The 72089-nt window shown below is 43.5% G+C and overlaps 1 protein-coding gene and 1 long non-coding RNA gene across 6 annotated transcripts; both read left to right on the forward strand.

The window, feature by feature from the left end:
* Positions 1 to 1063: 1063 nt before the first annotated feature.
* On the forward strand, positions 1064 to 20646 carry LOC132669037 (uncharacterized). 5 transcript variants are annotated; one of them, XR_009605955.3, is made up of 5 exons: positions 1067 to 1412; positions 2280 to 2466; positions 10488 to 10637; positions 14369 to 14481; positions 18608 to 20646. It is a non-coding gene; the product is annotated as an uncharacterized LOC132669037 (long non-coding RNA). The 5 variants fall into 5 exon arrangements; XR_009605957.2 differs by lacking the exon at positions 18608 to 20646 and having other exon boundaries at positions 1064 to 1344; positions 14369 to 14495; XR_009605953.3 differs by lacking the exon at positions 18608 to 20646 and having other exon boundaries at positions 1065 to 1412; positions 14369 to 14495.
* Positions 20647 to 20744: 98 nt separating this feature from the next.
* On the forward strand, positions 20745 to 24573 carry LOC132669640 (C2 calcium-dependent domain-containing protein 4A). The gene is made up of 2 exons (XM_078448674.2): positions 20745 to 23218; positions 23389 to 24573. Exon 2 carries the CDS (start codon positions 23429 to 23431, stop codon positions 24464 to 24466), a length of 1038 nt encoding a protein of 345 aa, XP_078304800.1. The 5' UTR covers positions 20745 to 23218; positions 23389 to 23428; the 3' UTR covers positions 24467 to 24573.
* The last annotated feature ends 47516 nt before the right edge of the window (positions 24574 to 72089 follow it).

Below are 72089 nucleotides of genomic sequence, written 5' to 3' on the forward strand. Positions count from 1 at the left end.
TTTCAGATTCTGTGTCTCCCTCCCTCCCTCTCTCTCTTTCTCTCTCTGCCCCTCCATTGCTTGTATTCTCTGTCAAAAATAAATAAAACTTAAAAAAAAGTTATTACAGTTTGAATTGCTCAAAAGTCCATTGAATTGCTCAAAAGTCTCAACTATCCTTTGTTACTGTATTTCAAATACAATTAAAGCTGTCATCAATGAGTAAACGCTCAAGAAACAGCGCTTTTAAAAAATGGTATGTATGAAACACACGAGTTTAATAAATCAGAAAACAACAATATAAGCGGTGAGTATTGCCATCCGTGAGCACAAGCCCTTTGAACCTTAAGGAAGAATGAGGTAACAGATATACGGTGAGACCTGGGAGAAGGCGATAAAAGGACAGCATAGAAAGTGCCAGAAAGACCCGAGGGGCCAGAAATACGGGAGTGAGAGGAGATCAGATGCCTCCAATGCTTCCAGACAAGAAGGACACAGCAAGGTTGCTGGGAGGATGGCCTCTTTATCCTCAGGGTAGGTCAGAGGTGTGGCTGGAAACCGGAGGCATGGTAGGAGAGCCTCTGAGCCGAAAGAAGAGGTAAAGGGCAGGATCACTCCATTTCCAGGGTGTAATGAGAGGTGGGAAACGGGTGCCTGCTCCGCCCTCATGATCCAGAAAAGTATTTGAGTGTCCAACCAATTCGGACGAAGGAAACGGGGCTAGAAGGGCCAGAGAAGGGGGGGAGAGGGCCATAGCAGGCGGCGCGTCCCTGGGTCCAGTTCGGAGCGAACCTCCGAGCATCCAGCGGGCCCGCGTGGGGCCGGCCCGTGTGGCCTCGGGGGAAACGGGGAGGAAGCCGCCGCTGACCGACACAGCAGGTGGGACAGAGCCCAGGACTGGCACCAGCGAGCTTCCACGGTGTACCCCCAACGTCTGCAGCCCAGCCAACGCGCAGGGAGGTGAGGTCTGTGCGCTGAAGGCTGGACTAGCGCACGGGGGCGGGGCTGCCGAGGGGCGTGGCCGCTCGCGCCAGCGGCACACCAGCTCTGCCATTGGCCAGGCTCCTGCGAGGAAGCCCCAGAAACCCTGTCCTCACTGGCTAGTCCCTGCCCCAGTCACCCTGGAGACCCCAGCGCCCTGAGGCCCCCTGGCTGCCGTTGGAAGGCGTTGGCCACTCTCCTCCTCGCTTCCTGCCGTTGAGTTGGGTTCGCTGCTCAAGGATCACGTGTTGCTCCTGCAGGCCCATGGGGAGGCTCAGCAGAGTTGCAGAGCCCCAAACCTGAACTGTTGCCAAGACCTTGAACCATATATTCTTGTGGTGACAGTGGCCTTAGGGGAAAAATTTCTCTCTCCGGGGTGACTAGGTCAGAGCGGCGCAAGCCTTCTTAAATAATGCAACTGACCTATGTGGTGGCCTTTGGAGGGACCACGGGTAACTTTCAAACCCTGTCATGGGAGGGGGGTGGATTACAGAATGGATGTTAAATTGGGTGACATTTGTAGTTACACCCATAAATACTGAGTTCGAGCTGCCAACTAGGCAGATAACTCCTCTTTAGGTCAGGCTGAGGATTTTTAGCCAGCTTCTCTGCAAGAGGGAAGCAGACATGTTTCCTGCTCTTGTGAGTGGTATCTGTGAGACCCTAGTAGTCGTTTTAGTAAAGCCTGCAGCCAAGTCACTGACTCAGCCTCTCCACCCAGCTCACAGATTCCTGTCACCACCAGAGAAGCCTAGGGGTTACTACCATCCAGGACATAACCTGTTTTCCTTCTGTTCCTTTCTTTTCCCTATCAAAACCCTCTCATTCATCTCTTATGGTAAAACCACGTACCCCTCACTGCCCACCGCTTCTCACTAGATAGGGGGAAAACTAATTAACAAAATTACTTTTAAATCATTTTGATGTCATTGGAGAAGTCACTTAATAGTTAGGTGTGCTGTTAGGTTCAAGGGATTAAACAAAGGATTATTGCCCTAAGTGAGTTCCCTCCCTAATGCAGACATTCTGACTGGTAAGGTTAAGTAGGGTGTGTGAGCTGCATAAGGCTCCAATATTTGTCTGTTAATGCGGCAAATATTTTTGGTGGTCCTGATCTGGAACCCTGAGATATTAGGTTGAATCTAGATGTGGGCTCCCCAGAGTTGCTGGGCATTGTGGGATGGGGGGGGGGGTTGTTTCTTGAAGCCAAAACCTCTGTAATGAAATAGATACCAACTGGGGTGGTAAGAAAGGTGGGGGAACTCTTAAACCCTACTTTAAAATAGGCTAAACCTATATGTGAATGTTCACATTCATAGTAGTGGTAACTAGAGAAGACTTACCGCAGTCCTCAGCGACCCAGAGGAAAAGAGGGCGTGACATCATTGGATAGTCACTTCTGATCTCAGGGACACATGTGGACTCAGAAGAAAATCACTTCTTCCTTTCTCCTCAATTAGCACCCTGTCTCTGTAAGGGGCCTGGAAAATAGAGATGATATTGAAGGTAACTAAAAAGCAGTCCAGATGTAATTTTAAGGGCTGTTAAGAATTGGGATCCAATCTTGAGACTGAATACCCTTCGGTATGCAAGGTCTGGCTGGAGAGGGGTATTAGAGTTGCTGGAGTCCTGGGTGGAGGGTGTTATGTGATATTCATTGTTAAGCAGGTAGTCACTGTAAATGGCATCTCCATGGTCTGCTTAGATGTTCTCCCTAATCGGAAGGATACTGGATGTATGATCAGTTGTACGTCCATGTTCTAAAATGGAAAAGTCTTGTTTGGTGATTTGCTTCTTTCGTCTCTTAGCTCTTCCCTCCGTGTTATCATCACTGAAGTGCCTGAAGTTAGCATGAGCTGTTTGTTCCACACTGAAAACCTGCCTTCTGTGGTGCTGGGCTGGGTGGTAAAGAGTGCTGGATTCTGGTGGGAACCTGCAGTTGAATTCCTAAGTATCCTAAGTTCTGTCCCTTCCTCCAACTGTGAGATCATCTGATGAGGCCAAAAGCCTCTGAAACCCAAATTAGAGCTGGCAAGAGGGAGCTTGCTGAGGTATCAGCCCTGCCGGAGACGGGAAAATGGGGCAGGAACTTGAAGAACTGGTGGTGGGGTGGAGCAAGCTTTCTTCCCCAGCTTCTGGGTGCTGGTTGGGGCCTTTGCTCTCTCTTGAAAAGAGGACCCGGTGCTGCCTCTTTGGAGCAGAGTGCTGAAAGACAAAAGGCTGGTTGTTCCCATGTCGCACGAGGATGCACACTGTTGAAAGTGTCAGTTCCTCTGTTGATGGTAACTGGAAGAACTTTTGGGGTGACTTTGAAGGAGCCAGAGAATAGGTTAGAAAACACACGAAGAGAAATTTCTCGTCCCTCGGGATAAGGCAAGAGGGAAAGGGAATTAATTACTTCTATTTACTGGACCTGTGGGCCTTGCCTTTTTGGATAGGCACAGGATCCTCTTCTTCTTAGCTTTCTACTTAGGCAGAAACTCTGTGAAAGATAAGTTAACATTGAGGAAAGGGCACAAACTTAGAAGAAAGAGAAGGCTGTGGCAGAAGCAAGAAAACCAGAAGCAAAACCTCCTTCCCTCTGTGTGTTTCCTTCTTTCTTCCCTCCTTTCCTTCCTAAAAACACGGAGTGTCTACTGCATGCCAAGTTCTAGCTAGGTACTGAGGATAGAAGATGAGAAAGACTCATTCCTGGCTCCAGAAGAGCTCATACGTAGTGGGGAGATAATGTCATGGCTGACTGTAGGGCGTGGGGGTGAGAAGTGGCCTTCTGAGGACTGCCTTTTCTGTGTATGTAAGGAGGGGGCTAAGAAAACAAGAGACCCCTAGAGTGGGTTCTGAAGTTACCTTTGTAATTGCTACAGGGCTGAGGGTGGAGGACCAGGCGACACACATATACAGAGGATTCATACTGTCCTTGTGGCTTCTCTTTGGATGGTAGCTGGGGTGGTGGTAAGAGGGGCCGAATGGGAGTCTGAAGTGAATCAGGGATACCATGCTTCCTGTGTCCCCCGTGCCACACTCAGAGGCACAGTGGCAGGGGTAATGTTATCAGCTCTCCCCTCGCTGAAGTACCTGTGTGCTGCTGTGAGTTGTCCGGCTGCAATTCACCTTGAGTCCTTCCTTGGTCATCACGCTATGTGCACAAGGGAGAGCAAGGAAGTTGAGAGATCTGAAAAATACAAAACGAGGAAGAAAGAAGAAACACCCTTATCCCAAAATAACAGTGGCAAAACTGAAGAAAAACATTTTGGTGTCCTGTTTTTAGGTCCCGGATGTCCAGGAAGCCCAAGGACCAGAGAGCAAATAATGCTCTGATTGGAGAATCTTTGACGTTTAAGGGCAGGTTAAGGGCCTCTGCTGAGGCTGGGGGAGAAACAGAACAAAAGCTCCTAGGTTTTCACCCTTTGATGAGAGAACCTCTGTGGGGGGAAGTGCTTTTGTGCAGGGATTTAAAAACTTTCATATTCTTAACAGGTGCAAGGTACAGAGAGTTCCCAGAATGTAGGTCTCCTGAGGGAGTCGTGTTTGTTGTAAATCTAGGTTTGCTTTGCAAATCAGGCATTGAAGAGTAGCTGTGAGTTTCCAGAGTTTGGGGATGTCACCAGATTGGTAGGTCCTACCTGGACCTGGGAGACCTTTCCTACATGGTTTATTTTGAAAGTATTCACTGCTGTTAAAGCTAATTGGAGGAGGGACTTAAGGTTGCCTGGCCACAGCCTGAAAGAACCTGGAATTAAGGCAGCATCTGGATAGATACTCCAACCCATAGACACAAAGCCAGGTGAAGGGCATTGACTCTTAGTGCTGTCATTTGGCCAGATGTTTTGAAGAGTGTTTGGGGTACTAAGGTCCCGTAATGACGGCCAGTGCTTTAAGTTGGGTAGATATCTTTACTAAACCACAGTGCCATATTTTTCTCAGTTTGACATGGGCCATTGAAAGCTTTCACAAGATTGCCACAGTCCTTGGACAGCATTTGATTGCCACTGATCTAGCTCAGCTCTACAGCCTTAGCAACAAGGGCAAGTCAATAGCTTCCCCATCTTTGCTTTGAGCAGATGGCCAAGAAAGGAGTTCTGCATCATCAGGAATATGGCCTGAAACTTTGCGGAGGTTCTGAAATTTCTAGCTTATGGATTGCTTAGGGGTTCTCACCCTGCTTCCCCCATAGGAGGTATTTCTCTATGGCTATTGAGCAAATTTCCCAGCGTCTTAATCTTTTATAAAGTTTGGAAGTTTGTTTTCTGGCTCTCATATTTCCCTTTTGGTATGTGTATTGCGTTTTCTCAGATGATTTTGGCTCTTCTTCCAACTGACTTTCAGCTGTTCTTTGCGAAAAAGGCCAATTGACTACATTGAAAAAACAAACAAAACTAAACAAAACCCCCAAAACCTGTGTGTTTTACCACTTCTGGCATCTGGGTTTGTTTTGTTTTCCTTTAAATGGTGGTTAGTTTCTGTACCCAAAGGCCTGTACTTCTAACGGCATACTTTATGGTATCCTTGCCTGGGAATAATGTGTGATGGGCTACAATCTGTAGTCTCTCATGGTCCCCTCATGCTTGTTTACTTTTTAAAAACCCTTGTTGAGGGGCACCTGGGTGGCTGAGTGGGTTAAGCATCCGACTTCAGGTCATGATCTCACTGTTCATGGATTCAAGCCCCACATCAGGCTCTGTGCCGACAGCTTGGAGCCTGGAGCCTGCTTCGGATTCTGTGTCTCCCTCTCTCTCTGCCCCTCCCCTGCTCACACACACTCTCTCTCTCTCAAAAATAAATAAAACATTTACAAAAATTAAAAAATAAAAACCTTGTTGAAAGGGCTTGCCATTGAATTCCCCTTGGGTAGCCAGGAAGGACCCCAATTTCAAAACTGAAAATATTAGATGTGAAGATGTTTTGAACAAGGAACAAAAAGCCTGTATTCTAGTGCTGGCACTGCCATTATTATCCATGTGAACTCTGGCAAATCTCCAGATTTCTTTGGGTTGCGGTTTCCTCATAGGTAAAATTGGGATATTAATACCTACCTTACAGGGTTGTTATGAGGATTAAATGTGCTCTGTAAGCTGTTGTGCTATACAAATATTTGCGAATTTTTGTTATGATTTAAGAGCCATTTGAACGTATTCCATGACCACATAGCAGACATGCTAATATTTGTGCTATCTGATCAAGGGTTTTCATGGTCATATACTGCATATTTAAATTGCTGGAACAAAATTTTATGTTTCTGTATAAATGTTTTTGTGTGGAGAGGGCCCATAGTTTTCACTGGTTTTCTAAAGGGGGTCCATTATCCCAAAAAGGTAAAAGTGCTTTAGAATTGAAAAAGTGAGATTCAGTAATGGAAATAAATGTATTGCTTCCATAACCCCCCCCCCCCCCCCCCCCCCCAGTTAACACATCTGCAATAGAAGTTGCAATGCTTTTTGGAGAGCGAAATTGCTAATGTGGCCTAGTACAGAACATTTGAAATTGGGACAGAAAATCTTGGCCATATGGTCATGGTAGCCATTAGGTTATCCAATTGCCTGCCGTGTGAAGGTGGAGGTAAAACGAACTATTAGCTATGTGGCCCTGAGAAAGTCACCTTACCTCGTGGAGTCTGTTACCTCATTTGTAAAGTGAAGGATTTGACTTAAAGATTTCCAAAGTTCCTAGTCTGAATTCTCTAGGAAAGTGAGATCAAAGCTGGACTTGGATGGAGCCCTTTGCGGCAGAAATGAATGGGGCTTTGTGTAAGAGGAGAAAGGAGGAGTGTCAGGGAGACGAGGAGGGGCAGAGCACGAAAGGAGCCCCATTCTTGATAAAGCTGGGAAGCAAGCCTGCTGAAGGGAAGAGCCAGAGTAAGGGGGGCAGAAAGAGAGCTGGTGGGCTACTCCTGAAGATTCAAGACTCTGGTGGACCAGAGACTCAACCTCCACATTTCACCCTGGGTCTGACTTGCCAGAACACAGGTGATCCTCAGTGAGCAAACCCTCTGCACTCACAGAACTTGCAGTTCTCTCAGGAGCAAATGCCTGGAGTCTTCCCTCTTCCCACATCAGGTGGTTTGGCTGCTTCAGGAAAATGCGGCCCTCCAAATGCCTCAAGACACAAGTAAGTCCTAGGGGTAGAAAGGCTGTTGGAGGATTAAGAGAACCGCATATCTGTACTGTAGGGTGTACTGGAATCCTCACCCCCACAAGAGGAATTTTAGGGGAAAGATCCTTATTTTTCTAAATCACTATGATACATTATTGTTAACTATAAGCGAGTCCATACCTTATATTAGGTTCACAATTTGTGAGTGTTGTGTGTGTGTGTGTGTGTGTGTGTGTGTGTGTAGCATGTTGGCATGTTTTAAAAAGTAGGTTGAGGCTATCTTGTGTGTAGATTGACTAGCTCATCATATGGTAGGTTTATACTGAAGTGTCAGAGAAACTACCAGATTGTTCTCCAAAGTGGTGGTACCATTTTACATTCCTACTACCAGTGTATGAGCGTTATCCTCACCTACACTTGAGATAGTCTTTTAAATTTTATCTATCATAGGTTTAGAGATATCTCATTGCGCATTAAATTTGCAATTCCCTAATGACTAGTGATGTTGAGCATCTTTTCTTGTGTTTATTTACCATTCACATATTTTCTTTGGTGAAGTGTCTACAAGTCTGTTTCTCTCTCCATCTTTTTTTTTTGTTATTTTTTTAAGTTTATTTATTTAGTTTAAGGTTTATTTATTTACTTTGAGACAGTATTCTCATACTCTCATGAAAATGGGGGAGGGGCAGAAAGAGAGGGAGAGAGAGAATCCCAAGCAGGCTCCCCACTGACTGCGTGGGGCTCAATCTTATGAACTGTGAGATCATGACCTAAGCTGAAATCGAGTTGGGTGCTTAATCTACTGGGCCACCCAGGCACCTCCATCTTCTATTATTTTTAAGAGTTCTTTTTGTATGTTAGATATAAGTCCTTTATTAAATACATCATATGCAAATGTGTTCTCCCAGTATGTGACTTGTCCTTTCATTTAATAGTGTCTTTTAAAAGAGCAAAATTTACTTTCTTTCTTGAAAATAAATAAACTTTAATAAAAATGGGGGAGCCTGGGTGGCTCAGTCAGTTAAGCATCTGACTCTTGATTTCAGCTCAGGTCACGATCTCATGGTTCATGAGTTCAAGCCTCACATCCAGCTCTGAGCTAACAGTGCAGATTTCTTTCTCTTTCCTTCTCTCTCTACCCCTCTTCCCCCTTTTTCTCTCTCTCTCTTAAAAATAAACTTTAAAAATTGGCAAAATTTATAATTTTGATAAAGTACAGTCTATCAGTTTGTTCTTTTATGGATTGTGTTTTGGTGTAGTGTCCAAAAAATTGTTGTCTAACTCAGGGTCACAGAGGCTTTCTTCTGTTTTCATCTAGAAGTTTTATAGTTTTAGATTTTATATACAGTCCTATGATCCACTTTGAGTTAGGTTATAATTTGTATATGGTACTTCAAAGTATGGCTCAAAGATTTTGTTTGTTTTGCATATTATATCCAATTGTTCCAACACCATTTATTGAGAAGACTATTGTTTCTACACTGCTTTTCAACTTTGTCAAAGATCATTTTCCCACATATGTGTAGTTTATTTCTGAACTTTCTATTGTCTTCCACTGATTAATTGTTGATTAAAAAAAATTAATGCTTATTTATTTTTGAGAGACAGCATGAGTGAGGGAGGGGCAGAAAGAGAAGGAGACATAGAATCCGAAGCAGGCTCCAGGCTCTGAGCTGTCAGCACAGAGCCCCACGCAGGGCTCGAATCCACAAACCCTGAGATCATGACCTGAGCCAAAGTTGGACGCTTAACCAACTGAGCCATCCAGGCGCCTCTAATTGTTGCCTTTTATGTCAATGCCACACTATTTTGATAACTGTAGCTTTATAGTAAGTCTTGAAATCACATAGTATTTATTAGTTTTCTGATTTCTTTTTTAAAGTTGTTTTGGCTATTATTCTAGGTCCTTTGCTTTTCCACGTGAATTTTAGAATATACTTGTCAAAAATGCTTGCTGGGATTTTTATTAGGATTATGTTGAATCTATACCTTAACTTTAGGAGAATCACCATTTTACTACTGAGTCTTCTGAATTATAAAACATGGAATAGCTCTCTATTTAGATTTTCTTTAATTTCTTTCAGCAACATTGTGTGGTTTCAGTTACAGGTTTTACACATCATTTGTCAGATTTATCCTAAGTAGTTCATATTTTTTAGTGTTGGTACTAATAGTACTTTTTAAAATTTCAATTTCTAATTGTTGCTCATATTTACAAATACAACTGAGCTTTGCATATTGATCTTGTATTTTGCAAATTTGCTAAACTCACTTATTCTAATAGTTTTTTGAAGATGGCATCAGATTTTCTATAGAGGCAACCTTATCCTCTGTGAATGGACAGTTTTATTCCTTTTCCAATATGGATGCTTTTCTTTTTCCTGCCTTATTTGACTAGTTAGAACCTCCAGTACATGCTTTGCAAATGTATGTATAATCCTTTTTTTTTTTTTTACCTTTATTTATTTTTGAGAGACAGAGAGAGACAGAGCACAAGTTGGGGAGAGACAGAGAGAGAATGAGACACAGAATCTGAAGGAGGCTCCAGGCTCCGAGCTGTCAGCACAGAGCCCAACACAGGGCTCGAACTCACTAACCGTGAGATCATGACCTGAGCTGAAGTCAGAAACTTAACCGATTGAGCCACTCAGGCACCCCCAATCTGTGTGTGGCAGGCACTAAAATAAAATGTACATTTTTGGCCTGACAAAGAGTTTACGTGTATAGTATATCTTACAGGGACAACACAAGTTCAATAATATGAGTTCTAATTGTAATAGTTACAGATGTCTCCACGATAATTATGTGACTAGATAGTTAACATTTCCTTTCCCATTTAAATCCAGTCTCGGTTGGAGTTCTCACTTGAGGAAGTCAACAAGAAGTGTTCTGTGTTTGTCATTTCCCATGACTGTTTCCCCACCATGTGGGTGTCCCAGGCCTGACGGGGAGACCGGTTGGTGGGGAGGTGGGTGGGTCCCTGCTGGCTCAGGCTTCTCCCAGGCAGGCCTTTCTTCCCCTGGCACCCCTCACCTCATGCTGGCCACAGACCCTTGGTGCCCCTCTCAGTACAAACATGGGTCCCCAGCCCCCTGGGTGGCCCCCTGTGTGCCCTTCTCATTATGAAGGAGGAAAAAATACTTTTACAACCTATTTCCTCTCTGGAAATTCAAGGTGTTTTTCAGAAGTTTCCTTGTTCACGACAAGGGGATTTCAATCCTTAAGGAGCGACTTGATGGCTGTCGGCCAGTCTGGAGCAGCCTCAGGAAAGTGACTGAGCCCTATTTGAGCTGGCTCACTTTCATATTTCCCAGGAGAGGAAACAATTGTACGTTTCTCTATTCAAGGACCAGAAGTGTAGAAGTGATCTCTGCATGCTGTGCTGGGGATAGGTGGCTCAATTCTTATGAGGGTTTTTACTTTTTTTCCTTTTTTAGGTTCTGAAATTGCCCCCACCCCCACCCCCTTCCCTCTATTCCATTGGGTTGGGAAGCCATTGCTGACACATGGATCGGACAAAGTACAATTTAGCCACTGTTACGGGTTCAGATGATATGTTGAAGATCTAACCTCGGGTATCTCAGAATGTGAGTATATTTGGAAATAAGATCTTTGTAGATGTAAGGAGTTAAGATGGGGTCACACCAGAATAGGGTGGGCCCTTTATCCAATAGAATTGGTGTCCTTATAAGAGGAGAGACACAGAGACGCAGACACAGGAGAGAACGCCATGTGATGACGAGGCAGACATTGGTACTCTGTAGCTGCAGGACAAGGACCTCCAAGGACCAGAAGTTAGGAAGTGGCAAGGAGGGAGTCTCCGTTGCAGGTTTCAGAGGGAGCATGGCTCTGCTGACATCTTCATGTTAGACTTCTAGCCTTCAAGGTCATAAGACTATAAAGTTCTGTTGTAAGCTCCCTGACTTGTGGTACTTTGCTACCCTAGGAAACTACAGTAGTCAATAGTAGGAAACAGCCCTAGGAAGCAAATGTAGCTATTGTCACAAAACCTTTAACTAGATTGCTCTGGTATTCGGTCTTGCAGTCATAATCTGCCCTGTAACTGCTTAGAGAGATCATCTATTCAGATCTTCTGGTGAAAAGTATTACTGTAGCTCTAGTAAATAGTCAACGTATGGACATGATTTAGGAGCTGAGAGGTCCATTTCGAGTTTAGTGAGGCTGAAGGAAAGCTAACAGAGTAGCCGGGGACCTGGGAAGTCACTGTCTGGATTTGGCTGGGGGCCAGGAGGGGCTTCCTTGTGGGACCCTATGTGGCTGCTCTGTAGAGTTCATGGATTCTGAGAAGGAAGCCCAAGAAAGGAATTTGAAGGTTACCTGGTATCGACTGTCCTGTGTCATGTGGAGAAAACAAGATCTGCCTTAAGCTCTTTACCCAAGGGCGGGCTGGTAAATAGTAGAGACAGGCCTGGAGTCCTAAGCATCCTCAGATGCGGGTCGGTGTTCGTGCCCCAGCTCTGGACTCCCTTGTAGGCCTGTCAAAACATGGTGCAAAGTCATAAAGAAACTCTGAGAAAGCTCCACACTGACTCCTCAGAACTAGTAAGGGCCGCAGACTGGGCTTTGGGGACAGGTCCACCAATTTGTTGGAGCCTCAAGTAACTTCTGAAGGCAATGGTAACATCACAGACTTGAGGCTCATGTATCAGATGATAGCGTTTAGATCCTACCTCTGTGGTTACAGACCAAGTAATGTTAGGAGGCATTACTGAAACTCTCTCAGCCAGAATTTACCTCTAAAAGCTAGGTAATTGTAAGCCTGCAGGATTGACGAAGGGTCAGATAAGGGACTTTTTGCAAGGGCGTGGGCCAGAATAGGTGCCCACCAAAAGGAGATGTCTTTCTTCCTCATTTTGTTCCTTTCAAGTTCTCGTCTGGGTCTGAAAATTTTAACCTGATATAATAAAAATGAGTATAGCAACAAAATACAGTTGCTACCTTTACTGCTACGACTACTACCATAAAATAGATAAGAGTTACTGAGTAGATGCCAGACAATGTCTCATAATGGCTTTACATGGATTATTAATCAGCATAACCCCAGGATATAGTTACAATTGTTAACCCCACTCTATAGATGACAAAACTGAGGCTTACATAAATTAAGAAACCTTCCCAGGCTCACAGAGCCAGATAGTGATGGAGGTGGGCCCAGACAGGCGTGGCTAATAGGAAAAATCAAAATGAGCATCATTTAGTCTCCTGTATCCATCAGGAAACTAGAGGAGAGTCATGTTGCAAGGCAGGAGGACCAGAGGCTGTTTACATCTGATTCTTTACAGTTACCAAAGTCTGTCCATTTATTGCATTTGCTGAGTCCTCGGCAGCTTTAAACGACTTGTGGCTTTCAAATGAGAGCCAGTAGGTGAAGTGTAGCCCAGATAAGATAACCCAGTAATTTGAGATAATATGTAAAATGTTAATGTTTTCAAGGAGTAGTGGCTGTTGTACTCAGATCCATGACCAGACAGACAATATGGTTTATACATCTACATGATGGTGGAATCCAACTTGTAAGATCTCTACCTCAGGATTGTCCCGGCTATTTGAACACACTCAATGATAAGGAGCCCTTAAGGAAGCCCTCCTTACCTTTAGGGAATGCTAACTAAAGATTCTGCCCATTGGTGGATTAAAAGCCTAAATATGAATAAGCAAAACTTTTAAAACATCAGAAGAAAATTAAGAAAAATATCTTTATGACCTAGGGGCAGGGAATTATTTCTTGAGCAAAATCACAAAGGAAAAAGTTGATATATCCAATTACATTCAATTTTTAAAACTCCCGGGGCACCTGGGTGGCTCAGTTCGTTAAGCCTCTGACTCCTAATTTTGGCTCAGGTCATGGTCTCACAGTTCACAAGTTCGAGCCCGTGTCCAGCTCTGCACTGACAGCGTGGAGCTTGCTTGGGGTTTCTTTCTCCCTCTCTCTGTCCCTACCTGTTCTCTCTCTCTCTCAAAAAAAATAAATAAATAACGATTAAAATTTTAAAACTACTATTTCCCAAAGAGATCATAAAAGTGTCCAACATGTATATATATGTATAAAAGAAGGAAACAACAAAATAAAAATATAAAAAATGAAAGACTTTTAAAAGAAGTTTAGGGAAGAAAGCTGAATGGCTAATTAACATATGGAAATTTGCTCAATCTCAATTGTAAACAAGAGAAATACAAATTAAAACTTTGATTTTTAACTTGTTGTATTAGTTTGTTAGGGTTGCCATAACGAAGTACCATAGGCTAGGTGGCTTAAACAACAGAGATTTATTTCTCTCTTTTTTTAAAAATGTTTATTCATTTTTGAGAGAGAGAGAGATACAGAGTATGAGCAAGGGAGTGGGAGAGAGAGGGAAACACGGAATCTGAAGCAGCTCCAGGCTCTGAGCTGTCAGCACAGAGCCTGATGGGGGAGGGGGGCAGGGCTTGAACCCACAAACCCAGAGATTGTGATCTGAGCCGAAATCAGATGCTTAACCAACTGAGCCACACAGGTGCCCTTTTCTCTCTTTTTTTAAACTACTGAATTCCGGTTAGTTAACATACAGTGTAATATTAGTTTCATGTGTACAATATGATGACAGAGCTTTATCTCTGCACAGTTCTGGAGGCTAGAAATCCAACCCCAGGTGGTGGCAGCATCGATTTTTTCCGAGGGTCTTTCTCCTGGGCTCGCAGATGGCCGTCTTCTCCCTGTGTCTTCACATGGTCCTCCTCTGTGCATGCTTGTGTCCTAATCTCTACTTAGAAAGACACCAGTCCTATCGGATTAGGGCCCATCTTAATGACCTAATTTAACCACAAATACCTCTTTTTCTTTTTATTTTTTTTAATGTTTATTTATTTTTGAGAGAGACAGAGACAGAATGCTAGTGGGGGAGGGGCAGAGAGAGAGGGAGACACAGAATCCGAAGCAGGCTCCAGGCTCCGAGCTGTCAAGACAGAGCTTGACATGGGGCTCGAACTCACGAACTGTGAGATCACGACCTGAGCCGAAGTCGGACGCTCAACCGACTGAGCCACCCAGGCACCCCAACCACAAATACCTCTTTAAAGACCCTACCTCCAGATCAGTCACATTCTGAGGCACTGAGATTTTGGACTTCACATATGAATTTTGGGGAGACACAGCTTAGCCCACAACACTCATCATATTAGCAATATTTTAAAAGCTGATAATACAAAGGTAGTGAAGGATGTGGAACAACAGAAAATATTGTCTACTGCTGAAGAGAAATGAGATTTTGCATTAAAACCGAAGACGCAAATACCCTCTTACCAGCTATTCTATTCCTAGAGATGTACTCTCAAAAACCTGGACCTGGGTGACTGAGAAGACACGCATACAATTATACCAGCACAAGAAACCCTGGAAATAATCCAAACGTTCATCATCGGCCAGAGAATAAAGTATGTTTACACAATGGGATTCTCTCTGGGTGGTGAAATGAATGAGCGAGAGCTATACATGTATATGTAAATGAGTCTTGCAAACAGAAGACGATAGACAATGTAGAATAAAGATAGGCAAACTGCAGAAGAATATTTCTAGTCTTCTCATTTTTATAAAGTTCAAAAACAGAAAATAAACAGAATGATTTTTAGGGATATATACATATGGCATAAAACTAATATTTAGAAAGAGAGAACAATGAGCCCCAAATTCGGGATAATACTTAGCTCTGAGGCAGGAAAGAGACAAGAAGGTGGTCGAGAAGGATTATAGGGGGCTTCAACTATTTTGAAAATAGCTTATTTATTAAGCTCGCTGGTGGATAAACAAGTGTTCACTATATTATGGTTGGGTTTGTTTTTTTTTTTTTTTACATGAAGTAAATGTCACACAATTAAAAAAAAAAACCTAGAAAACCTACAAAAATTGAAGCAAATGTGAATGGGGTCTAGATACTGTGGACAGTGAAACAAAAATAAGTCTTTAACGGGAACTTTGTTTTTGGTCAACCTTCTAGTAGTTAGTGATGGAAAGGAGAATGGAATACTTGAAACTTTGCTTACTGCTCATAGAGAAAAGGCAAGTAAGTCAGTGACCAACTAGAATGAAGCAGTTGGTTGGGGATCAAGACCAGAGGGGTGCTTGGGTGGCTCAGTCGGTTGAGCATCTGACTTTGGCTCAGGTCATGATCTCATGATCTGTGAGTTCAAGCCCCATGTCGGGCTCTGTGCTGACAGCTCAGAGCCTGGAGCCTGCTTCGGATTCTGTGTCTCATTCTCTCTCTGCCCCTCCCCCGCTCACACTCTGTCTCTCTGTCTGTCTCTCTCTCTCTCAAAAATAAACATTTAAAAAAAAAAAAAAGGCCAGAACAGTTTGGGGACACCTGGCTGGTCAGTTGGTGGACCATGCCACTCTTGATCTTGGGGTTGTATGATGGGGAGAATACTTTAAAATTTTTTTTAACATTTATTTTTGAGACAGGGAGAGACAGAGCATGAACAGGGGACAGTCAGAGAGAGAGGGAGACACAGAATCTGAAACAGGCTCCAGGCTCTGAGCTGTCAGCACAGAGCCCGACGTGGGGCTCGAACTCACGGACCGCGAAATCATGACCTGAGCTGAAGTCAGACACTTAACCAACTAAGCCACACAGGCGCCCCATGGGGAGAATACTTTTTTAAAAAGTCTAAAAAAGACTGGAACAATTTGTTTCTTAGACAGCCTGTGAGAAAGGTACAAGCTGCTCCATGTTAACTGCTGTGTTCATCAAGTTAATAAGTCATCTCAACTACTTGATTTGAGTTACCATAATAAATTGGTATCATAATGTAAATGCACCTACATGGCTGAAAGTTTGAAAGACTATTTGATCTAAGGAAATTGAAATGACGTTAATGACAATGAACATAACTGGAATTAAGCAATAACAGTTGTATTAAGACAAGCACCAAAGGAAAGAATACAATAACTCCCTTAGAGTGGAATTAAAAAGTTAATACTAGCTTCTCACCTGGTTCCTTTTTAGGCAAAAATAGGAACAATTAAGGTAAATTCTCAAAAGGAGAAAAGGGATAGATCTAAAAACATTATTCTTAACCTCAAATGAACTTAAAAATCTGTTAAAAAAGACAAGATACGTGAGCACATAGAAAAAACACCCAGTTAAATAGCAGTTCGACTGTGACTAATTTCAGCAAACATTCGACTACCAATGTGCCAGTCCTATGCATGGTTTCTGGGGTATGGAGGTGAGACGCAGAGTCTCCTTCAAACAGATCTGTGGGAGAGGCAGACAGGCAAGCAAACGTTTTGAATACCATATGAGAAGCGCTATCATAGCAGAGGGCATGGCGCAACCTGGAGAGGTCAGGGAAAGCTTTCAGGTGGAGCATCTGCTTGAACTGAGTCTTCTTCTTCTTTTTTTAAAGTGTTTATTCATTTATTTTAAGGAAGAGAGAGAGAGTGCATACAAGCACAAGTTGGGGAGGGGCAGGGAGAGAGGGAGAGAGAGACTCCCAAGCAGGCTCCACGCTTTCAGTGCAGAGCCTGATGCAGGGCTCCATCTCATGAACTGTGAGAGTGATCATGACCCGAGTCAAAATCAAGAGTCAGATGTTCAGCTGACTGAGCCACCCAGGCGCCCCTGAACTGAGTCTTAAATAATGAAGAGAACTTATGAAGGCAGATGGCAGCTGGGCTCATCGGGTAGAGAGAACAACATCAACAAAGACATGAGGTGAGTGAATATGTGCTTTCAGGGAGCAGAGAGTACAGGGACTGAAGTCACAGGCATGGGGGTAATAGCTGGAAATAAGGCTGAAGATAGAGGTAGGGAGAGGCCAGACCGTGAGGACTCTTGTACTCCAGGCAAAGGAGTTGGGCTTCATCTAAAGGCAATGAGGCACCACATTAGGCTTTAAGTCGGGGAGTGATGTGATCAGGTGTGTTTCTTAGCTCCTGGGAGAAGTGGGTAGGGCAGGCTGACTGGAGGTGTGGGGCACTGACCAGGGCAGCCCCGAGAAGCAGGCACAAAGAGATCAAATTGAATCCCTGGAGGTGAGTCAGAAGGGGAACTTCAGAAAAACTCTGGGAACAGCAGGCTTTCAAAGGTGGGCAAAAGCAGAAGAGAGTAGCCAGAAGGAGATACACGCAAATTTGCTTAAATCTCTTGAGTAACTTACTTCCTCATGATAATTCACGTCCAAGCTGCTTCAGCTAAGAAACAAGCTTTCCAGTATATTTTATAAACACCTTGGGCCACAGGCAACTGAAAACATTGTTTTGGGAAAAGATCATAAGCTATGGGGTCAAGAACAGGGTTTGAGTAATCACTCAGCCAAGTGCTAGCATCTCAAAGCGCTGAGTCTCAATGTGATTAGCTGTAAAATGAGCATTCGATTGATGTGATTTTTAGGATTAAATAAGTATGCTATTTGTAAATATGACTAGAAGTACTCCGCACATGGAATACATAACGTGTACATAAACGGGATGCATCTCTGACATGAAAGGAGAAAGCCCAATAAGCTGAAGACTCTTAAAAGGTAACCACAGGGGCACCTGGATGGCTCAGTCGGTTAAGAGTCCGGCTTCAGCCCAGGTCATGATCTCATGGTCCGTGAGATTCAAGCCTCGCACCAGGCTCTCTGCTGTCAGCACAGACCCCGCTTCAGGTCCTCTATCCCCTTCTCTCCCTCTGCCCCTTCCCTACTTACACGCTTTCTCTCTCTCTCTCTCTCAAAAATAATAAATTTTAAAAAAAATTTTTTTAAAGGTAACCACAGATTAGACAGTTATCTGGAGGGAGAAGCAAATAATAGGAAGAATCTAGGCACTCCTCTTCAGGGAAACAAAAAAGGAAACTGATAAGGAAATTGATAAAACTAACCTTGATTTTCATTTGTTAGCTTGATAAACATTTAACTGTGATAATATTAATATTCTGCAATTATCTCAATGTGGATAAGGAATTCATTTTTAAGTTGTTCCATGTGTTTTTCATTAGCCATCTTCCAAAGGTTTCAAATGTAAATATAGACTTAATATGTTTTAGCAAACTCAGCAATTTTGAGCATTTAACATGGGAAACTTAATCCAAGGAAATTATTTCAGTAATAATAACCAAAATTTACTGAGCTGTATTATGTCCTTTGTGCTTTCTATGTTCTCTCCCTAATCCTCACAAAATAGAGGTAAGATAAGATTAATAGATTAGAGTGGGCTCAGAGGATTTTACTCACGTGGCCAAGGTCACGCCAGTAGAAAGTGGCAGAGTAGGATTGTGAACCCAAGTTTGAGAGACTCCAAAAATTCGCTGCCATGCCTTCCCTTCACTCTGTGAAGGAAGATCACAGAAAAGGGGCCTTTGACCGAACCTGGGCAGTCATAGAGGGCTTTTGTGAGGATGTGATGTTTGAACAGAGTCCCAGGAATCTTGAAAGCAGGTGGGGGCAGGGTGCAGAATATGAAAGGAACGGGAAACAGGAAGCTTGCAGAGAATAGCTTTATGATTTACAAAGTACTTTCACATGCAAGTTCCCATTCTATCTTCAGGAAAGAATGTTCATTTTTCCCACTTAAAAGATAAAAACAAGTCATATCGGAGGTGCAGTGACTTGCTCAAGGACCCAGAAAAAGTAAATTGCAGGACTAGAGGTCAAAGTCAGCTCTTGTGATGCCAGATCCTGGACTTCTGCTCTAGTGCTGTCACAGATATAAAGAAAAAACCTTCACTACGTATTTTCCATTATAACTTCATTTCTGATTTTATCTGAAATGTTACCAGATTTTGTCAGTACTCCGCTTACTTCTTTCATTTTATCTGATCATGTAGGCTTGCTCAACTAACTTTCAATGAACCAGGGCATAAACTGAAAAAAAACTTCAATACCCACAAAAAAAGAAATTGTGTTGATGTTTTATATTCCCATCCAGTTCTGGGCTTTGGAACCGCATCTTTATCCAACTGTGATGTTAAGGGATATATAATTTTGCATATTGTTAATTTCTTTGAATGCTCCAACAGGAACATGCTTTTGTGTTGCTCCAGTCTTTTTGATGATGGTTTTCCACGACTGTATTTTTTTCTGTAAAGGAGACAAGGCCATTCCACACCATTGGACATTCAGACTGGTTCTTCACTGGTTTTCCAAGGCTAGTGGACCATGAGGGTCCTGTAGGATTTCTCACTACCCCAAGCCTTCCCACTAGAGCTTTCTTTCACTGCCTTCACATCTCGTCCATCCCATTCTAGGGGGATGGGTATTGGATATGTGTCAACTGGGACCTCATTCAGGGTTCTTTACTCAGATAATTGCATGTCTTTTCCACTTTTACCAAGTCAGGCTCTAGTCCCTAAATTCCCTAGGTCTTTGTTACGTAAATCACCTCAAAACCCATTTTGGAACAAAGTATGGTATAAATAAAGAGAGTGAATAGACTTCCTGGGAGGATAAGGATTCTGCTTCCAAATGATCCAACACTACTGTGCAAAACGAGTGATTTCCTGCTTATAACAATTGCATGTGTTAATCTGTTAGGTGCTGGTATAAACAATAAGGTGTATAGTTTAACCCAAGGCCTGGGAACAAAGGTCTCTTTCTCTTTTACTTTAGAAAAGGTGATGGATTCAGAAGAAATAGCTTTGAGGGAGGCACTGTAGGGAAGCGGTTTTAAGCACACAGGATAATGAGCCAGTTGGATCTGGATTCTTCTCCCAACCCTGCTTTTAATGGCTGTGAGCCCCTGGGCAAGTTGTTTATTCTCTATGAACCATAGTTTCTACATCCTTAACTTCCTTAGAGGATTGTTTAGGGATTAAATAAGACCCAGTATATAGTGAAGGTGGAGTAAACATTAATATTATCCTTGGGATGGTTTCTCTGGAATTACAATTTCAAAACTTTTAATACAAGATAATAACACACACAAAATAACGACACAACTGGAGTGATCAGAGTTTCCACTGAAGGGTTGTTTTTCACTTTTTCCCAGTGTGATTTTCAGAATCAGGAAGAAAATCAGGCCTCTAACTGTGGATACAGCCTGCAGCTATGGGCTTAAATGAATGAATGAATGACTGGAGTGTAGTCTTGGGTAAATAATTTAATTTCCCTGTATCTCACTTCCTCTTCTGTAGAATACTGATTCATGGAAAACTAATGGTTTTGGAAAATCCTCTAGATAGAGGCTGGGTTTGCAGCCGTGCTTATGTTGCCCTATGAATATGAAAGTGCTAGCAGCATAATTCCTCAAATCCCACATCCTGTTTGGTGGCCTTTACCCACCGATGGAATATTTGTGTGTTCGTGTCACAAAAGCCCTTGGAAGAGCCATTTTCATTGGGATCTAACTTGTAGTGAGCTGGCACATTGGCAGGACATAACGCAGGTGTGCTTCGCTTTAGAGAAGACCACATGCCCACTAATTTGCAGATTGGCCTGAAGAATCAGAGGGAATGATCCAGGCAGAGATTCCAGACACCTCTCTGCTTGCAAGTTGGGCTTTGGCAGGAATGGTTTCTACTTCCTGGTTGCATGATTCATGCTTGTCCCATCAAAAAAGGACATTCTAAAGGAGAACAGTGATCAATTAAGAAAGAAAATATTATGGGGCGCCTGAATGGCTCAGTTAAGTGTCTGACTTTTTTTTTTAACATTTATTTATTTATTTGATAGAGAGAGAGAGAGAGAGAGAGAGAGAAAGAAAGAACAGGCACGGGAGGAGCAGAGAGAGAGGGAGACACAGAATCCGAAGCAGACTCCAGGCTCTGAGCTGTCAGCACAGAGCCCGACGTGGGACTCAAACCCATGAACCATGAGATCGTGGCCTGAGCCGAAGTCGAACGCTCAACCAACTGAGCCACTCAGGCGCCCCATCCCACTCTTGATTTCTACACAGGTCATGATCTCATGGTTCATAAGTTCGAGCCCTGTGTGGGGATCTGCAGTGACATTGCATAACCTGCTTGGGATTCTCTCTTTCTCTCTGCCCCTCCCCCACTAGTGTTCATGATCTCTCTCCCTCCCTCTCTCTCTCTCTGTCAAAATAAATGAACTTAAAAAACGGGGGGGGGGGGGGCACCTGGGTGGCTCAGTCAGTTAAGCGTCCAACTTCAGCTTGGGTCACGATCTCGCAGTTCATGAGTTTGAGCCCCACGTGGGGCTCTGTGCTGACAGCTGGGGGCCTGGAGCCTGCTTCAGATTCTGCGTCTCCCTCTCTCCCTGCCCCTTGCCTGCTCACACACTCTCTCTCTCTCTCTCAAAAATAAACATTAAAAACAAAAACAAAACAAAAAGGGAAAGAAAATATTAATTACTAACAAAAGGAAACATTCACTCGTCTTATCTCTAAGGATTTGGAAATAATGGTACTTATTATTGAAAAGCAAGGATAATGGAAAATACTTAATAGTAGACTGACTTGCTTTAAGAATTAACATTCTGCGTGTAAAGTGCAATGCAATCCACACATGCACACAATGCCTGACACACAACAGACTTGGTGAATTATAATGAACTGAGCGAATGGAGATGAAGAAAGGAAAGAGAGAAGGAAGGAAGAAATTAGCCAAGAGCTGGGCCTTAGGAAACAAGGTACGATTCATCGTTTCAATGACCCTAGGCAAGTCTCTTAACCTGAGCCTCAGTTTCTCATCTGGTAAACAGAAGCAATGTCCACCTCACTGGTTTGTTGTGAGAAACCAAATAATGCAGTTAGAGAGAGATGTGGTTAAAAGCACCTGACAGTCATAAGACCTGGATTGTAGCTCAGGTTCAATTCCACACAATATAATTCACTCAAATATTTACTGAGCACTTATTATTTGCCTGGCATTGTATTCCAGGTGCTGGAATTGGATAAAAATTAATAAGACAGCTAGGTTTGTCCCTTGTATAGGGCAACTGGGATGGAAGCAGGCCCAGATTCCGAATCAGAGCACTTTTATTTTACCTACATTCAAAAGAGGTCCCCCCAAAGTCCCTGAGTCATGCCAGTCTTTGCCCTCAAGAAACTCATAGTCTCTTAAGAGACACAAACCTGTAAACCAAAAATTCCATAGCAGCATGCTAAACACAGCAATGGTGGTATATAAAATATGTACGGAGGGAATAAGGAAGGGCTGAGGAACTGTAGAGGGGGAGTCCGGTAAAGGGTCCTGAAGCGGATGCTGTCTCGCTGAATTATGGAAAACAAACAGGAGTTCCTACAGAGAGAAAAAGAAAGGACATTTTAGATAACAGGAAGCATTACATGCAAAGCCAAATAAATAGGAAGTTGCTAGTTCCAGGTTCTGCCATTAACTGACTTTATTTACCTTTATGGAATTTCCCCAAGTCCCTCCAGCTTCCAGTTTTCTCATATTAGAAAATGAAGTTTGGGGGAGGGGGCGGAAGAGGCAACATAGATTTTCTGTAAGGAGTACCTCCCCACTGAAGCAGAGAGAAAAGGGTAGCGTTGGAAACATCACGTGCTATTTTTAGGGTATGAGCTAGAGGCCCCATCTTTTGTGACAAAAGATGATCGTCTGCAGTCGTCCAGAAAGTTTTGCGTAATTCACCCACTTCGCCAGTATTTATGGCATTGACTGAGCCAGGCTGTATGCTAGTACGGAGGCCACCATCCAGCAGAGGGAGACGTGTAATAAGTACACGAATACCATGGAAACCATATTGGTCGGCTCATGGCGGGTGCGTGGAAGCAGTAAAATAGAAGAACCTAGGGCATGTCCCTGTGCAGGGTGACAGGATTTAGCTCCTACCAAAAAGGAACTTCCTGCTTCCTCATCCTGTTTCACCTTCTCCAACAGGCCGCTAGCATTTTCCACCACCACAAATTCTCCCTGGGCAGGGCGACCAGGTGTCCTCTCTTCACCTGCAACCTTTTCCAGGCCTGTGTAAGGGGCTCCAGGCACGCAGAGTGGATGCAGGTCCCAAGACTGACCGGAGGGTCACACCCAAGCACCCACTGCAGGGGCCCCAGCGGCGGCGGGCAGGGGTGACTTGGAAGGCGGGCTGTCCCCTGGCTCCAGGGGTTGGGCTCTAGGCCGGCTGGGCGGGACTCGGGCTGCCAGTATAAGACAGGAGCGCCACTGTCCTGGCCAGAGTGCTGAAGCTGGCGCCCCAGCCAGGACCGCGAGGCAGCCGGCCCTGAACTTGCAACTCTCGACCCACAGTGACTGAAGAAGAAGGAAAGGTCTGATTTCGATTACTTCGTTTATTTAGTACCAATGAATGGAAGGCGGGCAGGTTTGTGGGTGGAGGAGAGCTCGGCTTGGATTGGCCAGGGGCCAATCGCAGGCCCGCTGGTACCCCTCGGAGGGCCCCCGGTAGCGGTCTACACTCAGCAGCTTCTCTCGCGCGCAGGAGGGCCTCCTGCCACCACTCTCAGCCTCAGCCTCGGAGGATGCGGCTCCTCGGGAGACTCCGCGCCTCCACTCCGGAGCCCGCTTTCTCCAACGTGCTCACTCCGGACCGCATCCCCAAGTTCTGCATCCCGCCGCGGCTGCCCGCGTCCTATGCGCCCGAGTCTCCGCCTCCGGCCGCCGCTCTGCCCCGGCGCTGCGCAGCCGAGCCGGACCTGTGGCCCAGAGGAGCCGACGACAGCGCGGGGCACACGGACTGGGACCCGCGCTCGCAGGCAGCCCTATCGCTGCCGCACCTGCCCCGCGCGCTCACCGCCTACGGCTTCTGCGCGCTGCTCGAGAGCCCGCACACCCGCCGCAAGGAGTCGCTCTTCCTCGGGGGCCCTGCAGCCGCCCCGCTCGTGCCCCAGGACTCGGCTCCTGCCTCCGCCCCCGCGCTCCCCGCGGGCCTCCGCCCCACCCGGGACGCGCCCGCCCCGCCGGCCCGCGCCCGCCGCCTCCTGCGCGCCCCCGAACGGCTGCTGAGCCGCGCGCTGCGGGCCCGGACGAGCCGAGGCCTGGTCCGCGCCCCCTCCGTGTCCAGCGGGGACGGCGACGAGGACGAGGAGCGCGGCGCCGTCTCGGGCCCCCCTTCCCAGGCCCCCTCCGCGTCCCCGCCGCCGCCGCCCTGCCCCGGCCCGCGTCCCGAGCGCCTGGAGGCCGAGGGCACCGTGGCCCTGGGCCGCGCCGGGGGCGCCCTGCGCCTGGCCGCCGAGTACAGTCGGGCCAGCGGGCGGCTCCGCGTCCGGCTGCTGGGCACCGAGGGCCTGGCCGCGGGAGCCGCCGAGCCCCCCGCCGTCGGCTGCCGCGTCAGCTTCGTCCTGCGGCCGCCGGGCCAGCCGCGCTCGCAGCGCAGCGCCGTGGTCCGGCGGAGCCGCAAGGCCGCCTTCCACCAGGACGTGTGCTTGGACGGGCTCTCGGAGGAGCAGGTGCGCCGCCTGGCCGTGCGCGTCAAGGCCGAGCAGCGGGGTCGCGGCCTGGAGCGGGGCCGCCCGCTGGGCCAGGGCGAGCTGCTGCTGGGCTCCCTGCTGCTGCCCTGAGGGCGCCCGGGGCTCAGACCGCCACCTCGGGGCGCCCTCGGACCGCTGGCAACTCGGACACCGAAAGCAGCTTCGGACAAAATAAACGTTATTTATTCATTTTTCAATTTATGTTCTTGCTTTATTGACATTTTAGTTCCTAGGTATCTGTTTTTGTCACTGTTTATTGGTAGTGAAGGAAAAATTAAGGATTTTTCTCTATTGATAGCTTTTCTCTATTCATAGCTTACCGTCCTTTTTTCCTAGACCATTTTTGCATTCAAAGGCAAAAAGGTGAGCTTGTGGCTGGAAGGGAGAAAAAGGAACTATACCCAATCTGCCTCGATTATCCTCCTTGTTTTTTATGTCAATACTAAGGGTCTCTTACTGCTTTTTCAGTTATTCCTTCAGAATCATGCCCAGTGCTAAGATTCACATGGAGTTTGACATATTTGATGTGGCATAGGTTCTATTCGTGCACACACACATCAGAGTCAGACATTCTGTAGTAAGGATATCTTGGTGGGTAAAGAATTTCTTTCTTATTAGGAAAACAGGTTTCTTTTGAAAGTGAAGTCTTTAAAAAAATGCTAAGGAACCGAAAAGCAAAGGAAGTGAAGGTCTTTCAAAGGAAGGTATTCCTGGCATCCCCCTCTTCCTTCTCCAGTAGGAGCCCTGGGAAATCTTGCCGGTTCAGAAAAATCTTTTCTGCCTCTGTAAACGTATTGATATATGTGTGGTATTGTTTCCACCTAGCTCTGCATGTAAGTGATAGTAATTAATGCATCTACAATAGGATTTCCTAGATGAATTGGAACAAACTGTCAACTTTTTGAACACTGGATTTTAAGAGGTTTTTAAATTTCTTTTCTTTTTTTTTTTTTTTTTTTTTTTTTTCAACAAATAGACCTGAGTCCACTGGAAACTGATTTCTATCAGGAGGATTTGCCCTTGACTATAGGCATCTATGGTGTGATAGAAAGCACAATGAGGGGATGGGGGTGGGGGATACAGATTCCAGTCTTTTTTCTGCCACTAGCCTGAACTAGGGCAGATCAGTTCATGTTCCTGGACCTCATTTCCTACATCAGTGAAATGGGGATACTAACACCTGCTTGACAGGGTTTTGTAAAAATATGCTTTAATATCGAAATAATCCTTAAATACACGTGAAATGTGGCAGCATACCTAAAAAGGCTGGAACTGTACTGGTGAACAGGTGCCCAATAACATTCCAGGAAATGGACTCTTTCACTTCTGCTGCTTTCTTTCCAATTGTTCCTCCCCGGTCGTGGAGTGGAGCCTAGCAGAATGGCTGGCTGGCTGCCTGAGACTGAGGATTTAGGGGAGCCAGGAGTGGGAATATACAACCCTTCAGGATTCCTCTGGTAATAAGCAATAGTTTGGACTCATTCTGCATCAAAAAACCCTTCAGCACTGTTATTGCAATGAGGTTCTGGGTACAAATCATAATATACATAAAATCCTGGATTTTATATTATTTTATTTTTACTTTTTTTTTCTATTTCAGAGAAAGAGCACAAGTAGGGGAGAGGGGCAGAGGGAGAGAATGACTGAGAGAGAGACAGAGACAGAGAGAGAGAGAGAGAGAGACAGAGAGAGAGAGGGTCTTAAGTAGGCTCCACGGTCAGTGGGGATGCCTATACGGGGCTCCATCCCTTGACCCTGGGACAATGGCCTGAGCCAAAATCAAGAGTGGGACACAACCTACTGAGCCACCCATGTGCCCTCCAAATCCTGGATTTTGAACATAATTTCAAAGTGGACAGATTAGCCCTATGAAATCATCTGATCAAATAACTTCTGAAATTGAGAAAATACCACAAAGTCGACTTGCCTGAAGTCAAATAGCTCGTGACTGGCTCAGCTCAGATGAGAACCAAGGTGTCCTGACTCCTCCAGAGGATGGTGTACCCTTTGCCCTCTCATTCAGCAATGATAAGTTGAGCCCTTTCTCTGTGACAGACACAATACTAAGCCCAGGGGGTGCAGCTATGAAGAAGGCAGAGAAGATTCCTGTTCTCCCAGGACTCACAGTTTTAGTGGGGGTAGCCAACAATAGTCAAGTTTGGTCATTACAGATTGTGGTGACTATCATGAAGACAGTAAACTAGGGGAGGGCGAGAGAGAAGTGTCAGATGGGATGCTTTCAGAGATAGAGTAGTCAGGAAAGTTCTCCCGAAGATTAGAGGAAGGAATCCTACACAAGAGAAACCTAATCTGTACGAATAACCACTTAATGTGTCCATAGGACCCCTTAATACATCCAAGCCAGAATTCTTGATTTTCTTCTCCCAAATCTCCTCCTCCCCTCGTCTTCCTTATTTCAATAAATGGTACCACTATTACTTCTTTTATGCAAGCTGAGAACCTAGAATCATCCTTAACTTCTCTCTCACACATTCCATTTTTCTTGATGTAAATATCTCCTCCTTAGAGTATCCTTCGCTGGCCATCCTCAAAAAACATCACTGTTGAAATTACTGTTTTATTATTCTTCATAGCACCTATCACTACCTGACATTCTATTATGCCCTTATTTTGTTGTTGTTTGTTTACTTTTCCTCCACCAGAAAGTATGATTTTATTTAAAAAATGTGTTTATTCATTGCTTTATTCATATAAAAAATGTGTTTATTCATTGCTTTATTTCCGGTGCATGCAGCAGAGTCCGGCATATGGTGGACTCTCAATAAATATTGATTGAGTAAATATAGAAAGAGGTGGAATAGAGAAATTCAGTACAGGAGGAGCATCAGTATAGGAGAGAGAGAAGCAGCAGCCAAAGAGATAGGGGAAGACCAGAGAAGTGTGGAGTCATGGGAGCCAAGAAAGCATTCCAAGAAGGAGGAGATGTTCACCCCACTGAAAACCTGTAAGGAAATCCTGTAAGAACTTACATTTTCCTGTAAGAAAAATGAGAACTGAGAAATGCCCATGGCATTGGCAAGATGAAGGTCAGTAGTGAACTTGACAAGAGCAGTTCTATGACATTAGTCATAACAGGAGCTAGACTACAATGTGCATCCCGCTTGCCTTCCCCACTCCCAGAAGCTGCCACAAGGTCACGGCCCTGAGAGAGTGACATGGTGCTGAGACCATCTGGACCATGCATGTGACTGAGCCGCATTAAGGCCTCTGTAGGAACCTTAAGATTTGGGGGTGAGGTGGAGATCTCGTCGTGTGGCACCCAAGGTAAACCTCAGATGTAAGGATGTGAGTTCTTTGCTTATTACACTTGCTGCCTGTCCACTCCCCTTCCCACCAAAAAACAACAACAAACAAACAAACAAACAAAACAGGAGCTGGACTAGAATGGGTTAAAATGTGAATGGAAGGTGAGAAAGTACACACAGAAAGTTTTAGAAAAGGGGGAAGAGAGAAAAGGGCTAGAACTGGAAGAGAATACAGAGTTGAAGATTTATTTTGTTTTAATATGAAAGAATCCAACACATGTTTGGGATATCCAAAATAGAGAGAGAGATGTTGATAGTGATGAGAAAGAAAATCAAGAAGAACTTTAGGAACAGAGTCTTCAGAAAAGTGAGAGGAGACCCAGGACATATGTGGGTAGAAGCAGTGATCGAGAACTCACATTCCTGATCCATATCTTGTCCCATATCTCTATTCTGCCATCCACAGCATCATTCCATCCTGAGGCAGGTCACACTTGTAGTCTCAGGATGTTGGCCAGGAACAGCAGGGACTACCCCACGATTTCTCAGTAGAGTCCAGACTGGAGAAAAGGCATTGTTTCTACAGGTACTCCCGTAGGACTGAGGAAGAACTGGGGCCAGAAGGCCCCAGAAAACTTCTCTCTATATTTGATTGGCCCAAATTGGGTTGCAATTCCAATTTTGAACCACTCCCTGCAAGGGGGAGACTGGATAGACTTAGGGAAATAGGGCTTCTCTCTGTAGCTGAGTGTGAGGTCAGCGTCTGCTGAGGCGGGTGCTTCTTCCTGTTAGGAAGTAAGAAAGGGGAAATGCGTGCGGTGGGAGAAAAGAGCAGAACGTCTGAGGCCGGAAAGAGCTAGCTTCAAATCTAGGCTCTGCTACTGGGTAATTGTGTGATGTTGGGGCAAATGCTTAACATCTTTATGTCTCAGTTTTGTCCTTTTGAAACTACTGGGTGTGAAGATGGCAAGGGTTAAACGAGATAATTGCATTTAGTTATAGCAAGATTCATATTAACAGGGATAAGCACCATTTTGTTTTTTTAATGTTTTTTAATGTTTGTTTATTTTTGAGAGAGCGATAGATAGAGCCGGGAGGGGGAGGGGCAGATAGAGGGAGACACAGAATCTGAAGCAGGCTCCAGGCTCTGAGCTGTCAGCACAGAGACGGTTGTGGGGCTCGAACTCACAAACCTGACCCGAGCTGAAGTAGGACGCTCAGTTGACAGAGCCACCCAGGTACCCTGCACTCTTTTGTTTTTAAATACAATTTGAACATCCCTTCTTCTGTTCATTGTAAATGAGTATAATTTTGCTGAATGGGCTGGTGCACATCTGTGTTTCCAGTCTTAAGTCCGTACAAAGGGCAGTCTACTGGGAACATACCTGGGTGACTGCACTAAATGACATAAACACAAAGAATTACACATTTCCATTCCACTGGTTGTATATTTCAGACTCCATCTGCCATGTTCCGGAGAAAAGAACAACAGCTCAGCTAATGTGTGCTAAAATCTCACCATTACTATGAGGAGTTTTTCATCCTTTTTGAATAGCAAGGCCTTGATCAGATACTCTTAGATGACCAGACACTTGTATTTATCCTAAAGGGGAGAATCTGCATTTTATTTTATTTGGCAAAAAAGAATAGGATTTATTTTCCCGGTTGGTAACGGCTCCTGATTTAAAGAAGAACCGACGTCTCCTGACTGTCACCATGAGATGGTGCCTCGTTTGTCTAAACTGTCCACGCAGCCCTGCGAATCTTCATCTCTTTCTCCTCCTGGTCACATAGACCAGAGCCACCATATCTCCCTCCTTTTACTCAATCTGCTCTATACTGCTCTCTTCACCACTATCATTTTTTCTTAATTTTTAAATAATGTGGGGGTTACAGAACAGTCGCGAAAGCAGTAAAAAGAATTCCCATATTTCAACCAGATTCTCTAAATATATGTTTATTTCATTACTATCCTATTATCTATCTATCTGTCATCTCTTTTTCCTGAAATATTTGGGAATAAGTTGCAGACATGTGCTCTTTTATTCCTGAATATTTGTGTACTTCCTAAAAATAAAGTTATTCTCTTCCACAGTTCCCTTACAAAAATCAAGGAGTTGATATTGATTCAGTGCTCTCAGGTCAGCTGCAGAACCTATTCAGGTTTTTCTAATTGGCTGATAATATTTGGGGAAAATCCTGGATCACAATTTGCATTCAATCGGTGTATCTCTTGAATCTTCCTTAATCTCAGGCTTTCCTGATCTTGACATTTTCTATAAGGTCATAAATTTATTTGTCTGGAACTTTCCTGTGATTATATTCAGGTTATGCATTTCTTGAAGAAATAAAACAGAAGTGATACATCTTCTCAATGTACCATATTAGAGACACATATCAATTTGTCTCATTGCTTGTGATATTAACTTTGATTACTTGGTTAGAGTGATGCTGTTTACCAGATTTCTTTACTGTAGAGATTATTGTTTTCCTCGTTGCATTTAACAAATCTCTTGTGAGAGATACTTTGAGACTATGTAAATATCCTATCTCTCAACATCCTTGTACTTCATAGATTTTAGCATTCATGGATGATTCTTGCCTGAAACATTTATTACTACAGAGATTGCCAAATGGCAATTTTAGAATTTCATCTTTTTTTTTTTACCTTTGTTAGTTGACATTTTAACTTTGCCTTTTCCCTAATTTATTTACATATTCATTTCTTATTTATATCTGTATGGACCCATGGGTTTTTTTATTCAGTGGGTTATAACCCATTGCAATTATTTATTTTGGTTCCACGTTTGATCTCTGGGAGCCCCTTCAAGCTGGCTCTTATGTCCTTCATTGAACACTTACTTATTTTCTGAATCTAAAATTTGTTCCAGGTTCATCTTGTACTTCTGATACCCTAGTTCTGGAACCAACAATTTCTCGAGGCATCTTGATTTCTTATATTGATTGATGGTACTTAGAAACCAAAATCTGAGTGCTAAGTTTGCCCGTGGCTACTGGGATGGCATTGCTTCTAAACTCTAGAATACATACACACACTTTCTCTATTACATCTATATTTGCACATCTATGTTTTAAAAAATGAATTTAGGGGCACCTGGGTGGCTCAGGTGGTTAAGTATCCAACTCTTGGTTTCAGCTAAGGTCATGGTCTCGTGATTTCATGGATTCGGGCCCCACATCAGGCTCTGCACTGGCAGCACGGAGCCTCCTTGGGATTCTCTCTCTCCCTCTCTCTCTCTGCTTCACCTCCACTCACACTGCCTCTGTTTCTCTCAAAATAAACTTTAAAAAAAATAAAAAATGAATTTAAACTGAACCATCATCGGATTTAATTTCCTAATACTCTGCTTTCACCATATACAAAATCTTTCCATATCTATACCTTACCCAAAATTCTTAGTGTTTTAAGATTGTTTTTAAGTTTATTTATACATTCAGAGAGAGGGAGAGAGAGAAAGAGCACGTATGCATAGGGAGAGGGGCAGAGAGAGAGGAGAGAGAGAATCCCAAGCAGGCTCTGCCCTGTGTTGTTAATGTGGAGCCCAGTGCAGAGCTCGAACCCATGAACCGTGAGATGGTGACCTGAGCTGAAACCAAAAGTCAGACGCTTCACCGGCTGAGCCACCCAGGTATCCCTGCATTAAGATATAAGATGTACTGTAGTTTGTCCCAAACTCAAGTCCTCTAGCCCTCACCCCCAGAATGTCCCTTCCCTGGTATTTCTCTGCACAAGGAGAGTATCCACTCGCTGTACCATGAATATGTCTCTGTATGGTACCCTGAACAGATTTGTACTGTTTGAATTCTTCATCGTTGAGCATAAAATGAAACTGTCTAAAATATCAGTAACAAGACATTGAACTTGTAGAATGGCCCCAAGAAATGATTAATCAATAAGGAAAGTATTTGATGTAAATAGCTTATACACAAGAGCAGACAGCTGGGGAGTAGAGGCAATCATATGAGAAGTTTTCTCCTGATTGGAAAAAGCTCGTTTTAAAGAAAACACACTAGAAAAACTTGGAGTTTGTAAAGCTGTGACACCTTTGCTAGAGCTGCAATCTTTTTGCTATGCCTGGAGCATTTGAAAGGGCTACAAAGCACACTTGGTTCTTGGCAAAGTATGCCAATGATACCCAGCATCCTACTCTGGGCCTCCAGTCACCCATTTGTCCACATCAAGTTCCCTCAGGTGGTGAGGGAAGCACTCCCTTTAACAATCTTCCTCTTCCCCTGCAGCTCCCTAAGTGTTTATTTCCTGCCATCCTATGAATGGATCCAGGAAGGAGAGGCCAGGAACAGACAGAAGAAAGTAAATATTAGAAGATAAGCTGAGGCATGTTAAAAATGTTGAGTTTATTTGAGCAAAAATCATTTCCAACCAGGTAGCACCAAATTGGAAGTGGTCAAGAGTTAAGGGGATGAATTATTATATAGAGAAGGTGCAGAAACAAAGAAACAAGATTATTTGATTGGCTATAGTGTAAAGTCTAGTTGCCTATTTGTCATCACTTGTCCTTAGGTTTTAATTTTATAACCTTGAGGCATTTACAGGCTTAGATTTGGGGTTGCTTATGTAGGTCACCATGACATTAGTCATTGTAGTCATAGTCTCCTTGTTCAATTAATTTAATGAAAGAAAGAGAGAAGAAACGTAAGGAAGGAAAGAGGGAAATAGATGTTATTTAATTTTTCTTGTTTTTGAAAATGTGATTTAACCTTTTGTGATACGGCACTTTAAAAATTCTGATTCCAAGTTATTGGGTTTTTTTTTATTCTAATGGTAGTCATACATAAATAAACTATCTCACAGTGATATTTAGATCTGAATGAAGACATGGACAAATGGCTACAGCCACAAAATCACAACATGTATTTTTCAAACCTATCTCTCAATTTGCAAATTCTACCAATAAATTTCCATCCTTTCTGATTGTTAATTGTAGGGGAGCAGCTCTGCTCTGGTGCCCAAGCCACTGTGCACAGACACCGCAGGCAAAAGCTTGAAGGACAGCTAATCTGAGTTCTAGTGGAACACCTCATGAACCTCCTGGGACACCAGCAGAGACGAGGTCCATAGGCGCTGGTATGAGACCATCTCCTACTCACCTGCTTATCTTCTCTGGGAACCTGTCATGAAGAGTTTCCCATTGCCTCTCAGGTACCAATGAGGTGCGGAACTCTCTGTCCCATTCCCCTCAGAACAGACCTGCTGAATATAAAACCTGTTAGTGGCAGTCTAGAATCAGATCCTCAACGATATCCCACAATTCATATCCCAGTCATCTGCTTCTTCTTGTTTTGGTGTCTTCTTTCAGCATGTTGGACAAGAACCACAGAAAGTGGTACTTTTGCTACCACTTGTTTTGCTGTTTTTATGGATAATAAATGGTCTGAATCTAAAAGTGGTTCATTGTGTCCTCACTGGTAGAAATAGTCGGGCCTTGGTCTTTGCCTTGCTTCATCTTGTGCATGCTTGGCATTTATCAGTTCTTCTTACAAACCTTGTATTCTTTCTTTTTTTTAATTTTTAAAATTTATTTATTTTTGAGAAAGAGAGAGAGAGAAGGGGGAGGGGCAGAGAGAGACTGTGACAGAATCCAAAGAAGGCTCTAGGCTCCGAGCTGTCAGCACAGAGCCTGATGTGGGTCTGTTCATGGCTTGAACCCATGAGCTGTGAGATTATGACCTGAGCCAAAGTTGGATGCTTAGCCAACTGAGCCACCCAGGTGCCCTGCAGAGTTTGTATTCTTATATTTTCAACAAACGGGCTTAGATGCCTATTAAGAACCCATTATTGGACGATTTTTCAACAAATCAGCAAATTACATATCTAAGTTTAAGTGTTCAACTATTGAGGTTTTTATGTGTGACATACCTTCATAGTTTTCATTAACAAAAAATGCATCTCCAAATAAAGAATAAATAAATAAATAATAAATGCATCTCCAAATAAAGAATAAGAATAAAAAGCATCTCCAAACACTTATTTTCAAAATGGTCTCTGTAGCACGAGTTTCTTCCTCCATAGGAACTCACTGGCCAAACTCTTGTCGGTCCATTGAATTTGTTGGTGCTTTTAACCCCATAAGGTGGTGCACAAAGAACTCAGACCATGAATATGAAAAATATCAGGTTGACCATGTTTTTATTTTCAGTTGTGTTTACACTATCAGTATTTTTCCAATCTGACATTTCTTTGCATAAATACTTCAAAGTCATCTATCCATTTTGGGGTGGTTTTCTTTGTCAAATTTTAATCATGTATGGGTAAATCCAGTAAACCAAGCACCAGCAAGTGCTATAGACATACTGTGCTGAAAGCAAAGGGCTGAGGACCCCCCTTTTTCCCAAGAACCTCTGACATCTGGACCAACAAAAGGCACTGTGACAGTGCTTATCATTAATTTGAGAAAACTTAATTTCTTGATTTAAAATGAAAATATAAACAAATGTATTGATATCTTTTTCCACATTCCAAGGTATCTCATTCCAAGGGTGCATGTAATACATTCTGAAGACCAGTATTCTAGATTTTCAGCTATTAAGGAGACCAAGCATCTTATTAGGAAGATAAGACTATTTATAAACTGAAAGAAAGTAATTTGGTCCTTATTAGAGAAATCAAAGAATTTGAGATCTGAACAGATGATTTCATTGAGAATATTTTGTGTAAATGCTGGCCCTTTTTGAGTTCAGTAAACGTGGTAAATGTCCTGGTACTTGTAGCTTGTCTGACAACATAACTGGTTTCTGACCATTCCCTTTCTAACTGAATCCTTATCCAAATCAGAAATGATATTTATTGGTTTTGATCACCTGGTAGTAATTGTTCTGTGTGGTAATAATACCTTGATTTCTTATGTGGAACCACTCCTCCCATTCACTCAGTCCGTATGTTTCAGCTAGTGTTGAATCCATATCAAGTTTCAGGGGTGGGTCTGATGCAGGCCTGACCAATAAGAGTATTTCATACCTTTGGTCATAGTCATTAGTTCAGGAGATAAATGTAATCTAATTTAGTCTGCTGAGATTCAGACCTAAGAGTTGCTTTTAAATTATTGAGAAGGAGACAAACTATTTTCTGCCGAATTTGAACCTGACAGTCCCACAGGCCTGGAGCTCTTGGGAGCCATCATGCCAATAGATGGAACCCAAGGATAAAGCCAACATGGAGAAGAGTCAGTGTGCAGTGACATTACTTGCATTCTGAGGCAGATTACCCCTAAACTCCTTTTAAAATATTAATAACACTTTCCTGGACATCACTTCCTAGTTTGTAACGTGTTTTCACAGTATTTCCTCCTTGTGATCCTAATAGCAATCCTTTAGGTCATGTATAGGTAATATTATTATTATTACTATCTGTCCTGTTTCATAGATAAAGCATTTTAATACATTTTTCATGGTAACCCAGTTAGTGAGTGAAGGAGCCAGGAATCAATTCCACGTCTTCTGATTATTAGCACCATGTCCCAATTCAACTGCAAGCTCCCCGAATCAGGGTCCATTTTTTACACTTCTTTTTATGTTCCTGTCCATACCCCCCAACCAAGCTGCATGTGCAGGAGGTAAGCCTACAAGGAATACAGGTGAGATGTGTCAGCACTGAGCATTTCATGATCAAATAAGAAGGGGGAAAAAAAACAGAGAAAGGGCATATGTAGCTTCAGGTAGTTGGTGAGAAGTGGCAAGACATTCAAACCAAATCAGAGTTTTATCATCTCTGGCATCCCTTTCCCCATTCCCTCTAACTTTCCATAACCCACGTTCCATAAGAGGACGTTCCGGGTGTCAGTTCCTAGCCTGAGAGTAGGCAGTCATAAATTACTACCACTCTATGTAATTATATGTAGTACAGGAAGTCCTTGTTTCTGAAAATCTCTTAAAAAAAAAAACATACTTGATGTAGTTAATGATACAGGAGGGAAAAAGAAAGGAACAAGATTAAGACTCATATTTTAACTTTGGTTTTGGTTCACTGAATAAATTAATAAATATATGCCTAGATTATATGTCTCCATGACTTTAACAGTTGACAGAGAATTTGGATATGGTGTAGTTTAGATAAAAAATTAATGGTTCAGGAGCACCTGGGTGGCTCAGTCGGTTGTAGCGTCCGACTTCGGCTCAGGTCATGATCTCGCGGTCCGTGAGTTCGAGCCCCGCGTCGGGCTCTGTGCTGACAGCTCAGAGCCTGGAGCCTGCTTCAGATTCTGTGTCTCCCTCTCTCTGACCCTCCGCCGTTCATGCTCTGCCTCTCTCTGTCTCAAAAATAAATAAATGTTAAAAAAAAATTAATGGCTCAGAGATATTGGTCAAAAGGTACCAACTTTCAGTTACAAGACGAGTAAGTTCGGGAAACCCAATGTGCAGCATAGTGTCTTTAATAATAACATGTACTTGAAATTTGCTGAGCGTAGATCTCAAGTGTTCTCACCACATACACAAAACACAGTAACTACGCGAGGTGATGGATATATGTTAATTAGCTTGGTAAGCATTTCACAATGGGTACTTGGTATACAAACATGGTATACAAACACCCAAATATCGTGTTGTACACCTTAAATACGTACAAGTTTTACTTGGAAAAACTGAAGTGAGGTGTCTTTTTAAAGGATGTCTCAAAAAGTCTCTGATTTGTGTCTAAAGGGACATTTGCTCGACTCATTATCTATTCTCATTTGATTATATTTTTATTCTCCTGGGGCCCAATTAGAGTCATTCTGGGTTTAGTCGGTGCTCATTCCAGAATCCCTCCATGGCTATTTCAAGGCCATCCCAACACTGGGCTGAGCAGCGCTCTCTGCTCCTCCACGGAGGCAGTGAATCAGGAGAAAACTCAGTCTCTGCAGAGATGGACAAAGCCCGGTGGGGAATTCCTAACATGAGTGTCACTACTGTGTTGGGATGGTGGGATTGTGGTCATTTTTTTCTCTATTTATAATATTTTTTTTAAAGTTGAATTCACAGTGTACAGAGCTAAAAACACTCCATCTGATTTTATAGAGCTCTGTCTCAGAACCTGAAAAATGTTCCTTGGGCAAAGTACTTATTAATCTGGCTAAGCCTCAGCTCTCCCTACAAGATTATTTCATTTTATTTTTTTTTAACGTTTATTTATTATTGAGAGACCGAGCATGAGCATGGGAGGGGCAGAGAGGGGAGGAGGCACAGAATCCGAAGCAGGCTCCAGGCTCTGAGCTGTCAGCACAGAGTGCGACGTGGGGCTCACTCACAAACCGCTAGATCATGACCTGAGCTGAAGTTGGATACTGAACCCACTGAGCCACCCAGGCGCCCTCATTATGGGATTGTTTTACAGATCAAAGGAGATGACAGCTTGTCTGTAGCCTCGGAACTAAGGCTGGGCAGCCTGGGAGTACCTGGGAGCTGTCAGGGACCTGCCCTACAGCAGGAAAACAGGCAAGAGAAAGGACCAGAGGCAGGCCAGCTTGGTGACACGGATTTGTGAGCAGCAATAATAGAAATGAAGGTGATGCTGATAACCAATGTGTAATGTGTGTTTACTATTAAGGTGCCACGTCTAGGACTTTGCATGCATATATTTACCTCATTCCCACAACATTCCTATACCTGTGCGGTGACCATGAAGAGAAAACTAATGTCCAGAAATGTGATTCTACATTTTCCAGCCAGGCAAATGCAGAGATGGGCCTCTAACCTAGACTGTGTGGGGGCGTTGTCAAAAGCAGGGATTTTGAAATCTGATTGTCTCTTTTCTAGCACTTATGAGCCATGACTCAGAGATTTACTTTTTCCTCGGTGCCTCGGTTTCCTCCTTTTGAAACAGAGATGTAATATCATCTACTTTGGAGAGCTCTTGCAGGATTAAGAGGATTAAGTCAGTTAATGTGTAAAGTGCTAGCCCGTTCTGAGCGTTTATAGACACCAAGCACCTGGTTGAGTTGCTCCCATTACACCGAGACTGAAATGAAAGAGCCCAGAACCAGAGTGGGGCCTCATTTTTTGCTGCAAGTCTAGATGCTCACTTCTTCTGGCCGACTTTGTCCGAGGTGGACTCACGTTTTGGAGCAGGGACCCTGTCCGGATGTTGACTCCCACCCCCTAACTCGGTAACTCTGGGTCTTCTCTGCCTGCCCCTGGCCTGCCTCGGAGACACGGGCTAATTCTGCACACCTGTCACATCCTTAGCCCTGAAGTGATCACCTGTGCCGGGGACTGCAGGTGTCACTCACACGAGCGAATGTGGCTGTTTTGGGGAGAACAGAACATGCGGAGAGAACCTCTGTGTGTGCCCCAGGCTGTTTGCATCTGTACCTCAGGCACTGGGCAGGGAGGTTAGGGAGCAAGGCGGGGAGGAGAAAGGCTGTTGCTGGAGAAAACCACCAAGCCAGTAGAGGGGCAGATTTTCACCGAAGGAGGGGTGGGATTTAGAGATAGAGACCACCTGCCCGTTTGCAGTGTGCTGGGCTGTAAGTCTCCGCAAGGGGAGAAGGATCAAGGATGGGGAAACTTGTGCAATGGCACGAGCTAGTTTCTCCTGTCATCTCAGCTTGGAAGGCTTGGACTCTGTCCTATGTGGCTCTGGAAGTGAAGTCCTCTAGGAGAAGAAGGGCAGTGCCAAGGTATGTCTCAGACTCTGAGCAGAACCGACCTTGGCATCAAAGAATCAGGCTTGCAGCCGATCTTACTCCCCGCTGCCAGGCAGGAAGCCTGTATGGAGGTCCTGTCAAATCCCGCCCCCACCAAACCCCAGAGCGAAGGCTGTCTGTGACAGGTAGCTTTCGAAATGGGCTTCCGGGTGAGCCAGGCAGGGGAGGCCAACGTGCAGCTGGTAGGTGCAGCCCATGGCCAGAGCTGCTTGGGAGCAAAGGAAGGCCATGAAGCGAGCAAGCCAGGGACACTGGCAATGCAGCGGGTGGTGCAAGTGGACAGGGGAGTGGAAAGAGCAGGGCTGCGTCAACCCTGCAGCTGTCTTCGAGCAACTGCCCAGCAGTGTAATTGGAATGAGGATGAGAAGAGGAAGGAGAAGAAATGTGATTCGGGTAGGAAGTTCAGGACTCCGCTGAGATGGACAATTATCGGTACTGCTTTTGGAGGTTTGATCTGGCCGGGGGTGCTGCAGCTTTTACAAGTATAATTATTAATCAACTCATTGTGAGCACGTGGCATTGACCCAAGTGCTTTAAATGTGTGAAGATATTTCATCCCCCATAGATCTGAACCCAGGCAGGCTAGCACAAGAGGTCAAGCTCTTCACACTAGGTCCTCTCTGTAGAAGATTCCAGTCGTGAGGGCCGGGGTGCAGGCCACAGGTGGGGAGGATGGCCTGGGGAGTTGAGGGACCCTGGGATGGTAAAGGAGAGAGGATATGAAAGTAAACTCCATCCGTCTTACATTGTTTTCCCTGAGGCACTAGCCTGAAAACACAAATCCTGCACAAAATAAGGCTTCGAGAGAACTCCTGATTCAGATTACCCTGAGGTATTCGTGCCCTAGCTACACTAGGAATCAAATTATATGTCCACCTTCCAAAAATTTTCCTGAAGAGTGTATCTTAAGGGCCCTTTAAAAAAATAAAAAGTACATACATTCTTTGAAAGGGGACAGATAAAATAGTTGGTAAAACAACAAGCAGAAGCAAAGGATGAAACACTTTAAGAGCTGTGAATGGAACATCTGATGTGATTCTGGATCCAGGCAAATCACGTGACAGGAAACACCAAACAGCTTAATCAGTTCTGTTCTTTGTGTTTCCATTCACCATCATGTGGTCATGGTCACAGTGGTTTCTGTTCCAATGAACAGAAATCCAGAAAAGGAAAGGATTAGGTGAGAAAAAGAGGAGGGGGTGGAGGGAGGGAGGACCGGAAGTTATCTGATGCTCTTAGCTCCACCACAGGGGGGCCTGGACTGGACTGCATTTTCGTTTTATAACAGGTCACTGCTGGATTCCTCCCCATCTAATGAGGAGAGAATGTTTATGGAACATTAGAGAAGGTTTATGGGGCACTTGCTCTGTGGTGCCTTCAAGGAACTTGACATCTTGTGGGAGAGAAGACGTGTGTATAAGGCAAGACAAAGTAGAAGATACCCAAGAGAGGCAGATGCAAAGATGAAGGGCTGACTAGAATTGACTTTCAAGGGTCCCCTGAAGGGCAGAGCTGATGAGCTGTTCTCACCATCTGTTTTCTGTCTCTTGGTTCCCCAAGTGGGAACACAGCACCCGGGACTCCCCTAATGGAGTTTAACTCAGTTGAAAGGATGCTTTCCTTCTGGATGCCTCAAGGGTGCTGTGAGGGAAAATGAGGCAGGCAGAGAATTTGATTTTCATAGAGGTTAACCAGAGGTCTAGGCCTGCTCCGGGAATAGGGAGGCCGGGACTGACAGAGTGGAGTGGGGTCATCTGTGTGTGCCTGGGAGGCTGGGTCCAGGGCCAAAACCAAAGATGCAAGGGAAGAGGTTGCCATCCTGGTGGCAGACTGGCTTACCGGCAGCTAGAGAGGACATGTTCAGTTTCAAGGTGTAAGGAACAAGGGAAGACAGCACGATGAGGAGGAGGGCAGGGGTAAGGTCCTGGTGTAGGATCTAAGCCCACACAATGGTTGCACTGGGTCTGCTTCCCTATCTCCTCCCCACGTCCTCAAGATCTGCTCCCAGAAGCTTATATGGGAACTGAATGTTTGTAAAATGGATTCTATTTTTACACCTTCCTATATTATGCTTCCTGAGATGTTTTATCATTTCTGTTTGGTCCTCAATTGTCAGTGGTCTCACAAACTTTAATTTTACAAACTTTCTCTCTTTCAGCCTCTCCTCCCCAAGCCAATCTTCTCCTTAGTCCCTCCAGCTTACATGTATACATCCTTGAATGTAAAGACGAAGTTTTTGTTTAAGGGAGCACTCTATGAATTCCTACTTATAATTTTGCTTTTCTTGCTATGGATTTCCCTACTATCTATAAAGAGGCAGAGTGATGTCAGACCATCTGAGTCCCATTAAGGCTTATCCACTTAGTATCTGTGTGACCTCAGGTAATTAACTTATATCAGCCTCAGTTTTTTTCACTTACAAAGTGAGGCCACTAATAACACAACAAATCCACCTAATTTTGAACTGTGCCGAGAACTAGCGATGATTCATGCAGAGACCCTGGCGTAGTGCCTGGTGCACAAGAAGCATTCAGTAATGAACAACTATTTAGGTTGTCTTCAAAGAGCTCATTTCTGTACTTTTTAATACCCTGGTAAACAGCACAATACTGGGAATTGTACCTCTTACATTATGAGAATCGCTCAGAATTTACAGAGCTTTCAGGCACGTCCTGTTTGGGGGGAAGTTTAGTATTTCATGGGGTTTTTGGATGTAAGAATCAAAATAAGTTCAGTTTTCATTGTGAAACGAGATCCTGTTTATTGTCTGACTTCGCACATTTGAATCCAGTGTTCATGAGATTAGGATTCATTTCTCGTTTTGCTTATTCCCGTACCCCCAGTACCTAGAATAGTACAGTCGACTGCTTAGTAATGTGTGGGTTAGATGCATCGACCTCTGCGCGGTTGAAAATCTGCATATGGTTTTCAGCTGTCTAAAAACTTAACTAGTAGCCAGTTGACCAGAAGCCTTACCCATGACATAAACAGTCAATTAACATATTTTGTATGTTGTATGCATTAGGCACTGTATTCTTACAATTTTCTAGAGAAAAGAAGATGTTATTAAGAAAATCATAAGGAAGAGAACACACGTTTACGGTACTGTACCGTATTTATCCAAAAAAAGTCTGCATATAAGTGGACCTGTACAGTTCAAACCCATGCTGTTCAGGGGCAGTTATGCTTGGCGCATAGAAGGCAGTCAAAAAATATTTCCCGATGAATAAATGTATAGTCAGATTACTCCCAGTAAATTGTTAAGGAAGCAAACATGTATCTATATCTGTATGTACCTGTACCTCCTTTTTAAATTTTTTTCCATCGTGCTAAGTGGACTCCTTAATTCCCTTCCCCTGTTTCACCCAACCACCCACCCACCTCCCAGCTGGCAGCCATCAGTCAGTTAAGAGTCTGTTTCTTGGTTTGCCTCTCTCTCTCTCTTTTTCGTTTGCTCATTTGTTTTATTTTTTAAATTCCACATATGAGCGAGATCATATGGTATTTGTCTTTCTCTGGCTGACTTATTTCACTTAACATAATACTCTGTAGTATCTATGTTGTTGCAAATGGCAAAATTTCATTTTTTATGGCTGAATAATATTCCATTGTATACATATACCACATCTTTACCCATTCATCTATCAATGGGCCCTTAGGTTGCTTCCATAATTTGGCTGTTGCAAATAATGCTGCACTACACGCAGGGGTGCCTGTATCCCCTTGAAGTCGTGTTTTTGAGTAAATACCCATTAATTATTTTGAGTAAATTTTGAGTAAACACCCATGTGATTGATACCTGTTTTTGGTTCTGTTTTTCTTTTTTTGAGATCTGACACCATTGGTAATTATACTAAATGCAAATAGATGAATCCTTATATTGGGGCCTGCATGGAAGGACATCAGTGACTGAGGAAAGCATGCCAGTCTGTGAACTTGGGGAAGCTCAGTGTGTGTGAGGTGCCCTGGGAGGCACAAGAAACCATCACAGAAATCCCCCTGGCACCTAAAGAGGAGTTTAGCAGTGGTTGGGAACCAGACGGTCCACCCAGAAAGGCCTGGCATCAGAGTCAGGAGGAAGCAGAGTAAGGGGGCCCAGTTACCAGAGGTCACGATGAGGTGTGACCATCCACAGTGAGGAACTGTGAGGACCACTAAGCCACTGCTCAGCAGAGCCAGCCACCCCTGACAATGGCCCTTGGTGCAGACACTTCCCCACTGGAAAGAGGGCTGAGGGGTGCAGAAAGGTAGAAAACCTTGAACTCAGTTTCAACTCTGAATTCACCGTGTTCAAAGATGGAATTATGGAATTACCTTAAACCTAACACACATGTATACATGCTTTATGCAAGAATCCGGCAGGACGAAAAGCTTCTCCGATATCTAAAGTCAAGTGCTTAAAATCATGTGATTTTGAAAATAACATGAGTAATGAAACAAAATTTGAAAACATGTGCGTTCGAAAAACCTGGTGAAGTGGCTTGCCAGGCAGGTGCCAAGGTCACCGTTAATTTGATAACTAATTATTTACCAGAAATGCAGCTGGTTGTCGGAATTATAACCGGATTGAACTTTGGTCTGAGTTGGCAGTTTCTAGAGAAGCAGGTGGCTGGGTGAAAATCCAGGGTTGAGTTACAGGAGCCTGTATCAGGCTTTGTTTTCAATGGGGTATCATGACTTTGAGGGCAATGACACACAGCAGCTACAGCTGTCACTTAAGCAGGTTTATGATGCTCACATGGGTGATATGAGACCCTTGGGTCTCAATGGCTGCTGCATCCTATAATTTTGTTGCCCTTGCTTTTCCACAGGAGCACCATAGGCTGTGTTACCCAGCTGTAGGGAATCTGGATAGGAGGATACTTAGGGGAACCAGCAGGTGGCATGGAGAGGAGGCTGGGGGGGGGAGACTGCTAGGCCTCAGAGTGGAATAGGAAATATACAAGAAATGAGACCTGAGCAAGAATTGGGGTGTTCCAAAAGGAGGCTGGCTGTCACTGGCAGCGACCCAGTTATCACAACTGGGGCTAGTCTAGCTGCTAAGAAGGCTTGATGCTAAATTCCGCATATGTGGCTATTCTGGTTAAATCTTTTTGCATTGGGTCAAGCAAGGGTGACATTGCCGGTGCGGATCCTGCAGCTTCGGCCAGGAAACAGGCTGGGTCCTGGAGTTTGTACCAGCAGGTGCTGCTGTAAATGTAACAATTTGACAATGTACAATCTGAGAAGAGTGCCACCTGCCTCTGAGTCCTATCAGCCCAGCTAGACTGGAGGGTAGCGACCATTTGTATACTTCTTTGCATCAAGTGCTCCACTCATCTTGGTGTTGGTAAGTAAACATATGCTCAGTAAACATATACTATAGATTGATGGCTTTGCTCAGGTGGGAAGGCTTGATTCCAAAACGAAAGGTCCACGGAGAACCCAAAGCTCTGACCAGATCATGGTTCCCTTTTGAAATAGTTCTGCCCTTAGAAGATGGCAAGAGCTAATATGAAAGTCCCAGTGGAGAACCTGAAGAAATAATTTAGATTTACACCCACACTTATTCTCTTACTGTTTGTAGCTTCTGTATTATTGCCATAATAATACCTATGTACGCCGAGTGGGGTATCGTGGAAAGAGTTCTAGCCAGGGTTCCAGGGGCTTGGTCTCTTCACTGGAAAGCCGCTTTTCTTCCTGAGCCTCAGTCTACTTATCTGTAAAATCGCACAATAACAATTCTCTTAATGTGCTGTGAAAATGGGATGAAATAAAATAACTAAAGGTATTTCCCAAGAAGTTCAAGGGCAGAAACCATGGTAAAATAGTTATAATCATTGATTTTCCCAGCTTTGGGAAGATGTGGATTTGAAGGGTTGTACATGGAGACCTGTGCAAAACACTGATGTTTTCAATTCATTTCACAGGTTGTTTGTTTTTCTCTGTCGTGTCAGGTAAATAGTAGGGGCTTCTAAGGCCAAGTTTTAAAAGGTAAAGAAAGATATCAATGAAATATTTGATACATTTTGAGCAGAACCCAGTCTTCTGATAAGATATTTACATTTCCACCGGTTAATAATGGACATGTGTTTTAACAGAAAAGAAAAAAGTTTCTAGGCTTTGATAACAGGCACCTTGAACCACGTGTCTTAACTGAGTATATTTCTGCTTGCCCAGAAAAAACAAGATCTCTGTTGCTATTGAGTGCTATTGATTTTTTGCTAATTATCTTAATAATCCCATCATGACCCCTCCTGTTTTAAGTATTTTATAAACAGGGTCTTTACAGGATATTTTAAACCACAAAGATTTCAAAGAATTCTGAGGACATAGTTGTGCAGTGTGTTAACGGCTTAGATGTATATCAAAGTGGGGTGTTTGTAATGCAATAGGGGCCTAAGGGGTGTAATCACAAATTGTTAAATTGTTAGAGGGAAAGAAGATATTTACTAATTGAAATAAAAATAGTTCTTAAACAGCTGGGTTAACACGAATGAGAAAAAAAAAATTTTTTAATGTGACACCAGGGGGAGATCTGATAAAAGCACCGGGAATAGTAGTGAAAACTTTAAGAATTAAGATAGCAATAGGAGAATGATGCCTCACAGAAAAGCTTAAGAAATGGGATCACAAGTTTTGGGGTCCCCAGTTGTAAATCATATGCTTTTGTCAGTACTGTTTTATCAAAAATAGTGTACTGAGTTATTTTAATTTGAAGACTCTGCTAATATTTCAAAATATTTAAAAAAAGCTCAAACACCAGGAGGAGGTATCAGCCATAATGCTACCACCTTACCACAGTGGTTAAAATTTTTTCATATTCCCTTCCTTCATCCTTATCTATCTGCTCACTTTTCAGGATTACGGTTCGACAGTTTGTACAACACTATACATTTCCACGTTGTTCTAGTCTTCACAATTACAGGTTAAATGGACACATTTTGTTTTTGCTTTCTTCACTGATTTCTTGTCCCACAAACATATTCAAATTTCTTCCTCTTAAGAAAAAGTCTTCCTTAGCTCTTTGTTTTAAATAGAGTCAATATATATTGTCAAGTGAAAAAAATCAAAGCTCGGGAAAGGGCTGCTTGGCCCTTATCAAAGTAAGATATCTTTTTTTATTATAGCAGGTATTGATTTTTTAAATGTTTTTAACGTTTATTTATTTTTTTCTTTGAGAGAGAGAGAGAGGGGGAGAGAAAGAGAGACAGAGAGACAGAGTGTGAGCAGGGGAGGGGCAGAGAGGCAGACACAGAATCTGAAGCAGGCTCCAGGCTCTGAGCTGTCAGCACAGAGCACAATGCGGGGCTTGAATCCACAAACCATGAGATCATGACCTAAGTCGAAGTTGGACATTTAACCGACTGAGCCACCCAGGTGCCCCAGCAAGTATTGATTTTTGAGACTCCTGTTGTGAGAAAGAGTTATAACTGTACCAACAGCAAAATTTTTCTGTTCTTTTTAGCAATTCTTTGGCAGTTTGCTCTTTCCCTTAGGATATCTTGTCTTCCCCATATTGCTTCTTAATCTAATGAAAAATTGTTTCCATATTCTGCCCAAGGAGCCAGATCTATAAAGTCATAGCCTCAACTTTCTAATGCAACATCTAATAGGTACCCATTGTTAAAAGATAAACGGAGACATATTAAAACATTTGAGTTGGGGATGCCTGGTGGCTCAGTCACTTGAGCATTGGACTCTTGATTTCGGCTCAGGTCATGATCCCAGCGTTGTGAGATCAAGCCCTGCATTGAGCTCCTTGCTGAATGTAGAGGCTGCTTAAGATTCTCTCTCTTTCTCTCTCTCTCTCTCTCTCTCCCTCTGCTCCTCTCCCCTGTTGACATGCTCTCTATCTCTCTCTCAAGTAACAATAAATAAATAAATAAATAAATAAATAAATAAATAAATAAAAATAAATTTTGAGTCTAGTTGGGCAAAAATCAATTCCAACTGGGCAGCACCAAACCAGAAGTGGTTAGGAATGCTCCACCAACAGGAACTCAGGGGAGAATTTCACAGAGAAAAGGTGGAAGCAAAGTCTGGAAATTATTATCTATAACTGAAAGCCTAGTTGGCTGTTGATGATTGGTTGTCCTTAGGGTTTGTTTTTGTAACCTTGAGACTTTTACAGACTTATACTTTGTCTGCATATGCCTACCGTTGTGTTAGAGCTCTCTCAGTCTAATGACCTCCTTGTTTAATTAGTTTAACACCATCTAGAGAACCCAAGGAAGGTTTCATACAAATCCCTTAGACCTAAGCCCAGAACTTACACTTAGTACTATACTTCTAAATGCTAAGTTGCTTCCAGACTGTAGTCCTTGGTCTGTCTGAGTTCCATTAGGCCCCTGAATTAGTCTCTATAAGTGTCTAGGGCATGCCAATATTGTACATTTTTATTTCTGTATCCTATCAGTACATATACTTAGACCGGTATTCCTTGAACAAAAGAGCAGATATGAGCCAAGTATTTTAATGAGGTCTGTCCACCAGTTAGATGAACTAGCATCAGTACTTGATGGAATCATTCAGGAGGTTGTTGCACTTTTCTGAACCATTTTCCTAACTCAGACACCCACCCCTTTCAACACCCACTTCTTTAGAGCAGCCAAAGCCCATGTTCTCTCCTGCTCTCCCCTCTTTTTAGAAATACACATCTCAGCACTCTGAACACTGCCTGGCACATAGTAGGTACTCAGTACATCCATTAGGTGAGTGAATGAAAAGTACTGATTCTTATAGAGGATTTACTGATATACTATACAAGGTGTTTCACATCAGACCTCCTTCATGTCCTGTAACCTTGCAGGGTGTTGTTACCCCCACTTGAGAAAGGGAGCATGGGGCGCCTGGGTGGCTCAGTCGGTTAAGCGTCTGACTTCGGCTCAGGTCATGATCTCGCGGTCCGTGAGTTCGAGCCCCGCGTCACGCTCTGTGCTGACAGCTCAGAGCCTGGAGCCTGTTTCAGATACTGCGTCTCCCTCTCTCTGACCCTCCCCCGTTCATGCTCTGTCTCTCTCTGTCTCAAAAATAAACGTTAAAAAAAAAATAAAAATAGAAAGGGAGCAAAGGAAGATTCCAAGAATCAAGTGACTTTTTTCAAGTTTACCTATCCTTTGTGGTAGGCTGAATAATGACCCCCCTGCCAAGATGTCCACATGCTGACACCCAGAACCTACAAATATGCTACCCTATAAGGCAAAAGGGACTTTGCAGATACATTACATCAAGGATATTGAGATGGAAAGATTATCCTGGATTACTTGGTGGAAGGGGGGAGCACCCAATGTAATCACAATGGTCCTTTAAGAGGGAGTCAGGAGGGTCAACTGGAGAGAAGGCAACGTGACACCTGATGATGTGAACTGGTGATGTGATGTGATCTGAAACCACTAACCAAGGAATGTGGGAGCCGCCAGAAGCTGGAAAGGGTGAGGAAGCGGATTCTCCCCTAGAGCCTCCAAAAGAACACAGCCTTGATTTTAGCCTATACACCCATTTTGGACTTCTAACCTCCACAGTCGTCAGATAATGAATGTGTGTTGTTTTATACCATCAAGTGTGTGGTCATTTGCTACAGCAGCAACAGGAAGCTGGTACACTGCTGTACCTGGCCGTCACAAGGGCAGGAATTGTGAGAACAATCCTAGAGTAACTAGACTCTTCCCATTGCTGCCCTGCACTCCTGCTGTGATGCTGGTTCTTTCCTGGCCTGAGATAAAATCTCCTACAAGTGCCACAAGTTCTCCTAGATAATAAAAGTCCCAGGTCACCTTAGTCTTCTGGTGGTCTCAGATCCATAATGAAAATGCCCAGTGCTACGTAATTTACTTTTTTAAACACGAACAAATCAGGCTCTCCTGATAATACCCGCATCTCCTTCCCTTGTCTGAAGGGAAAATGCTGGACTGCAGACTTGAAGTGGAGAGAGGAAGGAAAGGCAAAGGATAGGAAGGGTCTTATTTGACCAGCCCCTTTCTGATTTGCTTTCCTCTGACCTAACAAGATAATTTTTCTCTTTTGTAGATTTCTTTGTTTTTGTTATTTTTTTAATTTAAAAATTTGTTTATTTATTTTTGAGAGAACGAGAGGGAGAGAGAGAGAGAAAGTGTGAGCAGGGAAGGGGCAGAGAGAGGGAGAGGGGAGAGAGGGGAGAGGAGGGAGAGGGAGAGGAGGGAGAGGGAGAGGAGGGAGAGGGAGAGGAGGGAGAGGGAGAGGAGGGAGAGGGAGAGGAGGGAGAGGGAGAGGAGGGAGAGGGAGAGGGAGAGGGAGAGGGAGAGGGAGAGGGAAGCCCAAGCAGGCTCTGCACTAGCAGCACAGAGCCTGATGCGGGGCTCAGTCTCACAAATCGTGAGATCACGGCGTGAGCCAAAACCAAGAGTCTGATGCTTAACTGACTGAGCCACCCAGGTGCCCCTCTTGTGTGGATTTCTTGAAGATGTACTTCTAGGCTGAAAATCTTTTCCCTGTCATTCCTTTGTTGGGAGTAGATATGTATCTTCTGGCTGGTCATTTAGTAGCTCCTCCCTCGGCCCCTCTGACTCTCCGTGCAACTTGGGCCATCATTTTTCCAAGGCAACAAAGCCCCTGTTACAAAGACTCAAGGTGGCCAGGCAAGCCTTTCTGTCAGGGCCCCCATCTGGTCCTTGGCAAACACCAACACATCTTTAGACCTCCAGGAGTGTGGTGACATCCCAACAGTGCAGCCCACTCTTCTGCCCAGGCTGCTCCCACCAACCTGCCCCCTCTAGCCGTCTCGCCCACAAAGGAAGCCCTCTGAGTAAGCCCTTCATGTCCATGATGAGAGCTTGAGGGGGAAGGCCCCAACACACCCATACCTCCCTCTCTGGAGTGAAGGCTGGGACCCACAGCACACTGGCAGTTCTCTACAGACAGGTTCCAATCTCCATGTTCCCTCCAGCTCTCCAATTTTAACTCCTGGATTTGCAAGTGGTGACAGGGTTTCAGCAACCTCCTTGGAAAACAAAATTGACGCTTTGCCCTGCTGCTATTTTCAGTGATGTGTATATCATTTTTTCACAACGAGAGAGGGGGAAAAAACCCAAACCAGATTGCACTGGGAGATAAGCCAAAAATAATAAGCTCACCAAGTCTGGTTCTGGTCCCCTGGATAAATGAAGCCTTGACCTTCTCCAGTAAAGACAGGTTTCCAGACTCTATAATCCCTACCTCGCCCAATGGGGGTGGGAGCTGTCATTTGATTCCTGACTCCACCAAAAACTTTACCCTGACTTTTGCAGTGTTGACATCTGACTGTATGTTATGGCTTTTGAGGATATAAGAATCATGTGAAAAGTTGCTGCTTTTCTACCATGACGGGCTAATGTTGACTAGGTAAACTTGCCAAAACTGAAGGTTTTTTCTTTCCTTAAAATATCTATCATGGGTTATATTTTAGAGAATGTAAAATTTATATTTATTATTAGTTGGTCCTTCTGAAGCCTGACTCCCTTGAAAAAGGAAGTTTCTTTTCTTTCTTAAATGCTTTTGTCTCTGAATCTTCTTTTCTCAAGTCCTATGTAGGCTGCTAGCATTGCACTTTGGAATGTGGGAGTGATGGGCACCTATGGTCTTGGAATCTCAGGCCAACCTGAAGCCACCCTCATTCTCTTGTCACATCCTGGCCCGCAAGTCAGGGGCATGCCTAGGATTCAAAGCTGGGTAATCTGAAGCCAGCCCGTTTTCTACCACACTTCAGTGTCCTGACTATTCTAGAATTAAAATGCACTGGTTTCATTCATACTTAAATAGCCATCAACTTAATATAGACAGCTATTTATAGAAGAGGTAATATACAAACCTAGTGGTAACATTATATCAAAAACCACTAATAAACATAGAATAAAGAGAAAGAAATCCAAATGTATCAGTAAAGAAAATCAGCAAAACATGAAAGAGAGAAAGACAAGAAAGGATCAGAGAAAGTCTCTAGAAACAACTACAAAACAAGTAATAAAGTGGCAATAAATAGATATCTATCAATAATTAGTGTCAATGTAAATGTGCTAAATGCTGCAATCAAGAGACATAGGATGTCAGAATGAATATAAAAAAAAAAAAATAAGACCTATCTATATGCTATCTACAACAGACTCATTTTAGATCTAAAGACCCCTCCAGATTGAAAGTGAGGGGATAGAGAAACATTTATCATGCAAATGGATGTCCTAAGAAAGCCATAGCAGCAATACTTATATCAGACAAACTAGACTTGAAATGTTTTTAATGTTTACTTATTTTTGAGAGAGAGACAGCATGAGCGGGGAAGGGGCAGAGAGACAGGGAGACACAGAATCCAAAGCAGGCTCCAGGGTTCAAGCTGTCAGCACAGAGTCCAACACGGGGCTCAAACCCACGAACCGTGAGATAATGACCTGAGCCAAAGTCGGATGCTTAGCCACCCAGGCCCCTCAGACAAACTGGACTTTAAAACAAAGAATGCAACAAGAGACAAAGAAGGGCACTATACAATAATAAAGGGGAGAATTCAACAAGATGTAACAATTGTACATATTTATGCACCCAACATGTGAGCACCCAAATATATAAAACAATTACCAACAAATATAAAGGAACTAAATGATAATAATACAATAATAGTAGGAGACTTTAACATCCCACTCACATCAATAGATCATCTACACAGAAAATCAACAAGGAAACAGGGGCTTTGAAGGACACCCTGGACCAGATGGACTTAACAGCATAGAACACTCCATCCTAAAACGGCAGAATACACAGTCTTTTCAAGTGCACATGGAATGTTACCCAGAATAGATCACATATTAGGTCACAAAACAGGCCTCAACAAATGGAAGACTGAAGTCATACCATCCACCTTTTCTGATCACAACACTATGAAACTAGAAATCAGCCACAAGAAAAAGTCTGGAAAGGCAACAAATACATGGAGGCTAAACAACATGCTACCAAACAATGAATGGGTCAACCAGGGAATCAAAGAAGAAAAAAAAAAAATACATGGAAACAAATGAAAATGAACACACAATAGTCCAAAGCCTTTGGGATGTAGCAGCAACAGTCCTAAGAGGGAACTACATAGCAATGCAATCTACCTCAAGGAAGAAGAAAAATCTCAAACAACCTAACCTTACCCCTAAAAAAAGCTAGAGAAAAAAAGCAACAAAAAATGAAGACTGAAGCTAACAGGAAGAAGGAAATAATAAAGGTTAGAGCAGAAATAAATGGTATAGAAACGAAAAAAAAAAAAAAAAGGATCAATGAAACCAGGAGCTGGTTCTTTGAAAAAAATTAATAAAATTGATAAATCTCTAGTCAGACTTACCAAAAAGAAAAGAGAAAAAAAACCAAATAAATAAAATCACAAAAGATAAAGGGGAAATAACAACTAACCGCACAGACATACAATTATAAGAGAATATTATGAAAACCTACATGCCAACATATGGGACAACCTAGAAGAAATGGATAAATTCCTAGAAAAATATAAATTACCAAAATCGAAACAAGAAGTATTAGAAAATTTGAACAGACCAATAACAAAGAAATTGAATCAGTACTCAAAAGCTCCCAACAAACAAAAGTCTGGGACCAGATGGCTTCACAGGTGAATTCTACCAAACATTTAAAGAATAGTTAATACCTATTCTTCTCAAAATATTCCAAAAAAATAGAAAAGGAGGGAAAACTTCAAAATTTATTCTATGAGGCCAGCATTACTCTGATACCCAAACCACATAAAGACACCACAAAAAAAAACTACAGGCCAATATCTCTGATAAACATAGATGCAAATTCCTCAACAAAATACTAGCAAACTGAATTCAACAATACATTTCAAAAACCCACGATTGGGGCGCCGGGGTGGCTCAGTCGGTTGAGTGTCTGACTTCGGTTTAGGTCATGATCTTGCGGTCTGTGAGTTCGAGCTCCGTGTCGGGCTCTGTGCTGACAGCTCAGAGCCTGGAGCCTGCTTTGGATTCTGTGTCTCCCTCTCTCTCTGCCCCTCCCCTGCTCATGCTGTCTCTCTCTCTTTCAAAAATAAATAAAAACATTGCAGAGGGCATCTTTTGGGATGAGTACTGGGTGTTGTATGGAAACCAATTTGAAAATAAATTTCATATATTGAAAAAAAAACAAATAAATAAAAACATTAAAATTTTTTTTTTCAACGTTTTTTATTTATTTTTGGGACAGAGAGAGACAGAGCATGAACGGGGGAGGGGCAGAGAGAGAGGGAGACACAGAATCGGAAACAGCCTCCAGGCTCCGAGCCATCAGCCCGGAGCCTGACGCGGGGCTCGAACTCACGGACCGCGAGATCGTGACCTGGCTGAAGTCGGACGCTTAACCGACTGCGCCACCCAGGCGCCCCTAAAAAATTTTTTAAAAAACAAAAAACAACCCACGATCAAATGGAATTTATTCCTAGGTAGCAAGGACACTTCCATATTCACAAAGCAATCACCATTATACATCACATTAATAAAAGAAAGGATAAGAACCATATGATCCTTTCAATAGATGCAGAAAAAAACATTTGACAAAGTATGATATCCATTCATGATAAAAAAAAAAAAAAGTCCCTCAGCAAAGTATATTTACAGGGAACACACCTCAACATAATAAAGGACATATATGAAAAATCCACAGCTAACATCATCCTAAGTGGTAAAAAACTGAGAGCTTTTCCTCTACGGTCAGGAACAAGACAGGGATGTCCACTGTCACCACTTTTATTCAACACAGTACTCAAATTTCTAGCCACAGCAATCAGACAACAAAAAGAAATAAAAAACAACCATATTGGCAAGGAAGAAGTAAAACTTTCACTATTTGCAAGTGACATGATACTATATATAGAAAACCCGAAAGACTCCACCAGAAAACTGCTAGACTGATAAACAAATTCAGTAAAGTCACAGGATACAAAATCAATATACAGAAATCCCTTGCATTTCTATACACCAATAATGAAGCAGCAGAAAGAGAAATTAAGGAATCAATCTCATTTATAGTTACCACAAAAACAATAAAATATCTAGGAATTAACTTAACCAAGGAGGTAAAAGATTTGTACTCTGAAAACTCTAAAACACTGATGAAAGAAATTGAAGATGACACAAAGAAATGGAAAGGCATTCCATGCTCATGGATTGGAAGAGAAAATGTCAAAATGTTTATACTACCTAAAGCAATCTACACATTTAATACAATACCTATTAAAATACCAAAAGCATTTTTCACAGAGGTAGAACAATCCTAAATTTGCATGGAATGACACAAGACCCCAAATAGCCAAACATTCTTGAAAAAGAAAAGCAAAGCTGGGGGCATCACAACTCCAGACTTCAAGCTATATTACAAAGCTTTAGTGATCAAAGCAGTATGTTACTGCATAAAAATGGACACATAGATCAATAGAACAGAATAGAAAACCCATAAATACACCCCCAATTGTATAGTCAATTAATTTTTGACAAAACAGGAAAGAATATCCAATGGGAAAAAGACAGTCTCTTCAACAAATGATGTTGAGGAAACTGGACAGCAACATGCAAAAGAATGAAACTGGACCACTCTCTTACACCATACACAAAAATAAACTCACAATAAATGAAAGACCTAAATGTGAGACCTAAAACCATAAAAATCCTTGAAGAAAACACAGGCAGTAAGTTATTTGACGTCAGCGATAGCAACTTCTTTCTAGATATGTCTCCTGAGGCAAAGGAAACAAAAGCAAAAATAAACTTTTGAGACTACCTCAAAGTTAAAAGCTTCTGCACAGTGAAGGAAATAATTAATGAAAACTAAAAGGAAACCTACGAAATAAGAGAAGATATTTGCAAATGACATAACCCATAAAGGATTAGTATCCAAAATATATAAAGAACTTATAAAACTCAACACCCAAAAAATAAATCATACAGTTAAAAAATGGACAGAACATGTGAATAGACATTTTCCTAAAGAAGACATACAGATGGCCAACAGAGTCATGAAAAGATGTTCAACATCACTCATCATTAGGGAAATGCAAATCAAACCTACAATGACCTACCACCTCACACCTGTCAGAATGGCTAAAGTCAACAATAGAAGAAACATCAAGTGTTGGCGAGGATGTGGAGAAAAAGAAACACTAATGCTCTGTTGGTGGGAATACAGATTGGTGCAGCTACTGTGGAAAACACTATGGAGGCTCCTCAAAAGTTAAAAATGGAACTACCCTATGATCCAGCAATCACACTACTGGGTATTACCCAAAGAATGCAAAAATACTAATTCAAAGGGATACATGCACCTCGATGTTTATAGCAGCATTATCTGCAATAGCCAGATTATGGAAACAGCCCGAGTGTCATTGACTGATGAATGGATAAAGAAGATATGGTACTTCTGGAACGGAACACCATTCCAATGGAATATTCCAATGGAATATTACTCAGCCATAAAAAAAGAATGAAATCTTGCCATTTGCAACAACATGGAGGGAACCAAGTGAAATAAATCAGAGAAAAACAAATACCATATGATTTCACTCACATGTGGAATTTAAGAAACAAACAAGCAAAGGGGGAAAAGAGAGAAAGAAAGAGAGAGAGAAACCAAGAAATAGACTCTTAACTATAGAGAACAAACTGATGGTTACCAGAAAGGTGGTGGGTAGGGGGATGGGTAAAATAGGTGATAGGGATTAAGGAGTGCACTTAATGAGCACCGGGTGTTGTATGGAACTGTTGAATCACTCTATTGTACACTTAAAACTAATATCACGCTGTATGCTAAAACTCAGTGGAATTTAAGTAAAAACTTAAAAAAAATAAAGTGCTCTGGTTTCCCTTCTCAGTCTGTGTTGAGACTCTCATCTTTCCTGGTGCAGTGGAAGGTGTTGTCATCAATGCCTCCATTTTCTTAGCTGGTCTCAGGGAAGAAGTTTGTGGCAGGCAGCTGTCCCAGTGTCCCTAAAAATCTATCACGTGTGACACCATGGAAGAAATTTAATTCTGGGAAGAAAAGTAAGTCAATACTAACCTCATTTTACAAATGGGTTTTAGCTCAGTGGTGACAGTGAGATCCTGCAATAGTGTCAGGTCCTACCTGGGTTCTAGCATCTGTAATTCCTTCTCCTTCCATAGGTGGGGGTCACTTGATTCCTATAAACAGGAATCACCTCACTCCCCATTATCTGGTGCAATCCAGATGGAGGCGGGTGATTTGCAATCAGCTTTAGCCCTGTGTTCTGGGCGTTGAGACCCACACCCCACCCTGCCAATGAGAAAGTGCCTTCCCCCTCCCATATGTTTTGTTCTTATCCCCGAGCCTTGACCTTGGAGCTTATATACAAACCTTCTCTCCTAATAAACTCCCCAAAACCCTGTTCTCTTCAAGGGACTTTAACCCAGAACTTGAGGAAAGATTTCTGCCTGTCTCCCATGTGTCTCCAGGCTCCACTCACTCGTTGGGCTGCCCTGACAGTTTCACAAGAGCATCCTCACTTCTCCTCCGTTGCCAACATTTGCTTGGATTGTGCCAGGCCAACAGGATACCTACTCTCCAGATGGAGCCTCCCCTGGCCCGTCAGGGGAGGTCCTCACAGGCTTTGCTCTGCTGGCTCCTGGGATCTGACAAGAAGCCTTTGTCTTGGGTGCTTAGAGCAAGTGTCTCCATGACTTCTCACTAAACAAGCAACTAGCAGAGACATTTACTTTTAATATGGAGATAAAGGCAAAAATAATGACCTTCCTAGTTACCCAGCCAGGTATAAATGATTTCTATTCCACTTTGCTCCCAAGTGGCTGTTTTTGAAAATTAATTGTTAATTTGTCACTGACTTGTTGCTGCCATAATTTCATTGAGGGGACGTGACAGGCCACAATGCAGAGGACAATTTGAAGGGATTATCAAGAGTCCTAGTGTCTTTTCTCTTCATCCCAGTTAGAGCAGTGGGCTGGAGGGAGCAGAACACCTTCAGGATGATGTGCAGTAAGAGAAGACTAAACAGAACCCAACCCCCATTGGAGGGGAGCCCACTGCAGCTTGGTCAATCAGAGCGGACTGCCTAGTCTGTCCCTTTCCAGGCCACGTGCCGTCCCACCACTGCCTTCTTAGTGTTGCCCATCACCTCTGCCATGTTTCCGTTTAGGCCTTTCCTCTGCTCACTCCAAGATTCCCCCTGCCCAACTACCTGTCTCAATACTGCCCTCCCACCCACATGTGGCACCTAGCGCCCCAGTGCGCCTGATGCACCTGTCTCTGTCTCTGCCCACTTGCTCCACGTACCCTCCTCCTGCAGGGCCTGACTTGAGAGTCGTGAGCATATTATTAACTGAATGGAATTCAGTTAATGGAAGTCAAGTACTTGCTCGAGCAAGGTGACTGAAGTGGGAGTGTATCTGTCCTTACGCCTCTCGTACTCATTATTTTTCTTTCACATGGGTTTGAAAGATCAGTGGTGTGCTAGGCACTGTGGAGACGTGGCTAACTTACAGTCTGATGAGAGCAGTTACATGTGCAAGCAAATAATTGCCATTGGGTGTGAGAAACTGCTGTCATGTTCATTCACCAGCATGGATAGTGATCTGAAGGTGGTCTCCTTGCCAGGGGAGGCCTCGTACGGTGTCGGGTACTGTGCTACGTGCTTTGACTCATTCAGTGAGTTTCTTAAAGTGGATTAGGTCCCATGACAGTTGTGTGTGGGGGGGAGGGGGTGCGTGTGCACATGAGTGTGTGAGTACACTCACTCACACACATCTCCTGGGGCTTCTCAAAACCATCTGTCCTTTCTGTGATGTGCAGCATAGGGCCAGCTCCCCCAGGATTTAGGCAGAAGTCATAAATCCAATTCTAGACTCTTCTGGGTGACCCAGAGAAAACCATTCAAATCCTCTGATTTTCAGTTTCTTCATTTTTGAAACAAAAATCAGATCCTGCCTCGCGGGGCTGCGGCGAGGATGAAGAGAAGTAATACGTTCATGTCACAATAACTTTGTAAGGTCTGGAGTGTTGAGCCCAGGTGACATGCGATGACTCCAGCCAAGGTTGGCAGTAAATGCCTGTGGCTCTCAGAGAACTTGGAGGGGCCCTGTTCTGCCCCGGCCCCCACGCCTCCTCCCATGCTCTGTGTCCTGTGCTCGCCTGGGGAGAGCATACCTGCCCTACCGCTCAGGTTGCAGGGCACGCCGGCTGCTGCTGGGAAACCAAGAGGAGGCAATGAAGAAGCAGGGGCAGCAGGCCAGGAAAAATAGGAAGTTGGTGCATTTGGATGATGATGGGGAATTTTTTTTTGGCTGGAAGATAAGAGTGTTTTTGTTAGTATAAGGGGGGTAGGGAGCTCATGGCGTTTATCTGAACGGACCTTGTTTGTGGATGGCTCCAGACTTTGAGACCAGGCCAGTGCTGGCACTAGGTGAAACTCAAGTGTTTTTAACCCAGAGGAACATCCCCAAAGTCTCCTGATGATCGCTATAGTGCTGAAGTCTGCAGAGGGAACAAAACACTCAGGCCAGGTTGTACCCACCTGAGGAGGTTATAGGTGTGCTGCAGAGGCCCTGTCACTTCTGTTGGGCTTCTGCTGAGACAAAACCAGTGGGTCACGGGGCAGGGGGTGGGGGCAGGAGGGGAGAGCCCTGAGAGCGTCAGGATAGAGGCGTGCTCCTCTCTCTGATCTGCATTGAACTAAGAGCAGCAGCTGATCAGGGGAACAGCTGAGGTTTCCCCATGTTCCCAAGGCCTCCAGGGTGAATTCTGAGACACAGACTCGGTACCCCTCTTGCTGATGAGCTTCCCAGTCCAGGGTCAAAGCCCATGGTGAGTTAGCCTGGTCCGACCCTCTCTCAACCTCACAGCCGTCCTCTTGACCACAACGCTCTTCTCTCTGTCTGCCGTTCCCCGACCTTCCAGGCGTCCTTTTACATCTCCATACCTTTGCCTCTGCTTGCCACACCTTCCCCTCAGCTAAGACTTTATGTGTGACCCAGAGGTGTCCTGGAGCCTTCACAGCGCTCCCAGGTAGAGCCGACACTCCCTCTTGGATTCCCACAGGATTTTGTACAAACCTGAATGATAGCTCTTGCTGCAACCGCACACATAGACGTTTGTCTGCCTCACAGGGGTTGGGGGCAGGGCCTGAGTCACTTTACTTTTATATTAAAATTCTAATCTATGTCAAAGTATTCTGATAAACAGAGAAATGTATATAATTTTATCTTTTTCCCATATGGCTCTCCAGTGATCTCTAATAATGGAATATTAGAAAGTTCAGCTCATCCTCACTGATTTGGTATGCTCCGTTTGCTAATTCCAAAAGAATATTTAATAGAAATGAATGAGCCGATTCTAACATTCCCATCAAAAAGAAAACATGTGAACTAGTTTCTCCCTCCAAAATATATTTGCAGAAAAAAAAACAGTAAAGGGGGACTTAACCTACCAAATATCAAAGTGAACTGAAAAAAATTGTAGCAAGTAAAACAGTGTGGCATTGACATTGGACTAGATTAGAGATCAAAGAACCTAAAGCAGAAAAAGAAAACTGAGCCCTGCATATTTGAAAATGAGGTTTACGATAAAGGAAATATTTTAAGGAGGATGGATAACATTTATTAAACTGTGTCAAGACAACTGGATTGCTTTCGTTTCATGAAGAGAATGTCTTCCAGGTTTGTCTGTATAAATTTATAATTATATAGTCAGAGAAAATTCAGGGTTTTTCTTTTTGATCCAGGGATCCTCTGGCTTAATACCTCATATTTTGAGACTGCTTTTAGAGGGTCGCCCAAATAAATTAGAAAGGTCTTGGGCTTAAAAATAGAATCAGTTTTATTCTTTTTAAAAGTGTTTATTTATTTTTGAGAGAGAGCAAGAGCACGCATGCAGGGGAGGGGCAGAGAGAGAGGGGGACAGAGGATCTGAAGCAGGTTCTGTGCTGACAGCAGAGAGTCCGATGCAGGACTTGAACCCATGAACTGCAAGATCATGACCTGAGCCCAAGTTCGACGCTCCACCAGCTGAGCCACAGGCACCCCAGAATCAGTTTTATTCTGATGATGCATGATGACTTCAGAGTGAACACAAAAGTGTGACTGAGTGATTCGGGGGAAGCAGAGAAGCAAGCTTCCTGGGCATGTCTGCTAGTGTCACAGTGGCCCCAGATAAGCTCTGGACCAAGGATGAGCAGCCCTCCAGCTGTGCTAAGTGCTCGTGGAGTGCCACCAAGGCTGGCAACTCTGGGGGCAAATGCTCCCTGTCTCCCAGGGGAGAAGCCACTCCTTACCTTCAGGGGTCCCACAGCTGCTCGAGCTGAGAACACAGCCCAATGAGCACAACTGTGCACGTGCCTTCTGGTTTCCCTAACCCTACTTCCAGCTCTCTGGGTCAAAGTTCAATGGGTTTTTACTTCAATTCTTGGTGTGTTCGCTCTTTGTCATTAGGTCTAACCCAACACCTACAATAACAAGGCATGTGGCAATGGGACTGCAGAAGTAGGAGGAAACAGCAACAGCCCTAAAGAAGTGAATGGGAGGCTCGGAGGGGAAGAGCTGCTCACGTGGGTGAGGATTTAGGGACAGGGGAGTGGTTTTCGTTTTGTTGATTGGCTTTGTTTCTGAAGATGAGAGTGACTGAGAGCTATTTATCTTGAGAGGAAGATACATTTTTTAAAAGCGCTTAAGATCGAAGAGAAAATTCTCCCCAGAGTCTCACCAATGGCCACAGTTTGAAAGACCAGTTAAACTGCTATTCCCAAGGCCCCTCCTTCGAGATCCATACTTTGAACTACCTACGTGACTTCAACCTTCTCTGTGTCTTTATTTCCTATCTTTATTTCTTACACAGACAGTTGATTCATGTAATTAATGAGTAACTGGAAATTAATTTGAAACCACAGCCCCCAATGGTCGAAGGGAAGAAGTTCTTTCAAAGGATGAGGTCTAGAGCATAGATGATACAAAAGTTAGTTTTGGGTAAAGAGGAGTGAACAGAGTAAAGATGCAAGAAAATTAATGCACAAATACAACAAAATGCACTTCACTTTCTCTGTGAAGGGGTTTGCACATCCTTTCGCCTGCTGGTCATCAGTGGGAATGTCTTTTTCTAACCTTTGCCGGTTGGGGGAGGGTGCTTTCCAGCCTTCAGTGAAAGGAAGTGTGACCAGATCCCTTGCCCTACCTACTGGTCGGTTGACTTTGGGGACCTGGTCCTATGCAGCCATCCCTGGTAACTCATGATCAATTCTGTGAAGCCTCTTCTGATCTAAGCCTAGAAAATCTGCTGGTGGGTTAGGTTGGCCTTTATGGATTAGCAGGGGCATAATGCACAGGTGAATCTAGTTGGCATACAGGACTATGAACAGAGAGGACAAATGAGAGAGGAGACCATGTGCTGAGTGTCAGGGAGTGCAGAACAGAGAGAGGGCAAAAATAGTGTATAAGCTGCTGGCCAGCCGTCTAAAAATACTGCCTGTATGCGTCAAGGCCCCAGCAGAAGTTCTTAAACATCCTCTCCACATACAAAACAGAGATGAGTAATTTCCTGTTTCACCTTTATGTAAAATATCCCAACTTCCGGGGCACCTGTGTGGCTCAGTTGGTTAAGCATCTGACTTTTGACTTCGGCTCAGGTAATGATCTCATAGTTTGTGGGTTCGAGCCCCGCATTGGGTTCTGCACTGATAGTGCAGAGCCTGCTTGGGATTCTCTCTTTCTTCCTCTCTCTCGGCACCCCCTCCCCTGCTCTCTCTCTCTCTCTCTCTCAAAATAAATAAATAAACATAAAAAATAAAATCTATTTCAAAAATAAAGTATCCCAACTTCATAACTCATTAGTACTACTGAAAAATGATTATGTGTCTGAATTTTCCCAGAGAATCCTGCATTTCACAAGCTTACCTATAATATCAGTGATCTAAGAACAGTCAATATTTGTACTGCCTTGTGTTACTTATGGTTGCAAATTATTGTCTGCCAGTAAAATACAAGCAGTTTTCTAACCTCTTAATATGCTTATTCTTTTTGTATTGCAGACTTTATTTTACTTTAAAGTTTTTTTTAACGTTTATTCATTTTTGAGAGACAGGGAGAGACAGAGCATGAGTGGGGGAGGGGCAGAGAGAGAGGGAGACACAGAATCGGAAGAAGGCTCCAGGCTCTGGGCTGTCAGCATAGAGTCTGATACAGGACTCGAACCCACCAACTGCAAGATCATGACCTGAACCAAAGTTGGATGCTTAACTGATTGAGCCACCCAGGTGCCCCAATTGCAGACTTCATTTTAGTCTCTTTGTCTAGAAAGAAGGCAAAGTGGAACAGCTACCTTAACATAGTGGTTTAGAACTCTTAGAAACTCATTAAGAACTCTAAGAATCTGAGTGTGAATCCTAATTTCACTGTTACAGTCAAGTGACCTTGCAAACCATTCAGCTTCTTTGATTTCAGGTTCCTCATCCTGTATAATGTGAATAATAATCCCTGGCCCCCATAGCAGTATTATGAGGATGACATGAGACAATCTATTCAGAGTACTTTACATGGTGCCAAGATCTAGTAAACCTTGAATGCATCCTGGCCATATATAACATGCATATTATAATTGTTAAAAGATGCTGGGTAGCCTTTGTACTACCAATATATAAATCAGAAGGTAAGAGCTTGAAGGGGATGCTGGGGATCACTTATACCAGTGGGGCAAATACCTAGCTTGTTTTCCATCATTCTTTTCCACCAGCACCCACAACAGATATCACTAATCAATCCCAACATTCTTTTCCACTGGATTCAGTTAGGAGTTCTGAATCCTCAACCTGGTGTTTTATGTGATTACTACCAATTGATTGGAGTTGATCCTTGAAATGAAACCCATGTGCCACCTCCACTTCCACTCAATAGGTGAGGAGGTGACTTTCCTAATGTGAAGAGTTGATTAGTTTCAGAACCTGGACAAAAATACACTTGCACTGTTGATAATACCCATTGCTACATAACTTCAGGTTATATAATATAAACTCTTCAAAGGTTCTTTAAAAAAAAAACCAATGTTATTTGAGGGAAAATGGAAGCAAAATGGATGGGCTAAAGACAATGGGAAATGGGAAGTTGTTATTGTATTTTATCTCTTTTCAATCCTAATTATTGGTCATGGTTTGGTTAATGAAAGAAATTTAGCCGACTGCAGAAACCATAGATGATGCATCATTCCAAAAGACTTTGCTCATTTACTTATTCAACAAACATACATTTGGTACCAGCTTTGTACCAAGCACTATACTAAGCGCTGAGAAGAAAAGATTATCAAAATATGACCTTGACTCTCAGTCAGTACAAGAAACAGTAGGGAAGACAGACGTGGACACAACTGGTTGCATCAGCAGGGTGCACTTCAATAAAGGCATGTACAGGTTACCACATAAACAGAGCGGACAATTCTATCCAGGGGGAAGGGAATCAGGAAGGTGGCTTGCCCTGAATCTTTAAGAAAAAAGGCAACCTCATAACAAGAGATCCTGGAAAATGTTAGTAACCATTACTGGAATGCCAGAAGTTGCATTTTTGGGTGATGAAATATTTGTGGACTTGGACTTCATAAAAATTGCTCTTAGTAGCTCATATGGTTTTGGTAAGGGAGGGTTATAGTAACGTTACTGCCTGCTATAAGACTGAAGACACAAAGCAATGTTTATCACAATCATATTTTCAGGAGTAGATTTTTTTTGTACATTTGCCTGAATGGCAAATATACTTCCTATAGTAGATGACTCTCCTTGTGTGTCTGCAGGGCTGATGTCAGGGAGTTCAGTATGACACTGAGTGAACCATGTGTGGTTAAAACCAACTGCAAGACTAAATTTACGCTTTACCCTGTTTGACGTCATGGCCTTAAAATCAAATTTGCTTGCCCTCATTCTTTTGTTGTTACATACACTCTGGTTATTGTTCTGCTGTTTAGGTAAGGGAGGAAGATAAAGAGACTGTATCCTGAAAATGCTGCGTTACAAACAAATGCATGGTGGCTGCAGACCAACTATCCAGATGCCCTTGGGCAACCGATGGCCAATGAAACCCAGAGCTAAGTAGGTCGCCTAGCCTGTTAAGGCTAATGTTGGTAGACCAGATCCTAAAAGTATTTTTCCACTCTCTTTGGCAGGGATGAGGGGAAATGTGTTCATTTATAGAGGTCAAGAAAATCAGCCTTGCCTAGGGCTCCACATCTAAAGAATGGCTCTACCCCCAACTTCAACCATAACAAAATGTCATTGACCTAGATTCTATGCTGAATCAACACCATTAACAGACACTCACCCAGCTTCCACATGGCCTTTACTTTCTCTTTTTATATTGGGATTGCATCAGTTACTGCACACATTAAGAGACAAAGGTCCTGGGGCACCTGGGTGGCTCAGTCAGTTAAGCGTCCGACTTCAGCTCAGGGCATAATTTCACTGTCCGTAAGTTTGAGCCCCGCATCGGGCCCTGTGCTGATAGCTCAGAGCCTGGAGCCTGCTTCAGATTCTGTGTCCACCCTCTCTGACTCTCCCCAGCTTGCGCCCTGTCTCACTCTGTCTCTCAAAAATAAATAAATGTTGAAAAAAAAAGTTTTAAGAGACACAGGTCCCATTGGGTAAGTCTTGGTGTGAATTGCCCAATTGCTCCTTTAGGAAACCTTGAAATGAAATCTGAGGCTGAGCCTGTGATGCCCTTGGATAGTATCACACAAAGATTGGATTCTTTTCCCATTTTGAGGAAATTTAGGTAAAACAAATGACATTATTACTCAGTGGTAGTTCTTAATGCTGGAGACCACCACGGGGTGGGGGGCAAGATTCTAAGTTTAGATGGATCCAGAGGAATGGCACATTTTGGGATTCAGCACAGAGGAGGGGACAGGATTGAAATAAGGTGCATGGGCACCCTAGGCAGGAAAAAAATTTTTAGAGTCCCTTCAAAGATTTGTTGCACACTCATTCGAGGGGTGGCCTGCCTGGGGGAGAGCAATGAAGCAGGTCTGTCACCACTAGGAGCCACTGGTCTGGGCAATTCAACTCTGGATCCAAACTTGTAGACCTCACTTGGCAAAGCAAAACTCTGAAGGCAGCTAGGGTATTTATTACCAATTGTTACCAGAGCACCCCCCCTTGGGGTTTTATATCCTACAGCAAGCAGCTTATAACTACAGAGAGTTCAGAGTTGCAGTACTTATGAGCCATTGCGTCTCTGGTGGGGTTTCAGTGCCCCTTCTAGAAGACTACCCTACAGGAACAACCGACTGGCTCGTGCCTGCCATGCTGAGAGAAGAACCTGTAATGCCAGAAGAAAAGCCAGGATTCCCCGCTATGAGTCTGCTCTCAGTCTCTGAGGTGTCCTTTCATTCAGCTGAGGATGGGTGGCCAGGGCCAAGAGCTGAGTCCTGAGAACAAAAGAACAGCCAGCAGGTCGAAGCAGCCAATGGCTGCAGGGCTGCGCTTGTCAAACAATGGCCCTATTGTGCTAAGTATCTGTAAAACAGAAAATCTGAAAATGTGATAGAAATATAATTTTTAAAGAAACGTGAGCCTTCACATTCAGAGCTTCAGGGCTTCTCAATTAGTGACAAACTCTTCCATGTTAACTTTTGGCCTTTGACTTAATGCCGCTTTTCTACTGTCCTGACCCTCTTTCCTTCACTTATTTAAGACATATTTATATAGCATCCACTTTGTAGATCTGCTATATAGATTTGTATAATTCCAGCACAGTTCTAGGTACTGAACAGTGAGGGGAACAAACCAACTCTCTACTCCCTTGGACACTATGTTCTAATACAGGAACAAATACAACAAATATATAATAATATAACAAATACAGCTGTAAGTATATATTATATATATCACAATTTATATTATATCATATTATATTATATCATTTACACACATTTTTTTTTAATTTTTTTTTTTTTAACGTTTATTTATTTTTGAGACAGAGAGAGACAGAGCGTGAACGGGGGAGGGTCACAGAGAGAGGGAGACACAGAATTTGAAACAGGCTCCAGGCTCTGAGCTGTCAGCACAGAGCCCGACGCGGGGCTCGAACCCACAGACCGTGAGATCATGACCTGAGCCGAAGTCGGACGCTTAACCGACCGAGCCACCCAGGCGCCCCTCATTTACACACATTTTTAAAGGTGGTATTAAGTCCCTCTTCCCCTAGAAAGGAGGCAAAGAGATGCTAGGGAGACGTGTCCCTTGTGTATTATGCCTCCTTGGGCTTAAAGCATGAATCTCTTCCTCTCCACGAAAACTTGGGCTGGGGAATACGTGTTCCCTTTAACAGGAGCAATGCAGGAAGCAGGAAGTGTGTGCAAGATCAGAGGGTGACATTTCCACTCTAGGTGAGGCACACTGCAATATCCCTCATCTCTCAGGCTGACCTTACATATCCCAGAGAGCCCATTTCCTGTGCGTGGTTGGAGTACAGGGAAGCAAGCTGTCAGGGGCAGCTCACAATCAGGGCTTCTCGGCCCTCGTTGACTGTTCTATAACTTCACTCTGCGTGTCATTGGAAGCGAGCTGGGGGGCTTCTCTGCTGTCAGGAGTGACATGGCACTGGATGGTGGAACCATCACTCTTGGCTCCTGAAATGACAATGATGCTGGCCTTGTGCTCAGCCCAAGGGACTTCATCGCTGGTCAGTCACCTGGCTAGTAATGACTGGGGGGTTCAGGAGGAGAGGAGGGGAAGCAAACAAGTCTAGATGGTGTCAGGACCCAGTGAAGGGACCTGGGGAGTGATTGCTAATGGGTATGGAGTGAGAAAATGTTCTGGAATTCAAGAGTGGTCATGGTTGCACAACTCTCTGAATACACTAAGAACCACTGAATTGCACCTTTTCAAGCGAGGATTGTATGGTATGTGAATTATATCTCAATTAACAAAACAACTCCAAATTCAGCAGAAACAGGAAGTCTTTTGACTTCAGCTGTTACATTCTTTCCATCACACTAGGGCCACCTCCTAATTATATTATTATGTTACCTTATCTTGCATCAAAGAAAAACACGGTAAAATCAAAACCAGTTGACCAATTCTGCCCCAGGTTTCCAGGGACTTTTGGTCCTGTGTTTGCTATAGGCTAAATCATTTAATCCCAGTTCAGATAAAAATAAGAGCAGGGCACTAACAGGAAGTCACGGCCAAAGCCTGCACACAATAGCACAAACGCAAATTACCATAGAACAACAGGTTCTACCATTCAGAACAACAGGTTTCTGAATCACCAATGTGATGAGTAAGTGAAGGGAAGGCAAGTGGGGTCACAGCATGGCTGAAGGTGAGAGCTTAATTATGTTTCTCAAAGTGCTGAATTCTGGAAAGGCCTGAGAGGGGCTGTGATTACAGTCAGTAACGCCGTGTTCTGGGCACAACATGACGACACTGGCTTGATCAGAGAGAGAGGGAAGTACCTTGTACAGAAGGTAAAACTTTTAGGGTGCCTGGATGGCTCAGTTGGTTAAGCGTCTGACTTCAGCTCAGGTCATGATCTCGCGGTTCATGAGTTTGAGCCCCGCATCAGGCTCTGTGCTAATAGCTCAGAGCCTGGAGCCTGCTTCGGATTCTGTGTCTCTCTCTCTCTGCCCCTCCTCTGTTCTCTCTCTCTCTCTCTCTCTCTCTCTGTCTCTCAAAAATAAATAACATTAAAAAGAAATAAAAAAAAAAAGAAGGTGAAACTTTTTTTGGGGGGGATGGAAGTGTCTTTCCACTGCTCCCTCCAAACACAGCAATACCTAGAATCCAATGGGGGTGTGGACCCTCACCATGATCACCAATGGAATGACTGGGAAATTTAGCAAAGGGCTCTCCTGGCTATGCCACTTACAATTCTAAGACCCAAGGGGAGTCACATCCCCTCCATGAATCTCAGTTTCTTCATCTGTCTACTGGGGATACTAACAGTTCATCCTTGGTAAGGTTGTTGAGAGGATGAAATGAGATACTGCCTGCACTTTGTAAGATGTCGAAAATGCGGTAGCCCTTCTTGGCTCTTGGCTCTGAAGTGCCTAGGGGAGGTGTTATGGCCTGACTTAACAGTTAGAGAAACTGCAGCCAGAAAGTGGGATTCACTTAGAGACAGAATTGCATAAGTTCCTGTTTTATGGCTAGTCTGATAAAGTGTCGACATTGTCTTAAAGACAATAGACAAGGGGCGCCTGGGTGGCTCAGTCGGTTAAGCGTCCGACTTCGGCTCAGGTCATGATCTCACTGTTTGTGAGTTCCAGCCCTGCATTGGGCTCTGTGCTGACAGCTCAGAGCCTGGAGCCTGCTTCGGACTCTGTATTTCCCTCTCTCTCTCTGCCCCGGCCCTGTTCATTCTCTCCCTCTCTCTCTCAAAAATAAGATAAAACATTTAAAAAAAAAAAAGGCAACATACAAAAGAGATGCACAAAAGCAAAGCAGGGGATGGAGCCTCCCAGGGCGCCTGCCCCAGGGAGCCCATGTTGTCAACTGTCACCTGCCCTGTCTTTTGAAATCATAAGCTCTCTCCTGATTGGTTACCCTGCTCACCACATGTATTAGTTCCCCTCTCCTTTGGGAAAGAATTCCCAGCTCCCTGCTGGGATGTTAGAGGCCCTTCAGAGACTGGCCTAGTTCCACTGCGTGGCCTCCCCCACTGCCTCCCCTTCCCTTGGCTGGCTCTTTGCCTCTGTGCCACACGCACTACCCTACATGCCTTCGCACCAGCCAGGGCCTCTGCCTACAGTGCCCTTTCCCGCGAGTACCCACTCCTCCGTGAAGATATATTTTAAATACTGCAGGCTACCTAGAAGCTTCTTCACTCACCTGGCCCTTGTTAGTTCCTCCAACAATAGTGTCCACACATCAGAGACTCCTTAAGCCCAAGGAGTAGGAACCCCCAGGGATGGGAGGGGAGAATTTTGCACTTAAATAACTTACTGAAGGCCTTCTGCGAAACAAAGAATTGAAGACCCTGAGGTCACAGATCTACAAACACCCTTATTTTCATTTTTACACTTAACAAAAATAAAATAATAAGAACTGTACCATGACTAAACCGTCAGTAATATTTGTGCACATATTAAGTAATAATTGCTTAGAAATGTTTTAGAATCAGGGGCGCCTGGCTGGCTCAGTCGGTTGGGCCACCGACTTCCACTCAGCTCATGATCTCACAGTTTGTGAGTTCGAGCCCCATGTCGGGCTCTGTGCTAACAGCTAACAGGCCCTGGAGCCTGCTTCAGATTCTGTGTCTCCCCCTCTCTCTACCCCTCCCCTGCTTATGCTCTGTGTCTCTCTTTCTCTCAATAATAAATAAACATTTAAAAAAGGTTTTTTTAAATTAAAAAGAAATGTTTTAGAATCTGCCTCCACCTCAGTTCCAATGTTAGGCTTGTCTATGCATTCATTTATATGCATTCCTGAAGGTGTTTTGTTTTCCTTGTCTGATTTTATGACTTGAAACTGATGACTCTTGTCATCAGTACCACCTTGTCCCAGAAACCCACTTAAATGCATGCCTTAACTCTCTTCCTTTTTATGAATGGGGGAATGCACTTATAATGCCATGGTTTACTTTTCCTTGTCATTCTCAGTATTTCCCCAGGATGCTTCGTAATTACCTTTACTCCTGCTCTGCCATATGGGCTATCATCCTTTTTCCTTCAGGCAAACCTGTTATTTTTCCCCTAATTATATCCAGAGAAACTACATGTAATTCTCTGGTTGCTGAGAAGGTGTATAGAAGCAAGTATGCAAAGCCCAAAATTTGGCAAAAGGAGAATGTATCCCTGGGATGTAATTAACCTAATTATCTTAGTTGGGAATGATGGAGAAATGCTGATTGAACTATGAACAAGTTAAATACAAGAATCTGTCTCACGGCCTATAAAGTGTTTGCTCTACGAGAACAGTCCATAATTTATCCAGCTCTGTACATCCAGTTCAGAGCTTGCCTCGTTATAGATTTCCTAAGATAAGTTTGTCCAATCAATGAATGGACAAATAAATTTGTAAAGAAAGAGTTTGGATGACTAATATCCAGGATGAATTTAGGCTTAAACAACTATAATAACAACTGTTTTTATTTGGTTCAGAGCAGGAAGAGCCACAAAGCCATGAGCTCATTGTTTAGGGCAGATGATGTCATGTTTATAGGAGACAAAGGGAAAACAACTGTTTTCTGTTAAGGTTAATAATCTGCAGAATGAAAAACATAGGGACCAGGAAATAGAAGCCCAAGATGGGGGAAAGGAAAGGGAAAAAATACCTACTTGTTTTGAATAAGTTCATATCGTGGTTCAGACAAAAAGCATGTAAATGGACTAGCATGCCTGTCTGAATCATGGAGAACAGGAAAGGAATAAAAGATAGAAGATAGGAAAACAGTCCCCTAATAGTCAAAAAAGGAAAGAAGATGGAGTCTAGAAACTACAACTAATTGTTAAATAGATGCTTGCTCAACTCAGTGCAGTGAGTAGAAATTCACCAAGAGCTGGCAGTGACTCACTGTAAAATCATGCCCAGTGATCTTTATTTCCCTTTCAAATGGACTATTGGCAGGTCAGATCAGGGGTATGCAATAGGCATGGACTATCTGCATTATAAGGAGGCATTATACAGACTCTTTAATAATAATTTGGGAATAAGGAACTTGAAATTGAATTGTGAGAGAGATTAGTCTGTACCCTCTTGAAAGATGGAATCTGAAATATTATTGTTTGAAGAATGGATGAGAGACTGGAAGATTTCTAGATACATTCTGTCAAGTTTCGATCTTGGTCATGTTCCGTGTTCATATCAATGACTTGGATGCACACTATATGTCTTGTCAAATTTGAGGTTATAAAGATGAATGAGATTGTGAGTTTGATGGCAGAAGAAAGACCCAAAATCAGTTCAGCAAGGTGGAATGTCATGGACATAAATGTAAATAAATCTTTGCATTTAGATTAAATATTAACTGACCTTGTAGAGGGTGGAAGACACGAGGCATGAGAACAGTCCACATACTGGTGAGTTAGGGGTTTACTTGTTAAGTAGTTCTGTGAGGGGGAACAGTATGTTCTGGCTTCCAGAAAAGTGAATTTAAACGGAAGAATGTGGTTGGAAGTAATAGTACCCAACAGCCAGAAAATAAATAATGACATTTTAAAAAATTGGAGTGTGGTATTTGGGTGAAGAATAATCCATCTTTCATTTTGCAAGGCCGACAACATCTGGAACGCTGAGTTCCGTTTTGGGTGCTACAAGTTAAAGAGACTTTGATACACTGGCGAGCATCCCAGAGACACTAGGATTTTAGTCAGTATGGGGGTTCCTAGAGCTGAGAGTGTACCCACAGTCCAACCCTGGGGGGCACCAACACATCAATAAAGCTGAGCTTTCGTGTCTGATGGTGACCTTGGGGCTGGGCAGGACCCGAAGTCCTGGTCGGTAGGTGTATGCACACTGTGTGCCACTATTTGACCACCGTCTCTACAAAGCGAGATCTGACCATTGGCATGTCCGTTGTTAGACACAGCAGCTGCTGTATCCCACTTCTTCTAGCCTTCCATCATAAGCTTAATGACCTTCCTAGCCACAAATCTCCTTGAATTGTTGAAAATGCACCTCTTTTGAGAAGAGCCCAGGTTGTGTGGGCACTCCCTGTGCTCCTGCGAGTATGCTCTGTCTTCTCATGAGCTCAGCTTCTGGAAAGAGACCCCACTTTCCTTCCAATATCATCCCTGGGTTTTTATTTTTAATAACTCCCAGTTTATTAAAGAATTGCCATGCATTTTGCATTTTACATGCATGAATCACATAATTACAGCGGCAAAACCTCGATGAGGTGTTACTCTCAGCAGAAAGTAAAGTGTGTACAATGGAATACTACTTGTCAATGAGAAAGAATGAAATCTGGCCTTTTGTAGCAACGTGGATGGAACTGGAGAGTGTTATGCTAACTGAAATAAGTCACACAGAGAAAGACAGATACCATATGTTTTCACTCTTATGTGGATCCTGAGGAACTTAACAGAAGATCATGGGGGAGGGGAAGGAAAAAAAAAAAAAGCTAGCGAGGGAGGGAGCCAAACCATAAGAGACTTTTAAAAACTGAGAATAAACTGAGGGTTGATGGGGGGTGGGAGGGAGGGGAAAGTGGGTGATGGGCATTGAGGGGGGCACCTGTTGGGATGAGCACTGGGTGTTGTATGGAAACCAATTTGACAATAAATTTCATAGTAAAAAAATAAAAAATAATATAAACAAACAAGCAAACAAATAAAAATAAAGAAAGTATAGTGTATATGCAAGGCCTTTGTCAACTATCTCCTCCAAGCATGCAGGTATTATTAGGGAGTGCTCTGGCTGAGGAAGTCAGAGTCCCTGTTTTCTGTTGAGCTAGTCTGAGAAGGTTGCTGTTCTTTGTTCCTGGGCTAAGACACTTACAGGACACAGGGATAAAAATGACAATATTTGCCTGAAGGAAGGGGAGTCTGAGCCACGAGGGAGGTGTAGAGTGGCCGCAGGGGCCTGAAACAGCAAGAAGTTGCCTGTGGGTGGGAAGGGAGAATTAGCTTCCCTGAGACGGCACTAGAAAGGCATTTTAAAGTGGTTGGGGTGTGGATGGGCATGGAATTCATTTGTTAACTCCAAGTTTAATAATCATCCCTTTGCTCCACGATAAGAAAACGTGGGCTCATCCTTTGAAAACAGGGTTTCCCTGTCATTGGAAAAGCTTCGTATTTTACTCTTGTGTTTGCCATATCTCCGCTCAGCAGAGGGAAAACACAGCCCAGCAGTGACATTAGTATTAACACATACAAAGGGAAACA

The sequence above is a fragment of the Panthera onca genome, chromosome B3, assembly GCF_046562875.1.
Source record: "Panthera onca isolate mPanOnc1 chromosome B3, mPanOnc1 haplotype 2, whole genome shotgun sequence".
NCBI classification, from domain to species: Eukaryota; Metazoa; Chordata; class Mammalia; order Carnivora; family Felidae; genus Panthera; species Panthera onca.

Coding starts and splice junctions, on each gene's coding strand:
- LOC132669640 (XM_078448674.2), top strand. CDS start 23,429: ATGCGGCTCCTCGGGAGACTCCGCGCCTCCACTCCGGAGCCCGCTTTC.